The 72,089-nt window shown below is 34.5% G+C and overlaps 1 protein-coding gene across 1 annotated transcript; it reads left to right on the plus strand.

Annotated features, from left to right (window-relative positions):
* The first annotated feature begins 18,153 nt into the window (after positions 1 to 18,153).
* LOC142341664 (protein O-GlcNAcase-like) lies at positions 18,154 to 45,838 on the plus strand. Its single transcript, XM_075392789.1, has 4 exons — positions 18,154 to 19,108; positions 28,435 to 28,827; positions 35,017 to 35,190; positions 44,034 to 45,838. The coding sequence occupies exons 1-4, from the start codon at positions 18,169 to 18,171 to the stop codon at positions 45,458 to 45,460; spliced, it is 2,934 nt and encodes a 977-aa protein (XP_075248904.1). The 5' UTR covers positions 18,154 to 18,168; the 3' UTR covers positions 45,461 to 45,838.
* Positions 45,839 to 72,089: the final 26,251 nt, after the last annotated feature.

Below are 72,089 nucleotides of genomic sequence, written 5' to 3' on the forward strand. Positions count from 1 at the left end.
TGTCTAACGACATCCACGAAAAAAAATTAGCTTAATCTTAGAATAAACCAATATTATTTCCCGGGTTGACAATCGTACAATATCCATGATAACCATATCTCACACACGCAGGAAATATGATTAATTTGAAAGTTTTCCAATATTTATTACTAAGATAAGATCAGACTTGATTTCTTAGGTTCCATTAAGAATTGTGCTGGGCATTGCGTAATGGTTTTTAAGATACCGCGAATCGGGAGTCCACTATATGTATCAAACATATCCCCCTGCGCGCATAAAGTGCGCGTAAAATCTTCCTCACGAGCATATGCTTGATAGTTTGATCATTTTTACTTAATATCAATCTTAGTAACAACACATCATATAAGCATATTGTTCGGGGGTATCAGAATCATACGGGGATATGGTAAACAATTAGTTCCGATGTCATATCTGATCCTTTTGTGACTTAAAGAGGGTCAGTACGGGTTTCTCAAAATTTCAAAACTTATTATTAGTTCAAAAAAATATTATTGTCAAAATACCATATTAGACAGGCCAAATGAAAAATTTTAATTTTATTTAACTTGTAAAAGGCTTCTATTGTTCATTTTCGTGGCTTTATTGATTGCTAGCTCATACTGTTTGAAACGCAACGATTTTAAAATCACACATTAATTGAATTTTATGAAGTTATTTGTTGTTTCATAAACCAACAGGAGTCTTCTTCAATAAACTAGATTAAAGTTTTGGGATTAAAGTTTATAATTTAAACAAGTATTCGACTGTAAAATTCTCAGTTAATTTAAATTTTGCCGGATGTTGTCGGGAATGTATAACAGATGTTAAAATGTGGAATTTTTTAATGGCTGATTATTGTTCTAATTATAAATATGTATAATTTCGCCGCTTGACAAGTATTACTACAAAATACAAGGAAGCCGAACACACCCAAAACTGACTTTTTGGCATAAATACAAACTAAAAGAGAAAAAACTTCTTATTACAAACGATATTTTAGGTTAAATCCATTGAAATAATTGAAACATTTACATGATCAAGTTTTTGAAGAACCATAAAAATTGAAGTTTGCCACTTGTCTGTCACAAGTGTTCAGCTACTTTGTATCTCTTTTGACTGTTAGGTAGTTTGGGCGTGCAGAATTTCTTGTGGAACGGTTTTTCTGGCATGATTTTGTTGCATGTCACCTTGCAACTTCAAGAATTATGACCTTGATTCAAAAACCGCCTGATCAAAAACATGAAGTGTGATTCTTTAGTCCAAGTAAATCAAAACAAGATCATGCATGTCACCCACGCAAGACAGCTTGACATGTTTTGCTTCCACGAAAAGATCATTGCCGAAGTTCTCAAACGGAATTTTGATTTAGAACGAATCTCAAGAAACGAAAAATGTCCGTAGCATAAATTTTGAATTTTGTATGAAACTGAAATTATTGAAATCAATAAGTTTAAAACAACGGTTTCGAATATTTGAGACAAAAATTTTAACACGGTAAAAAAAATAAGTGCTAAAATCAACTTTTCAAATATTGGTGAAAGTTAATGCAAATATTTAATTTGAAAATGTCGCATAAAACTAAATTGAAAACTTCGAAAATCATATCTTGATTTTCATCAGCCCTGGGATGTTGGGTTGTTTTGCAGCGCCTTGAAATAAAATTGAAAAATTTTTACCGAAGAATTTCAAAATATTGCGAAAAACTGCATAAAGTAAAAAATACCTAATACAACTCACCTGTCAGTTTGGTTGCAAATCAGCTCAATTTTTTCTACAATTAAAGCAGCTCTACAGTATATTGAAAAAACATGAAGTATCATCAACTGCTTATTAAAAAATAGAGCAGTATGTCCGATAAAAAGCTTGTTATAATCTGCACGATTTGCATTGTTTCTGAATATTGCCAAAAAGAGTGGAGAAAACGGTTTTTATTTTCATAAACTCAACAAAAAATGTGACTTGAAAATATATTCCATCAATTTTTTTTTGAATTTGGGTTGCCATGCAGACTGGTAACACAGTACTTTTTCTCATGTCGTAATCTCAAAAGTTGCCACAAAAAGTCTACTTTTCTTTTTTGATCTCACTCTCAGTAGTCGCTAAACAACGGGCCCAATAACTTCTATTTCTCATAAAAGAACAATTGAATTGAAGGGCACCTTTTTCGTCACAGTAATAAAAAAAGTGAACATAAAAAATTTTAAGTGCGAGATGTTCCATTAAAAAAATCAAAAACAGCGCAAGGGTACAAGGTGTCAAAATTTTTCAGAAAAATGCAAAAATCGATAATTTTCCAAAAAAAAGCAAACGAGGTTCAGAATTCGATCAATCAGTCTCTTCCGCTTGTCAGTTGGTCACAATGTCTAGTAGCACCGCAGTTCACTTTTAGGTAATATATTTTTTACTGCAGTTTCAAATGCGGATGAGTTTCTTTTGGGTTTCGGAATTTTTATTATAATGCTTAACTAAGACAGAACCTATTATAATTTTTAATATATTGGTACACTGACTGAAGAAATTGATGTAAGCAAGAAGACCACTCAATAGTTGTAAAATTGAAGTACATGAAACAAAAAGTTTTGAAAAATTTTAGGGCAACTGTCTTAGAAAATGAAGTGTCAGCTACGCTTTTTTCGAATTAAAAAATGTAAACTAGGTCTAGCACAGTAAATTACCATCAGCTCAAAAAATATCATGTTTTTAATGATATCACTAACAACTCTCTACGATGAATAGTTTGATCCGTCAAAAACGACTGAGCAAAAACCCATTTGAGTATATAGTTCCTCCCCCCTCAAGAGGGGTCGGAACAATTATAAGGGAAAAAAAGTGTACAGGTCCTCCATACTGCAAAAAATATTGTAGGTTAAAACTTTGAAATATTTGCAACATTTATTTAATGAAATTTTTCGAAGGACAATAAAAAGTGAACTTTGTATCTTGTCTGTCTATGACTTTGATGTGAAAACCACCAAATTAAAAACATAAAATTTGACGCCTTTGTTCAATTACAGAAAAACAACATGCTTCTGCAAATCATCCAGGCTCAACCTGACCTGTTTTGCTTCCAGAGCTCACAAACAGATGATTGCCTGAGATCTCGAACGTCGGAGTTCTCCGTAGTCTTGCTCCCGGATAGATTTGTCCAAAGACGCAAATTTTTGATCGAGAAAGAATCTCAAGAAACGAAAGTTGTCACTAAAACAATCTTTGAATTTTTTATGCAACTGAAATACTATGGTAAACAGTCGAATAAAGCATAAAACGAACAATAGAAAAATTGAAAGCAAAGGAAAACGTTTTTGAGATCAAAAAATTCCAAACCAGTCTTAAGATCAATTAATTTTAAAAATGGATTTTGAATATTTTAGACAAAAATTCAACTCAGTAATAAAAATAAGTGCTGAAATAAACAAATCTTTTATTTGAAAAAGTTGTATAAAACATAGGCAAACTAACTTCAAAAATTATTTTATAGGTCTCCAATTCAGAATTTTTTTAATATAATTTAGCAATATTGATGAAAATTTTTAGGCAAAACTTCCCGCAAATGTGAAAAAATGACGCACATCAGTCTCAATTTTCATAAAAGTTTAAGCTGCGATAACGCCTCTAAAAACCGAAAGTAAAAAAAAAATTCCTAGCCTGGACGAGCATTTTAATGTTACCACTCACAACTCTCTACGATTATTATATTGATCTGTCAAAAATGATTGAACAAAAAACCCATTTGAGTATATAGTTCCTCCCCCCTCAAGAAGGATCGGAACAATTAAAACAGAAAAAAGTGTGCAGACACTTCTTATTGCAAATGATATTGTAGGTTAAAACCTTTGAAAAGTATGGAAGATTTACTTAATCATTTACAAAGGTTTTTTGAAGGACCAAAAAAATTGAAATTTGCTTTTTTTCTGACACAAATATTTAGCTACTTTATAACTCTTCTGACTCTTACGTAGTATGAGCATGCAGAAGTAAATGTGGAACGTCTATTCTGACTTGGAATTGTAGCATGTCAGCTTGCAACTTCAAGAATTATGACCTTGATTCAAAAATCAACAACGGATTAAAAACAGGAAATTTGACTCCTTGGTCCCAGTAAATCAAAACAACTTGCCCTCCATGTCCCCAGGAACAACAGCCCGACATCCTTTGCATCCGTACCTCACAAACAAGTGGTAAACTTTGTACGCTGATTTGTACATGTATAGAAATTGAAATGCACAAGGGAGCCAATCATTAGTTGTAAAATTGAAGTTTAGGCAACAAAAAATTTCCGGAAGCCAATTTCAAAGCAATTGTTTTGTTCTGTTTACAAATTGAAGTGTACCACTTGCAATCTCTACGCATTTTTAGAAATGTAAATTGAAAACTGGGTTAAAAGATTAGCATCAGCTCTTTAATTTTAGTGAAAATTTAAAATTTTATTATGCAAACTCCAATAACTTGGACGTTTAGTTCACAAGATCATGAGATATCCTCACATTTCACAAAGTGCTTGCTTCAGTATTTCGAGTTGATTTGTTTTTTTACTCTGTATGAAAAATGACAAACGCAAATCAGCTACAGGTTACAAATTAAAATGTGAAAAAAACGCCTGAGTTTACTGTACGCTCTGAAAAAATTCTTTCAATTTGTTTAGGTGGACTTATAAGACCAGGTGGACATTTAACTCTGCCGATTAAATATTTTAGGAGAATTTGGAACGGCTAAAAACAGACCTCGAGAACATTGTGCTAGAGAAAGTACACTCGATTAGCATGAACCCACTCATTAAATGTCTATCGAATTTGCTGTCACTTCTGGAGTTGTTGGAACTATAACTTAGATGTAACAAATACGAAGGTCAGGTGAGTGATTTTCCATTTCTAGTACGTGGTGATTTTGATTTTACTACTGGATCAACAAAAAGCAACTCCATTATAGCAGTAACAAACGCCTGTATCGGGAAAACTGAAAACAGACAACAACCGACTAAAAAACTCTGGCAGAGATATCCCTCCTCCACTACCTTCACGACAAGCAAAATTTTTGTTTTGGATAGTACTTGTAGGGTTAAGGAAAATTTTTGTCTGAAATCTTTCAAAACTGGCCAAAGAATTAGCAGAATTCTGAAACACACTAAAGAATTACAATTACACTACATCGATGTTGGCAGCCCCCAAGCAGGCAAGAACCACAAAAATTATCAAAAACCTTCAATGCAGAATTGTTTGCAGTATTCCACTGTCAACAGAGGACAAGATGACTTCCAGGGAGCCTGAAAATTTTTTCTACTTTTTTTCCCTCAATCTAACAACTGTAATCAATTGAAACCAATTACTTTTTTGTTTCCTGTTGAGCATATCAACAACGGAAGCAATTAACCAGGAAATGATAGAATAGTGTTATTTCTCCATTTTAAAGTTCATTATTCAATTAATTGGGTCTTTAAACCAACTAGCAAGCTAAAATAATGTCAAAAAACTTTTTGTTATTTCCTCAAATAGGAAACCTGAAGATCAAAGCAAGCAATAGGAAATTTGAAGATCAAAGTTACACATTTGGTCCGCTAACTAACTCAAAAAACTGTGGAAATTTTTAAGTCAGCAAACAATAACCAAAACTCCCTTCCAGATAGTGGAAAGGTTTTCAACATTGTTCAATTCTCGTACTGTAACCAACAATTGGCAAAATTTTCGCAAATTTGTTTATTATATAATCAACTAACTATCTATATGAATCGTTTTACAGTCAATTTCCCGTGATGTCATATTGTGAGAGCTACAACAAAAACAAATAACGTAACGTTGAATTGGAAAAACTCGATGATGGCATCTTTGTTCATCTGGTACTACTACATGGAAATAGCGTTCACACGAAGGCTTGTAAGGGGTACTGAGCTGCGAAGTGCATAATTTTTATTCATGATGGCAGCTATAATTCGGTTAGAAAAATCTGCCGTTTGAAGAAAAAGGACAATTGAAGCAATCTATATCAGCGGGTATAAATAATAAACAGGCGATCAATACGGGGGGCAGAAATTGTCAGTAAATGACTAGTACGAAAGCAAAATTTAACTTTTAAAATTTGAAAAAAAGTGGTACATGTTAATTCTCTAACAGACTAAAGAAATTCAATTACACTACATCGATGTATGCAGTCCCCGAGCAGGCAGCAACCACAAAGTTCAGCAAAAAACTTAAAGGCCGATTTGTTTGCAGTTTTCCACAGTCAACAGAGGAAAACATGACAATATGATTTCCAGGGAGCCCAAAAACTTTTTCTAGTTTTCTCCTTTAATCTAACAACTCTCTCTTCAGTTGAAACCGATTACTCTTTTGTTTCCTGTTGAGTATTTCGACAACGGAAGTAATTAATCAGGCAATGATAGAATAGAGTTATTTCTTTATTTTAAAATTCATAATTGGATGTATTGGTAAAACTCGTAGTTTTGAACGATACTTATTCGACTCAATCTGCGGATTAAAAAAATAAAGACAACTGAAGAAATCTATATCAGCCAGTTTGAATTAAAAGCATGCGATCAATACGGGGGCGGAAACTGTCATTAAAAGATTAGTACGAAAGCGAAAATTAAATTTCAAAACTTGAATAACATTTTGGAGCATGTTAAATCCGAATCAAATCAACCCCACAACTTCAGAGAAAAGAACAAAAAAGATTGAGGTTTTAAAAAATTCTGTTCAATTGAGAAAACAAAACACCTGTAATTATCGGAAAGACCGAAAAAAAGATTAATTGTTAGGCGTAGTAATTGTAGATATATTATAAATTTAGTTGAAAGGATGATTAATTTTAAAACTTCGTTTTGTAGAATTAGACATAATAGTCAAAGACAAAACTTAATACTTTGTTATTTGTTTATTTAAATCTGCCTCAATTTTAAGTCGGCCTGACGATGAACGTTAAGTTCGAAACGTTCGTTTTCATTTATCAAACTCGTTTTCAATTCCTTTCAAGTCCTTTTTCTCTGCAATATAATAGTTTTTGACAACTTTTAATTATTCTTCACCAAGTTTTTAAATCAAGACTTTCTGAAATTTATGTCATCTTGTGAGAGCTAGAAAAAAAACAAATAACTAACCTTGTATTGGAAATGCTCGATGATGGCATCTTTGTTCATCTGGTATTACTCCATGGAAGTAGCGTTCACGCGAAGGCTTGTAAATGGTTTTGAGCTGCGAAGAGCAATAATTTTATTCATGATGGCAGTTGAGGTCACTTTGGGAGCTCTATATAATGAAACTGGAGGAAGTTTTAAGAGCTATGTATTGTTTGATCTGTGCATTACCATTTCCACTGTCTACAAGAATTTATTTCTAATTTTTGGATTTTTAGAGAAAAGCGTGACTGGTATTTGCTGTTGCTGAAATATTGATCTCCCTATGAAGTTTTCTAATTTTTGCTGCATTTTTGTCGCTGCATCTGTGGAATTTAGTCTAGCCCTTCATTGCATTTGTTGCGGGAAATGAAATTTGAAAAAAATGGCGTTTCTGTCACATTAGTGCTGGGTTCTTCTATGCTACTGATGGATAGTTTGATGCGGATTGCTTTTACTGTAGCTCTTGTAAAGGATTTTGAAGTTATTAAGATCGTATCCCCTTCTTTTGTCAGTATTCGGAGTGTCACTGTTTGTCGAGGAAGGTTGACATATTGAGTTGTTGAAATTCCTCCCGTAGTCTGACTGTACTTGGTTGTTCCTGGGTGAAAATCTTTTCATGCTTGCTGAGTTAAAATCACTTCACTGTGAGTTCCTGATGTCATCTTCCTGGAATGTTCTGCGAGGAAGCCCATTGCATCTGTCAAGAAAACATCCAATCTTTGAGTTGCAGAATCCCCTCTCATGTCACTTCAAGCAATTGTGAAACAAGTTTTGAAGTCTGACCTGTTGCTAGCGATCGGCTGCAGCCTTGCTCAAGTACTCGTTGCAGCATCCAGAGCACATTTGACAATATGAGGATCTGTGTTGGGGTGTCATTGTTGTTGCAATAGCCGTCTCATTCTGAACACATTTTTTTTAGTTCACTGTGGAAAAGGAAATTTTGCAAATCTCTGCAAAAAAGCTCATCCACAATGCAGAAACCGCCATGTTGTGTTGTTTTTCTTTGTGTTCTTAACATATTGATTCAAACGAGTCGCCACTGCAGTAGGCAGTAGTAAATTACTCCCTGGATAATCTATCTAAATCGGACGTTTTTTAGGTCACATTCAAACAACAGAAAAAAATCTGGACTAAACGTCTGAGGAAGGACGCAAAACTGACAAAGTTGCCGGCTTAATCCAATCTGTGTTTAGACACTTGTCAGAAACGTATGCAATCTCAACCTGCACTGGCTTTCCAAACTTTCTGGTTATTTCCTAAAGTGCCTCCTCATGGAAGCCTCCGTTGTATGAGCAGCCACAAATAAAATCCTTGGTTTGTTAGTTACAAAGTTTTCCTAGTGCGTCATTTTTTGAGCATTTGAGAGAGTTGGATTCTCGGGAATTGCGACGTGAAAAAATGCACAACTTATCACACTTCAAAGAATAGCCTGCGAAATGGTCGAGACCCGGGCCGAGGTTTCACCCTTATTCCACCCCTAATTAGCGGGGATTAAAGTGGAATGCAAATTCAACTCCTATTTATCGGGGAAAAGAGTGTAAGAGTGTAATCTGAAAAAATTACACTGTATTTACACTCTTTTCTCCACTCTTTTTACACTATTTGCAAAGAGTGTAATTTAGGGTGGACTGATAAAAAATTACACTCTTATGAAATTACCATTATAACCAAAATGAAACGATAAAATTTTGTAGAAGTTTGCGCAATGGTTAATGCAAAGAGCGAAGGAGACATGTTGGACATAGGGAAGCTCGGGGGATCGATCCTGACTACCTCCTTCCACCTTTATTTTTTAAAATTACAATCTTGTAATTACACTCTTCCACCGTTAATTAAGCGGAGAAATAGGGGTGTATTTTTTTTATTTTTACACTTTTTACACTCTTTTCCCCGTTATTTTTGGGGAAAATCCTCGGCCCGGGGAGTAATCTGTGGAACAATGAATGCATTCATGGTGACTTGAAGATCCATAAAGCTAGCATTGTCGGGTTGTTGCCGGAACTGTCACTCTGCAAAATTAGAAAGTGATTAAATCTGATTCAAGCTTCATCCCATCGTTTGGAGCGTTATTTTTGTCTGTCTCTTGGAATGAGTGATTCAATTGATAACAAAACAAATGATGGAAATGTTGCTGGTAACATAGACAGTGATGGTCTCAAAAGTGTTCGAAATGTCAAACACTGCATGGGGTTGAAGTTCAGGTGTCACACCAGATTTTAGTTACTTGGGTTCTTGTTGGTTTACTGTTCGACTGCTCTGAAGTCTTTTGCTTTCGGACTTGACAAGCAAATGGTAGATTTTGTATACTGATTTGTTATTATTTTGAAATTGAAATGCACAATAAAACCACTAGATAGTTGTAAAATTGAAGTTCAAGCAGCAAAAAAGTTTAGAAAACAAAAATCAAAACAACTGTTTTGTTCTGTTTAGAAATTGAATTGTACACACTTGAAAGCGCTACGTTTTTTTAGAAGTGAAAATTGTAAACTAGATCTAAAATTTAGCATCAGCTGTTTAATTTTATTGAAATTCTAAAATGTTACAATTCCAACTCCAATGTCTTGGACCTTTAGTTTACAAAGACATAGGATTTCCTTACATTTGAAAAAGTGCTTACTTCTGTATTTCGAATTGTTTTGTTTTTTATTCTGCTTGAAAAATGACAAATGCTTATCACCTACAGGTTAAAATTTAGAATGTGAAAAAAACAGCGGAGTTTACTGTACGCTCTTAAAAAATTCTTCAAAAATGTTAAGGTTGACTTATAAAACCAGATGGATATCCAACTCTTCCTTTGCTGATTAAAATTTCAAGAGCTAAATGAGACCCTGCAAGAGCTAAAAAGCGGCCTCGAGAACATCGTGCTAGAGAAAGTAAACTCAATTAGCATGAAACCACTCCCCAGGTTGAGGTCCAGGCCAACATGGCTTCTGATCAGACTGTCCAAGACAAAAGCGACCTCTGATCAGACCGACCCAGATTGAAGTGTCCTCTGATTAGACTATCGTGCGCTCGAAGCTCCGTGCGCGCTTAAGTTGCGCTAAAAAAACTCGTGGGCTCGAAAGTCATACCCTGGTCAGACAAGTTTGCGCTCGAATCCGCTTCTGATCAGACTGAGGTGCGCTCAAAATAGACTCTGATCAGACTGAGTTACGCTCGAAATTGCCCATGATCAGACTAAAGTGCGCTCGAAATCACCTATGATCAGACTAAAGTGCGCTCGAAATCACCTTTGGTCAGACAAAAGTGTGCTCGAAGTTGCCTCTGTTTAGACTAATGAGCGTTCATAAAAGTCTGATCAGAGAATGATTCTGAACATGAACAAATCTCTCAATATTGTTATAATATATTCATTTCACGAAAATCGATGTTATCAATCTTATATTCAACTAACGAATAGCCAATTCTAAAAGTATCGCAAATGAAAATAAAACCAAAAAATATCTCAACAAAAATTTAATGAGTATGTCATTTATTTATGTTTTTAATTGAATAAATGAACTTAGACAGCTTTGCGTAAAAACGTCTTGATCTACTTTGATTCAAAGTCTTTTCTTGAGGGGACCGGCAGTTGCTATCAGCTGCACCTCTTGACTCTGATTAAACCCTTCAAATTTTTAGATGGAGTTCTGATCACGATGCTGCTTTCTAGTTGACTCTTACAATAGACAACAAATGTCAGTAAAAAAAACAAAAAAAATTACTCGACTTGTTCAGACTAGTGTGCGCTCAAATTGGCCTCTGATCTGACTAGTGTGCGCCAAAAACGGTGACCTCTGATCGTCCCAGACCAACAGTGGCCTCTGATCAAGCAAGTTCCAGACCATGGTCCAGACAAAAGCGCGCTCGAAGCTTTTTCCAGACCGTGTATTTCGAGCGCCCCGAGAATATGTGTGCTCTCGAAGATGGTCTGATCAGAGCTCAATTTGATCTGGCCCTCACCTCGACTTGTGTCATTAGTGTCCATCGAATTTGCTGTCACTTCTGGAGTTGTTGGAACCATAACTCAGACGTAACAAAGTTGAACGTCAGGATACTGATTATTCATTTCTAGTACGTGGTGATGTTGGTTTTACTTCATGATAAACAAAAAAGCAATTCCCATAGCAAAAACAAACATCTGTATCGGAAAAATCAAAAACAGACAACAACCGACTAAATGTTATTTGCAGAGACATCCTTTCTCCACTGCTTTCCAGACAATCAGAATTTTTGTTTTTGCTAGCAATAGTAAAGGTGAGAAAATTTTTTATCTAAACTTTTTCAAAGCTGGCCGAAGAATTAGCGGAATTCTCTAACAGACTAAAGAAATTCAATTACACTACATCGATGTATGCAGTCCCCGAGCAGGCAGCAACCACAAAGTTCAGCAAAAAAACTTAAAGGCCGATTTGTTTGCAGTTTTCCACAGTCAACAGAGGAAAACATGACAATATGATTTCCAGGGAGCCCAAAAACTTTTTCTAGTTTCCTCCTTTAATCTAACAACTCTCTAATCAGTTGAAACCGATTACTCTTTTGTTTCCTGTTGAGCATTTCGACAACGGAAGTAATTAATCAGGCAATGATAGAATAGAGTTATTTCTTTATTTTAAAATTCATAATTGGATGTATTGGTAAAACTCGTAGTTTTGAACGATACTTATTCGACTCAATCTGCGGGTTAAAAAAATAAAGACAACTCAAGAAATCTATATCAGCCAGTTTAAATTAAAAGCAGGCGATCAATACGGGGGCGGAAACTGTCATTAAAAGATTAGTACGAAAGCGAAAATTAAATTTCAAAACTTGAAGAACATTTTGGAGTATGTTAAATCCGAATCAATTCAACCCCACAACTTCAGAGAAAAGAACAAAAAAGATTGAGGTTTAAAAAATTTTCTGTTCAATTGAGAAAACCAAATACCTGTAATTATCGGAAAGACCGAAAAAAAGATTAATTGTTAGGCGTAGTAATTGTAAATATATTATAAATTTAGTTGAAAGGATGAATAATTTCAAATATTCGTTTTGTAGATTTAGACATAATAGTCAAATACAAAGATGAATATTTTGTAAATCGTTTATTTAAATGTGCTTTAATTTTAGTCCGCCTGACGATGAACGTTAAGTTCGAAAATGTTCGTTTTCTTTTGTCAAACTCATTTTCAATAAACAAGCCTTTTTCTCAGCAATATAAAACTTTTTGATAAGTTTTGCTTATTTTTCACCTAGTTTTTCAAACAAATTTTTCTGAAATCAAAGAGCTCTTAACGTTTGATTTTTTAGGAAGATCACTTCCAAGGTATTTTGGAACATGATAGGATTAAAGGGTTTCTATAACGTCTGTTTGAATGTTTTCTTGAAGGCAGAAAAAAAACATTTACAAACTATTGAGTCACCCTCTTACCAACGCAATTGGGTGAGTCAAAACGGTTCAAATTCGTCAAAAATTTTGGTATAATTTTCTCAAGTTGTCGCCCAACTGCAACCAGGAATAGAAAGCCTTTGATGTCATTCTTATTAAAACTTGAGAAATCTGGACAACAAAGAGTGTCCAAATGAGTTTTTTGTCCCCTAACTGTAAACAACTTTCAAAATTTTGCAAGTCAAACAATAAAATTTTTTGATGTTCAGTTTACTCTCACAACGCGGAGATTGAGAACTTGATTGCCCACCATAAAATTATATTTCTATGGAAATTTGAAAGGCACTCGGCATATAAAGATTCGTATAAGGGATTCAATTCCTTCTGTGCCGATCAAACTATCCTACATTTCGGCTCTAAATTTTCTGAACATCAAAAAAAACTCCTTGATAGGGCAACATCTCGTTGGATGTATTGGTTGAACGCGTAGTTTTGAACGGTACTAATTGGACACGATCTGCGGGCTAAAAAAGAAAAGACAACTGAAGCAATCTATATCAGCGAGTTTGAATTAAAAACGGGCGATCAAAACGGGGGCGGAAATTGCAATTAAAAGATTAGGACGAAAGCAAAAATTAGTTTTCAGAATTTGAAAAATATTTTGGAGCATGTTAATGCCGAATCTTTTCAACCCCATAACCTCAGAGAAAAGAACAACAAAGATTGAGGGTTAAAAAAATTCTGTTTAATTGAGAAAAAAAACACCCGTAAATATCGGAAAGACCCAAAAAAAGGATAAATTGTTGGGCGTAGTAAATGTAGATAAATTGTAAATTTAAATGAAAGGATGAATAATTTCAAATATTCGTTTTGTAGAATTAGACATATTAGTCAAGTACAAAGGTGAATTTTTTGTAAATCGTTTTCGTTTTTTTTAATTGTGCCTCAATTTTAAGTTGGCCTCACGATTAACGCAAAGGTCAATAACGTTTGTTTTTGTTTATCGAACTCATTTTCAGTTGACAGGTGCTTTTTCTCTGCAATATATTAAATTTTGATAATTTTTAAATATTCTTTACCGAGTCTTTATAATCAAATTTTCTGAAATTGAAGAGCTCCTAAGAATTGAGTTTTTAGCATGATCATTTCCGAGGTATTTTGGAACGTGATATGATTAGGGGATTGTAGATTTTTTGAAGATTTTCTTGGATACAGAAAGACCATTTTAATGTTTTGGCAGCACCCTTTCAGCAACGCAAATTGATGAGTCAAAACGATTCCAATCAATCAAAGTTTTTTGCTGTGATTTTTATCAAGTTGCCGCCCCATTGCGACAAAGCCTAGAAATTTGTCAATGTCGTCTTATTAAAAATTAAGAAATTTGGACAACAAAAGTGTGTCCAACTGAGTTTTTTGTCCAATAACTGTAAACATCTTCAAAGTTTTGCAAGTAAAATAATCACGTTTTTCAATGTTCAAATTACTTTCACAACGCGATGATTTAGAACTTGATTGCCTATCATGGAATGATCTTTCTATAGAAATTTGAAATGCATGCAGCATATAAGGATACATTTAAGGGATACAATGCCATCTATTCCCTTCCAAATAAGCCGAAATTTTGCCTCTAAATTTTCCGAACATCAAAAAAAAGTTTCTTTGGTAGGACAACATCTCGTTTGATGTTCTCGTAAAACGCATAGTTTTGAACGGCACCTAATTGACTCAACCTGCGGGTTAAAAAATAAAGGGGTCTTTCCCTTTATTGCCCCCTATGAAATTATAGCCCCCTTTATGGTATAATTACCATTATTGGGGGGGGGGGGGCTATAGGTTATCTGACCCTTAAGCTGGGGGGCTATAATGGGAAATACCCAAATAAAGACAACTGAAGCAATCTATATCAGCAAGTTTACGTTAAAAACAGGCGAACAGTACGGGGGGCGGAAAATGTCATTAAAAGAGAGCAAAATTTAACCTTCAAAATTTCAAAAAAAAAATTGGTACTTGTTAATTCCGAATCTTTTCAATCCCATAACCTCAGAGAAAACAACAAAAAAGTTGGAGGGTTAAAAAGTCCTGTTCAATTGAGAAAACAAAACCCCGGGAAAATCAGAAAAACCAAAAAAAAGATTAATGGTTGGGCGTCATAAATGTAGATAAAACGTAAATTTAGTTGAAACGGTGAAAAAATTAAGAAATTTGTTTTGCAGAATTAGACATCTTAATCAAACAAAAAAGTAAATACTTTGTAAATCGTTTTATTTATTTTTGCCTCAATTTTAAGTCGACCTGACGATGAACGTAAATTTTGAAAACGTTTGTTTTCATTTATCAAACTTATTTTCATTTAACAAGTCTTTTTTCTCAACAAGATGATTAACATTTGATAAATGTTTATTATTCGGGTTTTTCCCATTATAGCCCCCCCCCAGAAAATTATAGCCCCCCAAAAATCAAGTTATAGCATACAATTATTATCATCTTTTATATTTACAATTGTTGGTTACAAGTTTTCGTTTTGTTCCAGTATCGAATGCTGGAATTTTCCAATCGCCGTCATTATTTCATGGAACTGGTCCAGGTTTTTTCGAGAAACATTCTTTCTGAACAGGAACTCCGCAAGATTGGAATCAATCATATCCCTATTAGTCCCATGCATTTTTTTGTTTTTTGATTTTGCATCCCTCCACATTGACTCAACGCTATTCGTGTGTGCGCCTGTCGTCGGACCCACAAAGTTTTCAGAATGGTTTACGGTTTGATGACTGTATGATGGAGGCTTGTCGAGAACTTTTTATGCAGACCATAAATCCGAAATTATAGTTGACCCAGGCTCAACATAGTTTTCAATGCACTTCATGAGTGTGTCAGAGTTCCGATTTTCAACTTTTACAACGAAAGCTTTCTTTGTCTCACGACATATTCCCAAACTTGTGGGTACGCTCGGGCCCTGTTTGATTTACGTTTGGAGAAGAGACTCATCTATCTCAACGATGCAATCTTTTCCACCAATTTTTTCCGAATTGTCTATCATCAGCCATGTGCAAACCTCCCTCATGTAGATGTTGAAATCCACAGCGGTATTTTTGGACATTCCAAGCTGGTTTTTGCAATAGTTGATTGTTGCAACATCAGTGCTCCATGCGTATATGAACAATAAGATTTTGTCAAGTCCCATTCGAGATCCAGCCAACCATGTTCCAGTTCTGTTACTGTAATCCACTCGTCATCCCCTGATTTTGCATCGCCATCTGTCCCGTCGCGCTAGTTGGTCGTCAGGGCTGCTTAACAGCATCTCATGCCCGTTAGGGCAATGCTTCACTTGAGGGGTTATTTCATACTCTTGAAAGAGCGCTATTGTTTTTCATTTATGTTTGCAGGTTTCTACAATTTTCATTAAGTTCATAGAAGCAATTTCGTATTATCTCTGTAGCAGCTGAAATGCGGTTATGAGAATTCAACTAAAATCAATTATAATGGGCAAGCCCATGTCATCATCCGGCGGCTCGCCTACAATGATTTCTGATTTTGTGTTAAGAAGTGGTTATTAATTTCAGTGGCTCGCCTACATCGATTTCCGATTTTGTGTTAAAGAGGTGGTTATGAATTTTCATCTGGGGGGGGGGGGGGGGCTATAGGTTACATGCCCACTAAGCTGGGGGGGGGGGTATAATGGGAAAGACCCAATTATTCTTCACCGAGTCTTTTTAATCAAATTTTCTGAAATTGAAGAGGTCCTAAAGATGAGTTTTTAGCATGATCATTTCCGAGGTATTTTGGAGCGTGATATGATTAAGGGTGTTCTACAACGCTTGCTGGAAGGTTTTCTTGGACGCAGAAAAACGTTCAAAAGTTTTGGACTCACCTGTCAGCAACAGAAACTGCTGAGTCAAAACGGTTCAAGTTCGTCAAAGTTTTTTTAGCGTGATTTTTTTCAAGCCTTCGCCCAATTTCAATAACACCTATTGGAAATTGAAAAAAAATTGATCTCATGTTTTGCTGAATGGGGGCAATGGGCGGTCTTCAAAATCCTTTAAAGGCAGCTGGTGACGACCAAACGTACACCGAAACAATTACACTTATTAGCATGAAGGCCAGTTTCGGACGCCTGCGATGGATTGTTATTTGTCTCAGAGCCTGCCGTAGATCTAAACCTGTAACCGAGGTTGATAATACTTGTACTGTTGTGCTCCGGCGGGCTTAATGTTTAATTCGTGTATTATTAATTCAACGCTCTGACGCGGCTCTTAGAATCTAGCGTTAAATCTAGTGCTGTAGGTTTTAACTACAACGCGTATTTCATGTAAATTTGTTTCATAGCGGGGGCTCACTATTCCGTCCATTGGATGTAAATTTGTTTCATAGCGGGGGCTCACTATTCCGCCCATTGGATTATTCCGTAATAGCCCCCCTTTCGAATTCTGAATCAAATTTTCTGGAGTTTTGTGAAGCGAGTGTTTTTGGGCTACTGCTCTATATCCAAGACCTGGTGGAATCTATCTGCTTTGGCTGAAAGTTCCTACAGTCAAAAAAGACTGGTCTTTTGACTATAGCCCCCCACGAAATTATAGGTCTGTAAAATGGTCGCAGTAGTTGATAAACGAAACATTTGATAACTGATTTTTGGGTATATTGTTTCAAAAATCACTTTTTTTGCTTGTTCACCCAGTACGCTATGCACCCCTCCCCCGTTACAGAGCAGATACCATTACATAGTAAATCATTTTCTAAAAATGTGGCACGTTGGGAAGGCAAATAAAATAGATCCCAAATTTTTTACATAGTAACGCGCTATATAAGAACACACAATTTGAAAGTAGGGGTCCTAGAAACGTGTGCGGGGGGGGGGGGGGAGGGGGCTAGACTGACAGAATAGATCGCATCTCTGCCACTACTTGACCTACGGGATCTGCCAATTTTCCACCATTTAAAAAACCATTGTTGGTTTTTTAACATTTTTGCTCTCAATTATGAAATGGGATATTATTATTATTATTATTATTATTATGAATTCGTGGATATGCCACTGGGGAATCACACCCCGCGTTTACAATCTAGGATTGGCACGACAGCCCAAGTTTATATATCGTTTCAGCCCAAGTGCTTTCAAAAACCCTCAATTAAGAAAAAGCCCCTCGCCTTATAGGGTAGTCGTTCAGCTCGTGCGTAAAATCTATATGTCCACTGTGATGTGCGAGGCGAAACAAGGGATTCCTGTGTCACTCTATCATGAGTCACATGTTCTACTAACCTTTATTTCAATTGTCAACAAGTTTCGGCTAGACAGGAAATCCAAAGTGGAAATCGTAAAGAGTGATAGAAGAAGGTTATCAGTAAATACAAGTGCGAAGAAATGAAAATTAAGAAGAACAAGCAAGAAGGCGACTTTTGGCTGCGAGCCACGACTTTGGCTAACCTCTTTGGACAGAATTTCGGTGTGGATGTGGCCAAGCTTTGTAATTATAAGACGAAACTTTTGAAAGCGTATCAGCTATTTCGACCGCAGTTTGAACAAGATGGATATGTGTTCTTGGCAATTGACATGCAACTGTGCTGATTGTAGAAACATAAAAAAACTCGAACTGAATGACTGTTAAATTTGATTTGGGAACTTAAAAACTTCCCTTGGGTATTCCCTATATCTTGTGTTATTATGATTATCATCAGTATACTGATTTATAGACCATCATTTAAGTTAACTGATGACGCTTTCATGAATAACTGTTACAGACACTGCATGTCCAGTCAATCGTTTCTTCTTGGAGTGATCGAAGGATTTTATGGTAGACCATGGACTTTCGAACAGAGAAAACGATTGTTTGTTCGCGAAAGAGGTTTCGGATTTAAATACTTCATGTACGCACCCAAGGATGAAACCAAACATCGCCGACTTTGGCGCGAACTTCATGACGAAATTGAACTGTTTTATCTGAAAGAGCTGATAAATTCGGCGTCTGAACAGAATATTGATTTTGTATATGCAATCTCTCCGGGGTTAGACATGGTCTATAGCTCTGAGCAAGAATTAACATTACTAGAAAAGAAACTCAAGCAAATTTTTGACATCGGTTGTCGGCATTTTGCGCTGCTTTTTGACGACATTGACACTCATTTCCATTGCTCTTTAGACCTGAAGCAGTTCTCATCCTTAGCGAAAGCTCAAGTTCACGTTTCGAATAAAATTCACGAAAAATTTACTGATTGCAGTTTCATGTTCTGTCCTACTGAATATTGTACTAGCAGAGCATATCCAACTGTTGAAGACAGTGAGTATTTGCAGACTGTTGGAACTGACCTCAATGAAAGTTTTTACGTCCTTTGGACAGGAGAACGTGTGATATCAGACGAGCTCACAGCTGAACATATCAACCCAGTCCGAAAAGCCCTGAAACGAAAACCGTTAATCTGGGAAAATTTACATGCCAATGACTACGATCCAAGGCGTGTGTTTTTAGGGCCTTATTTGGGACGTGAGCCTAAACTTAGACATGAAATTGCAGGAATTCTCACCAACCCAAATAACCAGTTCGAGTTGAATTACATTCCCCTGTTGTCATTAAGCCTATGGTTCACGAATGCCCAGAGCCGAGATGATGAGAATGAATACAGACAGTCCATATGCAGGGTGTGCTGTGAGAAATGGGTCACTGAAGGTAAGGTTTAGATTGAATTAAACACATGCACATGTTAGGCTGTTATATGCATTTTGAGCTATTGCCTTTTTGCCATTTAGATGATTTCACCAGTTTTTGTATCCCTCCTCAAATTTTTAGACTATTTGGTGACTTTTGACTTAGAGATGATATTTTTATAGCTGCGCAGCTGTAAGCTGAGCGAAGCTATATTGCGGTGCTCTTGGTTTTTTTACGACTCGAAGAGGAGTATTGGTTTTCTTTCGGTCTTTTTTTACGAGAAATAGATTTGTTCACGGGGAATTTTGACCTAAAAGCGAAAGTGAGAAAAGCTGTCTTGGTGAACAGATTTTCGCTAAGCGAGAGAAGTTTTTTGATCATGCGCTGCGTTTAGTGAATGACTTTTTGACTTTGAAAAGTAGTTTTTGACTGAATGGCACATATATAAAGATAACCGTTTTTAGCCGTTTTTTTTTCGTCTAAGTGGCCCAATTTTTTGCTTTTAATTTGGTTTCTTGTAGAAATAGTTTTTAGTCGATACTATATTGAAATGTCAACCTCGAAAATTGATGCCACAGTGTATTGCACTGCCTGAAAATGCAGCCAAATCTTTTTGTCAAAAATGAAATCTTTTTGTCAAAAATCAGTTAATATGGCAACTTCTCGTTGATAATTCATATACTCAAGGCCTCTTTCTACCTCGATTTAATTTTGTTTTTTAAAATTGTACATATGCTAATCCGATTTTGGTAGTTTTTTCCGATTTTCGTCAGTTTTTTTTTGTATTTTGGTTGTAATTGCTAGAAATTGTCTTTTTGTGCAACATGAGGGACTTTAATTTCGTTTCAATAAAAAATCAATAATTTTTTTGGCGTTAAGTTTTTGAAAAACACTTAAAACTTTTTCATAAATGCAGTCGTAAAAGTTTGCAAAATGTTTCAATATTTCGTATTTATGAATTCTGCTTTTTCCTATTTTTTTTCTCCTCAGGAGGATAGATCTGTGTATCGGATGACTAGTTATCTTTTCTATATCTTGAATGCTGAACAAGGAATTGTATTCGTTTTTCTTGAATTTTTTAAATTGATTTTTAACTTTCAAAAATCAAGAATGTCTTTGTTACGGCGTTCCTTACATTGTGCCCATATTCTTCGCATTCCAGTTAGTATCTTTCTATCTTTGTCCTGGCACCTACATTTATTTTCGCTATATTGATTTTAGTTGTTGAAAATAAATGATTTCAGCTTTTTCTTAGATTTTTGTCACTTCTTTGGTTTGCATTTGATACCATTCAACATAAAGAAGTACTGAGAGTTTGCTATCAAGTCTTTGCCAAAATTTTCGCTCATGACTATTTACTGCAACTTTCTTGCGGCCTTGGTTTTAATTTAAACGATTTGTTCCCTTTGAATATTCTTCTGCTGCTTATGTCTTTTCTATGATCAATTTAATTTTTTAGTGTGAAATTGTTGTCTAGCATATATACAACAAGGAACAAGTGTGTGTTGTTTTTTGTCTTAATTGCAGTGATTAGAAGTGTAATTATGGGTGTTTTCTGCCTATCAGTTTTTTACCATCTTAATTATTTCGGATTTTTTAACGTTACCAAACGTTTTCAATAATATTAAATTTTGCTGCATTTTGTTTCTCTTGGTGACAGTGGTTTAAGTTTCATCAATTTTTAAAGCAGACCTGGAGAAGTAATGAGTTAATGGTTTAATACAAAAATTAGTGGCTTCCGCTGCAATCACGGTTTTGTTAGTGAAGTTTGGACGCCTCGAGTCGCTTTCGGAATTCCGGCTATGTTTTTTGTTTCGTCGCCTGTTTTTCGTTTTACATTTGTTCACACAGCAAAGCTGAAAAAGTCAAATTTTCTGAATGACTTCTTCCTCTCACTAACGGAATTTGCGCCCGTGACGTCATTTTTCACCGCTTTAGCAAAAGTTTTTAGGTTATTTGCGTGATTAGATTTTGATCATTCGTGACTTATCTCACTCAATAAAATGACTTTCGCACTTAAAAACTTAAGTTTAATTTGAATTTGTTTGAGGTCAAAGTACTCATTTGTGCAGTAAAGGTCCCTAATAAAAGGCTTCTGTGGAATGAATTTTAACAAGTTTTATTAATTTATCGCTGAATGTTTTTTACCTAGATTTTTGAGCGGCGTCTATTTTTTTTTAAATTTAGATCTGTATCTGTTTCTATCTCTTGTATATGACACGCAGGTCTATTTTTTCGCAGCTATTCCGGCAATCTGCCGGCTATGTTTAGTACACTTAGTGTCATCTTCAGATGATTACTGTTAATTCTGAATTGTTTATGTTTAAGAAAATTGTTTAATTCAAATCAAAAGTTCCGTGTTTTTTGCCTATTTCTTATGTGTGAGCTTTTTTTACTCTCTACGGAAAATTTTTTGTAGAGAACATTCATATGGGTGCTTGGGTGTTTACTAAGAAAAAGGGCGTTTTCTTATCTGCTAAAAAATGTTGGAGATAGGACAGTCTTCACCGACAGAAACAATTTTGTAATTTTTGAGTTTTATTTGTAGTTTAGTGCGTGTGTGTGTCGTGGTTGTTGGGTCCACGATCAAACAGACAATTTCTGAAGGCTTTTTCAGCACAGATGTTGTGACGTTGAGAAGTATCAGTTTGTAAAAATTTTTGTAAAAAAAATGTAAGATTGATTTTTGGTTTTTTCCTCGGCCTTCACTATGTAACTTTTGTTTTTCTTTATTAATAGCCGAAAAGCAATAGCTGGGGAAACTTTTGGCCTTTGCGTGGTTTTTACGACTCGAAGTTGAGTATTGGTTTTCTATCGGTCTTTTTACAATTCAAAGTTTTTTTTGAGACCCGTCTTTTATTTAAGATCATTCACGATCCATCCATTTTCATGATTTTTGAAGTCAAATTCGAGTGATGATTTTGGTCATGCCAAAACAGCAAGTGGTTTCGCTCTCATTTTAAAGCAGAGTGAGCAAATGGTGATTGAACGAAAATTTGCTTTCTCGCTAGTGGTTTTTTGTTCACATGCGGCATTTAGTTAGATATTGTTTTCTATCTGATTTTTTTCTGAATGGTTTTCCTAATCAAATCATTGTCTTTCTATGTCTAGTTTTTTTAATTAAGTTGATGAAAATTCTTTGAATTGTATGTCAGGACGTGTCCTGTTATGTTTTTTTTGTTTTTTACAGCAAGTAGTTATGTTCATGCGGCATTTTGACTTAAAAGCAAAGGTCAGAAAGGCTGTCATGTTGAACAGATTTTTGCTAAGCGAGAGGAGGTTTTCCGATCATGCGCTGTGTTCAGCGAATAATTTTTTGCTTTGAAAAAAAGTTTTTGGTAGAATGGGGCATATAGATCACAGTTTTAAGACGTTTTTTGTCCATTTGGCTCAATCTTTTAGTTGTAGTTTGATTTTTGTAAGATTTTGTCACGCCACTATTTTTTGTCTCATAGTTACGTAATGCTTCCCTTTAAATATTCATAATTTGCTTTAAATTAGTTCATATTTAGCAACTCTCAAGGTCATATTTAGTCTGTATTTAAATCTAGGACTGTAACCTCTAATTTGTTTTTAATTGAAAGCAACCGCTGATTGACAGATTACTAATAAACATATTACGTACCCAAAAGCCTCAATATTTACCTTTTATAGTCGGTGAAAATGAGTTTCTACGATTGGTATATATAGTAAAGAGAACTTATATATTTGATGAAGTAATTATGCTAATAAAGTAGGTGCTAATATAGATACTCGACCAACATCAAGAAACGTACACAGCCGGAAATTTCCCAACTTGGAGACGAGTAAATGTTTACAAAGGACCAACAACGCTCGAAACACAATACTGCGGAATTGAGAATCACCAGACTACCGGAGAACCAGCCTGATAGCCATTTGAAAGCTTTGTCTTGATATCTTGTGAAACTTATTCTTCACGAAGTATTCTTTTATAAATTAGATTAAATAATCGAAAGATTGAACTGCAATATCGTTGTCCAATTCCGAAGTTATAATAGGCGTTGAGGGAACGTAATTATAGCAGTGAAAAGCTTTTAAAACACACAAGGCAAATAGTGGATATATCACGCATTCGAACTGCTCAAATAGAGGCTATTAATAGCTAATTGCCTTAAAGTTATATCCGCCGAATGTTGCACTATGAAACAACCATAATAAGTAATTGGGAAATGACGATAATTCTAGTTAGTTATTCCGCAAAACCCAGATAATAACCTTAAAAGTTAGTGCATAACAGTTTTTGATCGATGATGCATTAATATTTAATTTTCTGAAATTGATGTCAGAAAGTTTTGCAGAGCCTAATAATTCCAAGAGTAAAATTGGCACATTTTTTGGTTTTTAGTTGGTTTTTGAAATTTTTATTTTCTTCGGTTTTGACTTTTTCTTAAAAATCTTTATGGCAGCTTTCCTTTGGTAATGCGTGCTTTGAACAATTCTTTTGAACGTGAGGACTTTTTGTTTTATCAAATTGTACACGTGCTAGTCCGTTTTTTACTTTTTTGTCAAGTTTGTTTGTTTTTGGTTTTAATTTGTAGGAAATATCTTTGTGTGCACAGCAAGTAGTTTAATTTCGTGTTTTTAAAATCTCCTTTTTTGACGTTTAATCTTTGAAATTCTACGAATATTTCTTAACAGGCGAAACGGCTGAATGAATCGTAGAGTAGAGAGTAGAGAGAGAGAGAGAGATATTTTGTTTATCATTTTTTGAGATAGTAAAAATTTTTTCGCTCAGCTAGCGAAATTTTTTGATCACGTGCGGCCTTTTCAAAGCAGCTTCTTTTTGGGAGCAAAAAATGCTTCCTCCAAGCTAATGAATTTAGCTTCCTCCAAGCTAATGAATTTTTTTGATCACTTGCGGCTTTCAAAGCAGCTTGTTTTTAGCAGACTCGAATGTTTTCATTCAATTGTGTGTCGCATAATTAACTAAACAATTAGTGGTATGTATGTTTGGAAGCAGTTTTGAAGATCTGAAGCAAATATTAAATTTAATTGATGCCATTTTCAGCTATTTTTCCCTAGTTTCAAGCTTTTCTTGTAGTTTTGTTTTCTTCAAATTTTATTGCATTTGAGAAGTTATGTGGCTGATATTAGTTGCTTTAGAAGTGGTAGTGATCTGTCATTTTGATTGATTTTTTCAAATATTTTTGTCGATTAGAATTGGCTAAACTCGAGCAACTTTTTGCTGAATTTTGTATGCTATTTACGGTTTTTGCTTATTTCTCGTGATCTTACTGTTATCGCTGTAGTTTTTCTTGATCAATTCTTAATTAAGAGTTATTTTAAAGGTGTTAAGACTAGACATGGCAATTTTCACTGAATTAAATTACACAAATTTCTATTTTTTTCAGGTTTTTTTTTTGTTTTTGGCAGTTTTCAATAGTCCTTCGAAATTTCTCTGCTGTGTTTTTGATAAGTGACTGATCTACCATTAGAATTTATAGTAAAAGTTTGCGTCGAGTAATGGTTGTGAAGAATCTTGAAAGCTAAACATCTTGAAAGATAATTAGAAGATTGTTTAAATAAATTAAACTATTTTCTATTTTTCAGGTCTGTTTTGTTCTTTTTTTAAATGTTGTTTATTGCTTCTCCTCTACCTCAAACAATGGATTGTTGACTAATCTACAAGAGAAGATAATTAACATTTTTGCAGTTTCATGGTTCGGAAATTGCCTTTAGTTTTCAGAGTTTTTTTTAGAGAATATTAAATTTTGGGTTTGTCCGTCATCTCCTTTCACTTTCCTCGATTTCTTTTTGAACCCATTTTATGAGGCTGTATGTCAGGTGGTGATAATTTTTTTGCTAACCTTTCTTTAGAGAGTTTTCTACCAATCTTTTTTATTTTAGATTGGCATCTAAAATTAAATTTTTTTCAGATGGTGTATCAGTTTTTGTCAGTTAGTTTTCTCATAATAATTTTTGTGTTGTTTTTTTTGTAAATGCTTAGCATAATTATGTAGAATGTGCCTAAGGTAACTGAGGATGGTCAGTTTTCTATTTCGAGTGGTTTTAAGAATTCTTGCGGCTATGTTTCTTATTTCTCCGTCAAGATTTTTGTTACGACCATATGACGTCATAACCAGCTTCTTGTTCATTTCCTCATGCATTTTCAACCGAATTGCGTGCGTGACGTCATTTTTTGCTCTTAATTGAGAGAATTTTTTGTTCATTAGCGTTATTCAATTTTTGGTCACACGTGACTTTCCTCTTAAATTGACTTTTCTTTAATTCAAAGAGATAAGGTCAAGTGAGTGCGTGTCACTCAAATTAGAGGGGTTTTGAGGGCAGCTAGTAGTTCTTTTTTGGTCTATTTCTTTTAAGTTTTTTTGAAACTGCAGATCTACGAAGTTATCATTTTGGAGTTGTTTTTTAAGGTTTTGAATTTTTTTGCTTTAAAAATTTTTAAGTGCCATTGAATCTTTTATGAGTCTGGCGCGTTTGTTAAGGGGTAAGATTTCTCTGCACCGAACTGGTTTTGAAAGCAGTAGCTTCAAGAGCTCCAGCAACTGTTAGTTAGTTTTGATATTTTTAAATTTGCTGTTTTTGTCTCCGTTTCTCTTATCTGTCCAATCAGGCTTATCCTAGCCTTCCAAATATTGTTTTGTAGATTTTGACAAAACAGAATTGGATTTGAAGAGCTAAGTATTAGAATTGTTGAATCGGTTCAGGATTTTTTTTTCAGATTTATCTGGATTGTATTTCGGGAATTGTCCTGTTGTTTTTTGATTGGTCCAAAATTTTAATCGGTTTCAAACCCCAAAGAGGGCTTGTTTTACTGGTGGTGTTCCGGATTTCATATTTTGCCTTTTTGCTAATTTAACTCGATAATGATCCAAAAGGCATCATTTATTTTTGATATACTTTTTTATTAGTGTCTTTCACTAACATCTAAAATGATTACGTTCGTTTAATGGACTCACAGCGATGTCAAGGCTAGTTGTGGTCTAATCGTTTGCTTTTACAATAAATATTCGGAGTTATTGGGGCGTTGTCTTTTGATATATTCTTCTCAATTTCTATTTTTGGTGTCAAAAACAGACCAGTCTGTTTTCATATCTAGGTTCAATTAATAAAAGTTCTCATTAGGTTCAAATAAAGTCCAATATTTAATTTCTGACAACTGCAAGGCTAGTCTTGGTCCCATCATGGATTTTTCGGATTGTATTGGGTCAATATTTTAAAATGTTTTTGATCGTTGTTTCTTTCTTTTTGGCATTCTTTTGAAATCATAAGAACCAGAAGCTCCTCTCTGAAAAGGAAATTATATTCATTGTGCCTCACTAATAGGATCAGTCATTAGTTGAGTTAAAGTTGGAAATGATTCTGGTTTAATTAATTTTTCACATCAACCATCAATGATTGATCCTATTTACGTGCAAGTGCGGACCAAATATTTTTTAAGAGAATTCAGTTGATAGCTAATTGTTTTATTGACTCCTAATTTAATTGTTTTCGAATCGAATTTTTGAATTCTGCTTTTTTTTGTTAGTTTTGTCCACTTGTTCCTTATTCTCATTATGGTCCAATCTCATGTCTATTTAGTGAAATACAAGTTCCCTTCTTTGGATTAGATTTCTGATTCTATTTTGACTTCGCTCTTAAGTTTTTTTTTTAAAGAAATCGAGTTTTGATTGTAATTAATGTTGTTGTTGTTGTTTAATGTTGTTTTTCTTGTCGCGTAAACTGATTAATGGCTTGAATTAAGTGGTTTAAGTTGAAGTTTTGTTTGTATATTAGTTGTTTTCCAACGATGCGTGAGTGTCTGAAAGTTTACTGTCTGTTCCTCATGTGGTCCTTAATTAAGTCAGAAATTTGTATGAGCGGTGAACGTAATGTTAAAACGCACATTACCGAACCTCCGTGTTTTTTTATAGAATGAAGCCTTTAATACTGCATAAAGTCTACTCTTTTCTTTTTTATAATGCACAATGAAAGAATAGCATAATATAAAAGTTTTGAATACACTAAGTAAAAGTTTACCAGAGAAAACGAAATTCTTATTACATAATGCAATAGTAATAAGTTATCTACATTATTCCGCTCTAATTCTGATAGGGTTGCAAAAGTCATTACTCACAACTTTAGAAAAACAATTGAATTGAGGAATAAAAACCATTTTTAATAGGAGAAAATACGATCGGTCTACAGATCTCAAACTTCGCAACAAAATATTACCGTTTCTTTTCTCTTGAAATATCATTGCTCAAAATATTTTTTTCCGCTTACTCAGCAACGATCTTCCAGCATATAAAATTGAACCTCTATCTACCATGAGAATAAAACAACATGACAGGTCAAAAAAAATAACGTTCGGTATAAGAAAGAACAATAATTTTTTAACTGATTCTTTCCATTCCAATTTATAAATCATTCCAATTTATAAAAGTATGTCTTCTAATTTTAGACGGAAAACAACATCGAAAGCTTCCTTAAAAAAAGAACTGAACGAATATTTTTGGAAAGAATTTTTGAAGGACCCAAAAGTAACTGATATAAAAGATGACATTGGGAGCATTAGATTTTAATTTTATTCTTTAATCTTCATGATTTACATATAAAAATGTGAGAACATTTTATGCTCGCATTTTAGGCCAATTTTTACTAATGTAAGGTCAAGTTTTTAGTTAGGTAATTTATATTAGGATGATTTTATAATTTTACATAATGTTATATTCTTAACTTTACATTGCCTCTTTTGCCATTTGCTTTTTGTTCTTATGTGTACCAGAGGAAATTAACAATGTTTTTTTTACAAAGGCCGAATTGGGGGCATTTTATGCAAAATTTAATCGTTTTTCAAAAACAAATTATGGAAATGAAATCTAATCTTTGAGAGCTTTGACATGATACCTTTATTGTTTTTTAGAATGCATATAAAAGTTGAATTTTATAGTAAGTAGACCTAACTGACAAAAAATAGGACTTGCCATAGATATAGTCCTATTTCTTCGAGGTGTTGGAAAAGCGACAATCGCTTAAAATATTGGCAATTTTGAAATTTTGTTGCGTGTAATGTTGAACTTTTGAGTATTTTAACGGATTAACAAAAACCATCTAAATTTTTAAATTTTTTTCAATCTTTAATTTAAGCAGCAGAATTGGTGTCAGTAACACTGAAAATTCTAATTAAATTTGTATATAGAGCTCTAATAACATCCGTGAACCCTCTAATTTATCTCCCTTTTATATCTACCTCTCGTTGCAACGCACAATACACCCCTAGGAACTTCCGGCAGAGCACAATGAGTGTACAAAGTAATGCAACTTTTTTCTGACTAATGCAATCTTACCTTAACTAATGCAATGAAAATGGTGTTATTGCTTAGTATGCCGACAGTTGCCTTGCGAGGAAAGCCTTGTTGTGCAAATGGCTGCAGTTGCTGGACTCTCAGCTGTTGCAAACTCGGATACCTCAATCCCAGCAGCGGAAGCAACAACCTCGCAATCAGAAAGTGAAGCTTCGAAAAACAAGCCAACAACAAATAGCATTAATGTTACGACAATACCTCTCTCTGCAGCAGTGCCTGGCGTGGGCGAGATAGATCCCACGTACTCTATATCAGTTGAACAGATTGAGTTGATAGTCAGTTTCAACTATCTGCCACATAAGGCAGGTCCGCAAGCTCAGGCATTATTGGACGAAGCCAGGTATTTGGCTGATACGAGTGCATGTAGTCCTGGAGCGAGTGAAGGGAGTACTGGAGCAAAAGGTGTGGAAGGTTTGTTCTCTCAAGTTTCCTTTATTTCTTTATTAATAGAGATTGTAAATCGAAATTGTTAATATAATCACAGATTGTTGTTATAAGACAATAGTCTTAAACAAGCTTAGTCTTATTCAAGCTATTGCTATTTGAACAAAGCAAGCAAAGCTTTACGAAGAAAAAAATCTCGAGCTCTAATAAATATGGGCTTGAAGACACTGGATGTAGTTTTAAGATGTAGGTGAATTTGTATGACCCCAGTTTAATTAAGAGAATACATATAAGGAATTGCTCTCAAATTTTTCCTTCTGTACTTGTCCTGTACGTTTGACATGATTTTTTTTAATTGCTCTCAAACGAAGTTTGTAGCAATTATATTAGTCCCGTCGGTCTTTTTTATGCGATTTTTCGCTTGACCGATTTATCGTCTGACGGATTTGACTTTTCGTCCTCAAAACGGGATAAACAGGTAGCGCCCAGCGGGCATTAAGTGCTCTTAGAGCCTTTCAGCTCAAACTGTTTTGGAGACTGTTATGGTGTGAAGGGCGGTTCTTAGAGGTTGAAGACCCCTCCTCTGTTGACCCCCACCCCACTATTGCCCCCACCCCCCGCGCTGTTACCCACACCCCCATCAACCCTCGGTGCCCCCCTCCCCCCGTTTCTAGCTACTGACGAACAACCGCTCCCTAAGTACACGCAAATTTATAATAAATTGCAATTTTCTTCAAGCTTTTTGAAAATTGTGAACATTTTTGGATTTTTATCAGCCCTAGGTGTCAAGGAACGTCCCCTAAGTTTTAATAAAAGGTTTTTGCATATTTTGTAGTCGAAATTGAATGGTTTCAACATTTTGGTTTCATAATGGTTTCAACAACATGGTTTCATCATCACGATTTTTAGTATTTTTCTTGACAAAACGTGCAATTATTTTGCTATTTATATTTCCTTATTCAGGTTTTTCCAGACCTAGGGGCCAGAAAACATCCTAAGGGGTTTGATAATAAGGTATTGACAAATCTTTATTGTCCATGGAAAAGTTTTTCATTGTTTTAATGTCACAAATTTCAGTAATTTTTTTTAAAACTTGTTTTTTTTGAAAATTTTTGTCGTTTTTTGGGTATTCTCAGCCTCAAGAGCCAAGAAACCTCTAGGGTTTGAAAATAGGTTACTGTATAATTTTTAGATGTATTGGAATGTGTTGCCAGATTTTAACATCACGAATTTTAGCGTTTTTTGACACTTTTTGCCTTTTTTTCAAGTTTATGACATTTATAGTCATTCAGGTTTTTTGAGCCTCAAGGGTCAGGAAACCTCCGTTAGGGTTTGGTAATAAGTTACTGGAAAATTTTTGTTGGTCTTGAATTAATTTTCAACTGTTTAGTATCGGATTTTCGAGCTTCAAGAGCCACGGAACTTCCTCTAGGTTTTGATAATATGTTACTGCATAGTATATAGATCTAATAGAATGTTTTTCAAGATTTTAATATCACGAATTTCAGCAATTTTTTAAAATATTTGCCAGTTTTTGATGTTTTTGAATTTTTTCTGGCCTCAAGGGAACTGGGACCTCCTCCAGGTTTTGATAATAGACTGCTGCATAGTTTCTAGAGTTAATTGGATGGTGATCAATTTTTTTTGTCTCCACTTTTAGTAATTTTTGGATATAATTTTTTTTACTTTTGGAAAATTTTTATATTCCAAGTGTATGGATCTTCGAGCCAGTGAAACTATTTCAGGCTTGCAACCGGGGTACTGGATATACTCTTGACAATGAAATGGTTCTTAAAATATTATTATCTTGAATTTTAGAAGGATTTAGTTAAAATTTACAATTGTTTCCAAGTTTTTTCAAGATTTTGTGTCCTTTTCTCAGTTACTGGCCAACAAGACTTTTTAAGTCTCGGAGATAGGTTACTTGACAGAACTTTCGAGACAATATTAATCCAGTAAACAATAAGCCAGTCAGTCTACATGTTCGATCGAAAGGTTGTCAAAAAAAGATGCTGATCTGACAGACTACATAAAAGGACTGGGACTAAAATGTACCTCTAATAACGGTGTACCGTAAGCATTTGTCAAACGACCAAATGCTTCTATTGGTGTGCACAATGTTCTTGATCAGATGATGTGGATAAATTATTCGCCAGTGATATATGTGTTTCGAGAAATCCTGGTCATTCAGTCAATTTTTCGAGAGCGGTCAAATATTGTCAGCTTAAGTTGTCTTTACTCAATCATCATTACTCTCAGTGAACACTCCAACGTCCGAACGACCGAAACAACTAAGTCCAAGCGAGGAAATTTGTTCGAAATTGAAATCTTTCCGTAACAATATTAAAAACTTTTACAATGATATACAATAATGCTTTTATTGTTGAAGACTCTGTTGAAACTTAAAAGCTAAATCGCTCTACCTAGTTTTCAACTCTCTGGGGTCAAATTTTTTTCTTATTATCCCATCATCGACGCCAACATAAGAGGCTATCAATATTCTGAACGTTAATGTAAGGTCTTTCAGAAATAATTATAGTAATCTTAAGTGTGGTATAGAGCAACTAAAACAAACCAAATAATAATAATAATATTGCAGTTACCAATACTTGGATAAACAAAAATGATGATATAGACTTGTATAGTCTGCCGGGCTATAGGTTCTACTCAAACTGCCGGGCAACACGCGGAAGCGGTGATAGCCTCTACTTTGACGAGCAACTACTACAAGGAGAAACTATTGAGCATCTCAAATCAGTGTTGACTTGAAAACACACAACTTCTCATTAACCGTAGTTTACAGGAAACGGTATAAAAACTCTCACTGTCTCGGAGATAGAAACACTATTAAGTAACCTAAAATGAACGGCTAAAATGATATATATTAACTGGTGACTTCAGCTGAGATTTCTTGACTGAATCAAGTATGAGTTCACAGCCTACAGCTTCTTCAATCTTTTGATTATTAATAGCCTTGTCAGCAATTCCAGATGGCTATTATTGCGCTCCTATTTTTTTATTGTCTAACAGATTTTTGTTTTGTCTTACCCTGACTTCTTGGAATTGACTTCTTCAATGACTTCGGTGACTTTTACTGTTTTGCAGTTAAAATTTGTGTTCGTGACGTCATTTCTGCTTTTGGGTCAATTGCGTGACTTACCTCACTCAAACAAATAACTTCTGAACTCTATTATGGAACTTTAAATTTTATGAACATTTACTAATTAAAGGTCAATACTGTACATCTAAGTAGTGCTAAACTTATATGCCCTGAGTAAACTAAAATTCCTGAGTAATAGTCTTGAGTTTTAATGTCGAATATTAATTTTGAAAAAGCTCCATTAGGGCTTTTTTCTTGTAGAGCCAATGTGTCTCATCAAATTGACAGTCCGAATCTAACCCAAAAAGTCTAGTGGTCTATTAAAAAGCTGGTTGTCGATCTGTCGATCTTATTTCTTTAGTTGTTTGAATTCATGGTAGGCCACAAGCGTCTATCGCGGCTATTTTCCGGCAATATGCCGGCTATGTTTATTTGATATCTCTCTTAGCTGCAACGAGGGAAACTGATCTAACTTCCACTTGCATTGATCATATCTGGAGTAATGTCGCTATGGTAGGCTCAGGTACATTTTGCTAAACAGCTGTCAAATAATTTGTTTCAAGTTTATCTCTCTTAGCTGCAATATTAGATATGACTCACACAGGTTCGTAACTTCCAAGGAGCTCATCTAATGTCCGGAAGTCTTTAGGTTTTAGAAAGTACATTTTGAACCTTTCACTGTGTTGTCAGCAGTTGGCGTTCTAAGAGATTACGCTTAAATTTTTGAACAGTACGAAGGGAAAGTATTTACTCCATAATTATATAACAAAATTATTTTTGAAAATCGTTAAAGGAAACTGTCTTTTAATTTGTGTACGTGGCTAAATGATTTGATAACAGAAGTACAGAAATTTTAATGAGATCTGATTGCATTATTTTGTGCAGAAAGCAAGAAAAATAATACTTCCAGATAACGTTCACGGTAGAGCTGAACTGGCAGAGAGCCGAATGCTATAAAATATTATTAAGAGCCAAATAATTATAGAGCTTTGATAGGTCGCTCCTGATTTCATTTTAGTGCATAAATAAATAGCGTGACTATAGTCTATCGTCGGGGGTGGGGGAAAGGGTGCGGCCTTGATTGAAACCCGAACACACACCATAGATAATTAGCGACGACAACCGAATAATTCGTCATTTCTTCTATTCGATGTGCTTTAAGTTAAACCATTGAGATTGTATAGTTAATAAAATGTAAGCATTTGGGTTTGATTCTTTTTCTCATTCGGCTCTGCGTCCTTTTGGCTCGGATTCCTAGATCCTATTTTGTAGGTCTATCTAGCAGCGCCATGTCATGAAATGCTGAAGGACGATTTGATGTGAAATTGAGCTTGCATTTTCTTAGTTCGGAAGACATAGCTCTGCTTTCTGATCATCGAATTTTTCATCCAGTTGGTTTGCCGTGGGCGTACAGTGTGTTGGCTCAGCAAGCTAAGTAACCCCTTTGAGAGAGATAGGCACAATGCTCATTGAAAGTAATCCACTGTTATGGCATTCAGTCAGGAATGGCATTGAAAATTGAGGACTCAATTGTGAGGGTCAACAGAGGCTCAGTCTAATCAGATTGTGAATTCTCTTCATAAGGAACCTCACCCAGTGAGAGAGCTCATCTTCTTAGTGAATGTTTATTTGCTCTCGTAGACAAGCAATTATTGTAAACGTGTGTCTTTTTTATGCAAAATTTTTGCTTTACAGTTTTGACTTTTCGAGTGACTTTTATGCCCTTGACTTTTTGCGTTTCGTGTGATCTAAAATTCTCTCAATCGCAATTACAAGCAGCTGGACTCAATTGGCGGCAATTTAATACCAAAAGTCAAATGAAAAGTGCGCCGAAACTGGTGCCATTTTTCACTTTTAATTTTAATAGTGGTATATGTTAACCTCTAATATGGTTATTTGAAGCCAACTATTGAACTTCTTAGTCCCATTTAGGCTCCCCCCCCCCCGACTGAAGCAGGCTGTAATTGATTAGAGCTCCCACTAGTCGTTCGAGAGCAATTCTTCCGACGTTTAGTCGGTTATGTTATAATTATTTTTCTCACCCAATTAGCGGGGAGCACAGCCAATTCCAACAAAAGCCATCAGATCTTGAAATAAAAGCAGAAAATTTTTTTGAAATATGAGAAAAAGGGGGACATATCGGATTGAAAACAAATTGAAAAAGTTAAGACTGGGAGTCTTTGTTCTGGTGGGCGATATAATTGATTAGTGACCATGATTCGATTCGTTCTAAACCAACATCTTTCATAAATTCAATTTTGTGTATTTTGTTCTCTTGTATTTGTCAACATCTAATCGAATGCTCGATCTACAGTTCAGTAACAGTAAATCACTGAAGAAACACTAAATCACTGAAGTGACCCTTATACTTTTCAATTGCTCTGAAACAAAGTTTATAGTTATTATCTTAGTCCTGCTGGTCTTTTTCTGGCGATTTTTCTTCCTACCAACCTTCAGTCTGATCGTTTTTCATCTGACCAATTGTTTTTTTTGGGCTCGGAAGCACTATAAACAGGTAATGCTCGGCGGCTATTAAGTTCTCATAGGGCCTTACGGCTCACTGGTCTCTATGTATGCGATTCATCGGAACTGTAAGACACATAAATTAATGATGTGAAGCGCGGTTCTTGAGAGTTTAACCCCCGCCCCCGACTTAACATCCCCCCTCCAACTTAACAACCCCCCCCCCCCGCGGTGCTAGGACAATAGATCGAAAGACAACAGATCGAAAGTGAAAATTGGGACAATAGATCGAAAATTAAATTATTCAAGTTGAGTATTGGCCAATCAGAATTGAGCGCTCATTTATTATACAGCATATAACATGTTCTGTTGTGATATTTTGTTCGGTTGTGATATATTCATATCAAGTTCCACGGGCCGCTAAGGCATGGCCATGGCTCGCGAGGCATGGCCAAAATGTGGTAATTATATTGCAGCTCGCAAATAATGCTTAATTTCAACCAATAAGAACAGAGATTAATTTTCGATCTATTGTCCCAAATTTTCTGTTTTCGATCTGTTGTCCCTTCGATCTATTGTCCGGTCATTTGCCCGACTTTTGCTGGTTATGTTTCATTCTTTCAATTCGTTTATGGTATCGTGATTGATTTCAGCTTGGTGGCGTGAGCGTGCATGTGCGTTGGTGGACGAGGCTGAGAAGGTGGTGGGTGCAATAGACCGGCTGTTGGACTGTCCCAACAGGCAGGTTGCCATGGAGATATACCCCATGCTGAGTGAGACAAGAGTCATTATGGGCATGCTCACAACCCACTTCAACTACCTCTTGGGTAATTTACATCCAAAATGACCTGATATGTTGCTACTAGATTTTTTAAAATTGTAGAACATGCGCTCAATTGGAATTTTTGAGTGAATAAGATGCATTTATTGTGGTGCCATTTACAATTGCTCTCGAACAAATTTTGAAGCAATTATTGCAGTCAACCGTCACCTTTTAATTGGTCTTAAACTAAGTTTGTAGCAATGATAATAGTCCTGCTGGTCTTTTTGTGCAATTTTACGTACTACTGTCTTCTTAACTTTGCCTCTGCAAAAACGTGATAAAGAGATAAATACTTTAGGGCATTAGGTTCTCGAAGAGCCTTACCGCTCACTAGTCTCTAAGTATGTGATTCACCTAAACTGTTTCAGAGACATAAATTCATGATGTGAAGAGCGGTCCTTATGTTGACCCCCTCCCACTTAACCCCCACTCCACCCTTCCACCTCATTCCACCCGTGACCCCGCAAGCTAATACGCACCAGCGGTCACCGCCCACCCCTTCAATTGAGCTAAAGCTTGTCTCCGTAAAACTTTGCCAGTTACTGATGAAGGCAATTGGTCACCAGTTGTTTGAGCAATCGGTCACCAGAGAGCAGTTTACCCGACGTTAGTCGGTTATGTTTATAGCTGCAAAGCTGTAAGCGGGCCGCAGCTATATAGCAAAACTCCTGGATTTTGCTTTCGTTTCGTTGTCTGATGCTTTTAAAAAAATTTACGTCGAAAAGCTCAACACAGCAATGTTCATCATTTAATTCTGCGCTTGTGTGCATGACGTCAGTTGATACCGTATAAACTGATAAATGCATTAAGTCTCTCTGTAGATATTTTAAGGCACTCGTACGCTCTAATGTGGGGCTAATCGAAGCTTCCGAGGACGCAATTACCCACAAAAATGATAGTTGATCAACAGATTTTCGAGTTAATTGCCACTGGTTGACAGTTTTTTCGAGATATTTAATCCAGTTTTTTATTGGTTTTTATTACTAGTCGTTTTTTGTTAATAGCCGCCCTCATCTTCTCAGCCGGCTATTATTGCGCTCGTATTTTTTTTTTTACTTCGTCAAACTTTTTTTCGCTGTACCATTTTGCCGCTTTTTTGACATTTTGCGTGAAATCTTTTTGACTTCTCTAGGCTAGTTTCTCTCTTCTCTCATTCTGCTAAAAGTGAATTTGAACATCAGTTGCTAAGCAAAGCAATTCAAATTGAACAGAGTCGGTATAAAAAATTGAAGTCAGAAATAGAAACGGGATAAACCCATAAAGCCCAATTTTAGATGCCCGCTATTTGAACGTCGTTCCTATAAGTCTTAGTTACCACCTCTAATGCTTATTGGTGTTGATAGTAGCCCCTGTAGCCGCTCTCTAAGAAACAGAAGTATGTTCAACTACGAAATGCCATCAAAATAAATCGGACTTAAAAAATATTTTTGTACAAAAATCTTTTTTTTTCAATATATTCTATTCGTTCAATCCCAATCATGCTTATTGGAATCAACGGCGGCTATTTTCCGGCAATCTGCCGGGTATGTTTTTGTTTTTGTTTGGTCATCAAAATTTCTTAAGTGTCGTTCAGTGCGTGGCCTCTGTTTTTTTCAAGCTCGGCTCACATATTCGACTTTTTGTTGGCAATGAAAAGTCACATTGAAATAGTAATGTTGGACACACTGGAGTAATAAAAGAGCAAAAGGTGAGTTTTTTGAGGGCGTGAAATTGTTTCGAAATTCTTTCATAGTGAAGTGAGAAAACGGTGTCTTGAAAAAATTGAGAAATATTTTCTTAAGTTGGGCAATTTGACGTTTTTTGGTTTTCTTTTCCATTGTTTCTCGAATGCTTTTAACAGCTGATACATCTGTTCTAGTTTTGCATAATGGCAGATGTTGAAACCCGTAAACGGGAAGCTACTGGTTTATATGACATCAATTTTTGTGAAGTTTATTTTTATTTTGTTGTCCTCTCACGTATTCTAATTATCAACAACTTTTATTGGCTCTCTAATGAGGCATAGTTGAAGAATCTATTATTTCGTTGCACTTCATATCTAATGGTTTTAACGAACTTTTTGATGACGACCCTATTTGTTTCAAAAAATATGTCAATTAATGCTTTGCCCGTGTTTGTTTTTTTTTGTCTTCCTAGTTAGTCTCAATAATGACAGTTCTGTTCAACTTTTTAGTTAAGCAAACTAGAATCTATTTCATAGTTCCAGACTCTAGCTAAGGGTTTTATTTACATTTTGTTTTTATCATTTATTTTCATAAATTATTTTTGCGTTATTTCGGTTTGTAATTTTTGGCTTATTAGGCGCAAAGTGTAAGTAATCACAGGTCTCCTCTACTACCCAAATAGGATAAGTTGTACATGTTTAATGCTTCCAATTTGTAGCTAATAGTTTTATTGTTCCGACCCCTCTTGAGGGGGAAGGAACCATATACTCAAATGGGTTTTTTTTTGTTAAGTCAATTTTGGCCGATCGATATATTCATCGTAGAGAGTTGAGAGTGGTATCATTAGAAAGTTTGTCCAGCGTAGAATATGGAAGTAAAAAGATTTTTTTAATTTTCGTTTTTTACAGGGAGTTATCGAGGTTTAAATTTTGAGAAAATGAAGTGAACTCAGGTCAGATTTTATTCACATTTTCCGGAATTTTTGACTGAAACTTTGCCAATTTTGCTTAAATTTGTAAATTTTTTTCAGAAAGTGTGGTTGATTTGTGTTTGTTAAGACAAAAATCTTTATTATAGGTTTTTTTAATTAATTTTTTTGTCATAAATTCTGGCTAAATTTTTCAAAATTTAGCCAGACCTTTTCATCAAAAACAGCACGAAATAAGATTCTTTAGTACAGTTTGATAAAATGTACAGGAAGTACAGGCCCAAACACCATTAAAACAGTCTTTTTAGACTCAAAATGGGGCTTTTTCTATTTCAAATTCCGTTGAAAGTGCTCTGTAATTAAAACTTTGCCGTTTTTTGCTAATTTTATTAGTTGATTATCAAAAACGCAGCATCTATTTTTGAGTTTTTAATTAACAAAATATCAATATCTAGATCATTCAAATAATTAAGTGTTCCTAATGGACAGACAGCATTAGCAGGGCTAGTTTTGGATCAATCTTGGACTGGTATAATCCAAAAATAGTTCGGTTTGTAATCAGTCGGTCTTTTTTATAAAAAAAATCGATCTTTTTTACATCAATTAAATAAAAGAACATTTCAAACCAAAGCTCACTAATGATAGGTCCAATTGGATTCCTAAATAGCTCCACATTGTTGTATCTAGATGATTACTTGAAAGCTTATGGTCGTTTTGACTTTTAAAAGTATTTGATTTTTAAATGAATAATTACTTATTGAACTTTGCCTATATTTTTCTCTTAATTTGGTCGACCTGTAGCTTATTGTAGCAATGACAGAATGCTTCTTCTTTCTATTGAAATTGATTTTAGTCTTTGTTGTGGTTTTACGCCTTAAGTTATGATTTTCTGGCTTTGATATTACAAGATTTAGCATTTTTAAAATTTTTTTTTAGTATTTGCCAATTTTTCACGTTTTCTAGTTTTGTCACATTATCACGTTATTGACAGTTCGTATATCACATTATTGGCTTTCAAAATAAGGCACAATTGATAATATTAAATTCCTTGAAGATATAGATTATGATTTTAAGGGCTTCGACACTACTTTCTCGAAGAATTTATTTGAGTTTTTTAAATTGTGTCTTTAACTGTCCTTTTTACTTTCTTTTTAGTCGTATGAAAACTCCAGTACAATGACCCGGTTTCATTGGCTTTCCATTGTAGAATAAATAATCCATTATTCTGATATTGGTAGATAGCTGATGGCTTTCATGACTCTGCAAATAATTGTTTTATAAATTAAAAAAAACACTTTGTAACTTCGCAATTTTGCTCCTTTTATTGTCTGTTTGTTATCTAGTCTCGTTAATAACGAGCAAAATATGACATTATTGTTGTCAAAGAAAAGTTTCAATAGGGATTGGTGTCACACAATCTAATGTTTTTAAAGGACTCGTTGACTTTACTGGCTTCGACACGGAAAAAAAAGTAAATTTCTGATTTTTGTCATGTTTGACGTTTTTTTGTAGACCTAAGAATGATTCTAGATAATTTCAATTTTCATGGGCTTGCTTTGGAAGAATTTATTTCATTCTGTAATTAATGGTGTTCATGTCTTTGGAAATTTTTCGAAAAAAAATTAAAGTGTTACTTCATTTTGCATTTTTTTCCATTTTTATCTACTTGTTACCTAGCTTCATTAATGAAAGGTTACATTATCGGTGCTCGCACAAGTTGCAATCGAACATATTTTGATGACCATAGTATGGCTTTACAGTTTCAAAAGCGTTTTCTGTCAATTTTTAATTGATTTTTTGTTTGTTGTCTATTTGTTGTTCTTTTTGTAACCGCATAAAAAATTGAATACCGGCAGTTCGTAATTCTTTCTATAGTTGCATTGGTAATCTTACACCTATGGGATATTTTAGTTGATTTCTAATGGGTTTCATTACTTTGAAATTAATTGTTTTAAAAAATTAAGCGAATTTTACAACTTTACTGTTTTTGTTCTTTATTGTCTAATTGTTACCAAGCCGTTTTGTTGAGTAGCGCCATAACTTTCTGGCGAATTAAAAGTTATTTTGTTTAATATCAGTTTTATCTGACGCTATTTTGACTTTATTATAAATTGCTCTTGAACGTAGTTCATAGCAATTATTGTAAACGTGTGTCTTTTTTTATGCAAAATTTTCGCTTGACAATTGTGACTTTTCGAGTGACTTTTTACGCCGTTGACTTTTTGCATTTCGCGTGATCTAAAATTCCCTCTCAATCACAATTTCAAGCAGCTGAACTCAATTGGCGGCAATTTAATAATAAAAATCAAATGAAAAGTGCGCCGAAACTGGTGTCATTTTTTACTTTAAATCTTAATAGTGGTATATGTTAACCTCTAATGTGGTTATTTGAAGCCCACTATAGAACTTCTTAGTCCCATTGAGCCCCTCCCCCGACTGAAGCAGGCTGCAATTGATTAGAGCTCCCACTAGTCGTTCAAGAGCAATTCTTCCGACGGTTAGTCGGTTATGTTTAATTTTTGTTTTTTAAAACGGACATGAAGTTTTTGATGTAATTAATTTTTGTTGTTGTTGTTGTTTGATTTTGCTGTTCGTCTTGACTCGCTTTCTTAATATTTGCACATCTCATCAATCTAATGTACCATTATTCACTCCACCACTGAGTTGTTTGCTTTGGAGGCTATATTTTTGTTCATACACCAATTTTAAAAATACTTGAATTTTTGGGTTTTTCTATGTTCTCAATTTGGTAGGACATGAAGACATGTAGACATGAACATGAATTGTGGATGAGCGGGGTCGGAGCCTTATGTGCAATTGCACATTACCGAGTCGACTTGTTTTATTTACGGTGGCAACACTAAATTTTGTTAATTTTTTGTCCCTCCATTTGTTGTGTTTGTTGTTGCATCGTCCCTTAGTTGTATTAAAGTTGGAAACTAAGATTTGGAAATAAGATTTCCAAATTTTAATTCCACCTAATTTCAAAGACATTAGTGAAATTCGAATATGACTTTCATTTTTGGTTTTACCCACATTCAAGCAAACTTCAGGAGAGCAATTTTCGTTGCCTTTTCATGCTATTCTTTCAGTTCTTTGATTGTTTTCAGATTTTCTTCACGCGGTAAATGATACTTATGTTTAGGTCATTTATGATTACTCTGAACCCTTTCAAGATCACTTAGAGACACTTATATAATGAAGACTGTCGATAAAATTGCCGCGAGAAAAAAATGAGTTAATCCATCTGATTAATTGCTCTCGACCGAAGTTTGAAGCAATTATCAATTATTGTAAACGTGTGGTCTTTTGTATGCAAAATTTTTGCTTGACCGTTTTGACTTCTCGAGTGATGTTTTCGCCCTTGACTTTTTGCGTTTTAGCGATCTTTTAGAGCGATCTAAATTTCTCTCTCATTGGAAATTTTAAGCAGCTGAACTCAATTGGCGGCATTTCATTACTAGAAGTCAAATGAAAAGCGCCAAAATTGGTGTCAGTTTTCACTTAAATTTACGTGTTTATGGTGGTACATAATAACTTTTAATATCATTTGAAGCCCTCCTTCGTGAATATAGTTACCCTCTCCATCACCTTCCGACCTAAGCAGACTGCAATAGGTTCGCGCCGACTAGTCGTTCGAGAGCAATTCTTCCGACGTTTGTCGGTTGTTTTATAGGTAAAGTTGAAGAATTGAAGTTTCAAATAGTTGTTATTTGCATCAACAACTTTGCATCAGTTTCTATCTGGATTCTGTCTCAAGAAATTTCCTTGGATGTGGTCTGCTCTTTTGCTTTCTCAATTTCTGATCTGTTGTCATTGCTGAGCTATTGCGCGGATGGTATTTAGATCGCTGCTTTTGGTTGGCAATTTTCCAACAAATGAAAAGGTGTTAGCAGTTCTTTTCAGCACGGTTTAATTGCTCTCAAGCTAAATTTGTGACATATAATTTTGGTCTCGGTGGTTTTTTGGCACTTTTTTTATCTGTTCAAACAAAACCGTGTAATCTTGGATTAAAGTGATGTGCATTTTGATGTTGGTTTTTAATGTGTTTACTTAATATAGTTCACATTTAGTATAAATGCTCTTTTGGCCTTTTTAATTTTAATAACTGCGATAGCGGTAGCTGAGCGGAGCTAGTTTTGGCCTTCTCGGTTTTTACAATTCAAAGAATTAAATTGTAGTGGGGCGCTGTCTTTAACGTTTGTATTTGATTTAGTTTACTAGAATAAGGCTTTCTGTGCTCCACCAGAAATTTTTATTGCGTTTCTTATCATTTGTGAAAATTCGTTTTACCGTTCACTTACGTTTTTTGTTAACATAAGTTATGACTTTCGAGTTTGAATTCCGATTTACGTCACCCACTGTTTTATCCGAATTCATTCAGCAAGTTTACGCAAATTCGTTCCTGGTCAAAAAGCGAAATCAGAAAAAACGGGATGAACCAATAAAGCCCAGGCAAAGATTTAATTCTCCCAACTGATTTTAGTATCAAGGTTTTCGTACGTCACTTTAAAAGCTGACGGTAGGGTGGAGGTTGTTCTCGATCTCAAATGCTAAATACTATGTTTACTTTTTCTAATTTCTGGTATCGAAGTTATGAAGATGCATTTTTATTGTTTTTCACAATGTGCCCGTAACCTCCACAATCTTGAATTTGGAACCCTTCTCTGTCTATTATCTTTGAGTTTCTGCCAGCCATAGTCTTGAGTTTTTTGCTCCGCTTTATCAGTTGTTAAAATATACCTGCTTTTAGCCTTTTGCTTCGCTTTCTGTTTTTTTTGTTTGCAGTTGATTCTTTTAACATAATGCTTTTTTCCCTAGGAATGTGGTAGAATTGCTATAATATTTTTGACTGATATTTCTGACTGGAATATCTGATTGTCAATTTCTGCAAAATTTCTTTGGGCTAGTTTTTTAGTAATTACAAATCTTGCTTTTTCGAGTTTTTATCAATTTCCTGGTCTTACTTTGATTAATTTTTAAATTTTAATTGTTTCATTTTTTTAGCAAGGAGATCTCCAACAAGAAGAGAGAAATAATTCTCGCAAAAGAGAGAAATATTTATTTGTTTTTACAGCTGCGCCAAGACGAATATTATGTTTTTTGAGCCCTAAATTTCAGTTCTCATTTTAAAATTTAATGCAGATTATAGGAATGTAAGGTGTCCAAGGTGTTCCCATGTGCCCCAATGTGTTATAGTTTTTTGGTGTTTCTGCTGTATCACTGAATGTCTTTAACGTCTGGTCTCATTAGCGTTCTGAAGAGGCGTAAGTTAGACTATTTAATAGTTTGATTTTATATCTAATGGTTTTTACTGCCTTGACACCCCTTGTCTAGTTGATTAGAGCTCTGTTTGAGTTCCGTCTGTAAATGAGTAGCGCCCGGGTGGCATTGAGTTCTCTTAGTGCTTTTTGTCTTAATAGACTTTCATGCGGTTCACCAAAACTGATTTGGGGACATTTAACTGTATTAGAGATTATTCATGGTTTGAAGAGTGGTTCTTAAAGTTTGACAGCACTCCAAATCCTCAACTTCGCACATCGCTCCAATCATAACTAAGCTGTTATTTTAAGGATCTCTTCACACAATTTCATTTTTGGAGTCAAATTGAAGTGATGATTTTAGTCACGCCGAAACAGGAAGTGGAGAGAAAAACGAAGTGGCTCTGCGGTGTGGAATGTTTTCACTTTAATGCAAATGTAGAATGCAAAGTTTGAATGCAAATTTTTTGCTTCCCTTAAAGTGGTCTTTTAAAGCTATCGTAAAGTTCCGTTTAGCAGGGCATTAGAAAATAACCTTAAGCAGGCTGCAATGTTACTTTCTTGCTAGGCGTTTAAGAGCAATTGTCTGTTGTCTTTAAATAAGTGAAAATAGAAGCAGGACTTGGATTAAGCCCTCAGAGAGCTTCCTCCCTCCCTGGGCAGAATTTTCGACCGCATAGCCACTTAATGTTGTTATAAGTGTAATTGATCGGAGGAAGAAAGGAACCGACCGAAAGTTAGTTATTGACTATGAACGTATTATTAAGGCTTTTAAGAACTAATTATTGCTGATGCTCTTCCAACGAATCAAATTGTACAACTTTTTCTTATTGTATGGGCTCCACCTGTTTAGTTGGCATGTGTTTGAAATTCTTTTTTTTTTGGGGGGGGGGGGGGACCACTCGAATGCCGTACGTACCTATGTAACAGAAATATTGATTATGTCATAGCAAAGTTGACTTTTATGATATGCAGTGTGTAACTGGTATTTTAGGCGAAGACAGTGCCTTGTCAGAAGAGAAACGGCTTGGATTCTGTTCTCGCTTTGGCATCAACGGGCACTTCAACAACCTTCTAACTAACATTATGCAAACTAACTCCTCCACCTACACAACCCCAACGGACGAATCAGGTCTAATTAGTATGCAAATAGATGGCAGTAGTGGCGATAATGGTAAAAAGCCTGGACTTTATTCGGGCGGAAGCAATTCTGCTAATCAACTTCAGTTTGGTGTAATGGTGCTACCAATTGCGCAGCATTTCGTGCCAAAAGCTGCTTTGTTTTTGAAGCAGTACTTCTCTGTGAGCTCCGCAACTAAGAGTCTGGAAGGACCGACTGAGGAAGAAATGGGAAGTAATGGTATAGGTCACCTTCAGGGAGGACTGAAAACTATTCAAATTGATGATAAATGTGACCTTGAAATGTGGGAGACATTAGTGCGAGTGGCAGTAGAACAAAGCACTGTTTTATGTTACGTAATGGTCAGTGAGCAAGATCAAATTCTTGCTGTGTCGCTTGGCTTTCATTCGGTTTGTGCTATGAAGCTGACATCGGAAAAATTGATGGCTGAGCGTGCGAGTTTCAATGCAAACTATGGCGATAAAGCTATGGACGTAGAGTCAAACTCAACGGATGATAGCTCAAAGCCTTCAAGTGAAAGTAGCGGTGAACGAGTCGAGAAATCAACTGAAAAAGTTGAAGGAAAAGAATGCCGAACAACGGGCAATGAAAACGAAGAGTTGATGTGTGAGCCTGATGTGAAAAGTAAAGGTTGCAATGAAATTGAGAGTTGCAGTAGCTGTAAACAATTTGTTTCGAATCTTATTTCAATGGCTGAAAGTATTGAAATGAATAATCATGCTTCTGACATAACTACTGAACGCAGCGAGGGATGTTGCTGTGTATTGGTAATGGGTCCGTATGGCGAAGCAGCAACATGTACAATAAACTCACAAACCCCACCTCAACAGCAATTAGTGTCTTCGAAAATGCTGCATAATTTTCTGCTCAGTGTTGACACCGCAACTAGAGCCACATTGACCTCAGAAAATGCCAAACGAAGCTTGTTGATTCCGTCGTTGGTGAATAAGTCCATGGCCCCTGGACAAGTTTCAGAAAGTGGTCTTATGACCTCCCATTTGATGGATAGTCTGTGTTCATTGGGATACACGAAGAGCATGGTCAAAATTGGAGAAGACGGCAGTTGCGATTGTGCATTCGACTTGTTTCATTCCAGCACATCAGGTATTCGCGGTCAATCTACCTCAGTTAGCAGTGATGTTAAATTGTCAGGAGAGGATCCAATGACCCATTCTAAAATGGAAGAGGGGGAGACAGAGAAAGGTGTCAATGATGATAAGGGAGATCAAAGTGAAGACGATGATGATAGTCAGTCGGAAACTGTAGACATACAATCATAGAGATTTCTCACTAAAGTAAAAATGAGAAAACTATAAATTGATTTTATTATCGTGAGGATTTAAAGGCATCTGTCTTTAGGAAAAGGTAATATTTAATTAAGTCAAATTGTAATAAGAATTTTCGATTCCTGATCTCTGGTCTCGGAAGATCGTTCTTATTCATGGCACCCTCCTTCCGGAGACTTATTTGTGACAAGTTTAGTTTGCATAAGTTTGAATTTCACATATTTAGTTGTCCCCTAATTCAATTCGCTGAAGTTGTGCAAAGAATTCGTGTAGTTGTAGCAGTTAAATCCTCACTATAGCGGCAATTATTTGATTAATTTTGGTTTAATGAATAATCAATTTAAATTATGAATTCAAAGTTTTATGTTCCTGTTTTTTTTTTCTTCGTCGAACTTTTTTTCGCTTTACCATTTTGCCGCTTTTTCAGCATTTTGCGTGAAATCTTTTTGACTTCTCTAGGCTAGTTTCTCTCTCCTCTCATTCTGCTCAAAGTGAATTTGAACATCAGTTGCTCAGCAAAGCAATTCAAAATGAACAGAGTGAGAATAAAAAAATTGAAGTCAGAAATAGAAACGGGATGAACCCATAAAGCCCAATTTTAGATGCCCGCTATTTGAACGTCGTTCCTATAAGTCTTAGTTACCATCTCTCATGCTTATTGGTATTGATAGTAGACCCTGTAGCCTCTCTCTAAGAAACAGAAGTATGTTCAACGACGAAATGCCATCAAAATAAATCGGACGTAAAAATGTTTTTGTAAAAATTTTTTTTTCGATATCTTCTATTCTTTCAATACCAATCATGCTTATTGGAATCAACGACGGCTTTTTTCCGGCAATCTGCCGGGTATGTTTTTGTTTTGAATTTTAAGCTAGTTTTTGTAGTGGTTTCAAGGTTTCTGGAAATTCATATGAATTTTATGTTAATTCAGAGCTTTTTCAAGTATTTTGCTGATTTTCGGGCTAATTTTTGCGTTTGTTTTTACGATTGTTTAGTTTTACTGACTCAAATGGGTATTGAAAAGACCTCTACCTGATCGAATTTTAGATAACAATTGGTTACAGTTTTGTGAATATGAATCATTTTGTTGAGAAATATGACAAAAATGGCGAAAATTGGAAATATTTTTCTTAATTTTTCGAAGTTCATTTTTTTCTGTTCTTTTTTGACAAGCTTCTTAGCCTATTGTGACTTGCCTGTCTTTTTGCGGGCATCTGGATACCCTATTGGTTGAAAGGAATTTTTCTTTGGATTAATATGCTTTTGTAATATTAAGAAATTTTATAATTTCTTCCAGTTTTTTAGTGTAAGTTGTTTGTAGGAGCCTTTTTTCATAATTTGGCTGCAAGTATTTTTAAAAATTTCACATAAGAGGTTTTAGTAAGTACTATATGTTTTGATGAAGTAATTTGGCAGAGATAGTTTTTTTGGAATCTCAATTTATGACAAAAATTGATCAGATTTTTAAATCATATATTAAGATTTGGTTTTCTTGTTTTTACCTTTGTTTTATGGTTTTGTTTCAAGACAATCATAAATTAGAGGAAACACGTTTTGTCCGATGAGTAGTTGAATGGCGTTGAAATGGATATCCACTTCGAGTCGTTTCCGGAATTCTTCCGGGTATGTGGTATGTTTTTTTATGCAAAATTTGCGCTTGACTGTTTTGACTTCGAGTGATTTTACGCCCTTGGCTTTTTTGCGTGATCTAAAATTCTCTCTCAATCACAATTTCACGCAGCTGAACTCAATTGGCAGCAATTTAATACTAAAAGTCAATTGAAAAGGGCGCCGAAACTGGTACCATTTTTCACTTCAAATTTTAATAGTGGTAAATGTTAACCTCTAATGTTGTTATTTGAAGCCCACTATTGAACTTCTTAGTCCCCTTTAGACTCCCCCCTCCGCCCGAATGGAGCTGCATTTCATTAGAGCTCCCCTTAGTTGTTGGAGGGCAATTCTTCCGACGTTTAGTCGGTTATGTTTTACAAATTATAGCCGTGAGTTCAGGTGAATACTGATGGTTTGTTGAATACTCGATCAATTAAATTTAGAATTCTTGCAATCTGCCTGGTCTCCATTATCAAATAATCTTCGTTTATATTGATCTAAAATTTTAAATGTTTGCTGATTATTTCTTATTGCCAATCTTAATATTTTCTCCGATCTCTGACGTTTCTTCCTCTCTCCCTCAGCCTTTTAACTCTCGTTTTTTAATTTCCTCGCGTTCATGAACTGGGCTCAAGTACCCTACTGTTGGATGACATTGATTACGAAAAGACTCCCCTCTCATTGGATGAGTTCGAAAAAATTCGGGCTTGTTTTTAATTCATTAAGAGATTGATTCAGCTCAACACAAGCATTTGGAAAAGTTTTCTTCACATTGCGTCCCACACAATCGGGTGGCTGATTATCAGACAAGTTGAACTAATTGCTGCGTTCGACTGCGGTGCTCGCGACAACAGCATATTAGCTGATCCTCATATGATGACAACGGAAAGTGACAACTGCTCTGTTGAAAGCAATGGATTGTCACAGTGACTGATTTCTGCTATCAGCTAACAACGACATGCGCAGTAAGGCCTTCTTCAGAGTCCTCGACAGACCGCCCAAAACTTCGATTGCCAGAAGGACGAACAAAATTCCTTGTTGAGCACAGCTTTTTTCATACTGAGCATATTTTCGATCTTCAGCAGCTTCAATTGCATAGCCAGACTTCTCTGCCGCATGAGAAATAATGTTCAGAGAGGAAGTCACGGTTATGTCTAGAGCAGCAGATTGGCCAGATTTCCAAGAAAGCAGATAGACGTCTCCTGGGCGTGAGTTGTTTTCCTCAATGAGATTGCGTTTTTCAATTACTGGAGACAAATCAGCTGCTGAACAGGCGGAAGCTTTGCGATCGCGAATTCTATCGTGCCTTGAAATAGCATCTCCCCTTCCATGGCAGGCAACTGCATGGTCAACAAATGTGTCCAATGTACCTGACTTGCAATAAGGACAATTTCTTTCTGGATCATAAACCGCGATCCCGAGCCTGTACTTGACACTGACTTGAAATTCCTTAGCCGAAAGGTGTAAACCTATAGCGGGAATTGGACGCGGCAAGCCATGCGCCGGAATGAGGCAGGCATAGTGATTGGAGTCTTGCTTTTTCCTTGGTTGACGTTTGATTTCTTATTAGGGCAGTAATTTTTTCTTTATCAAGTGCTTCTTGGATCTTTTGTGTGTGCGAAAGCAGATTGAACGGTTCCAGACTCTGGTGTAACTCGTTAAAAGTGTCACTTTCTGAGGGACTTCTACTTGTTTTTTTTTGTTGACCAGCTCGTCTGGGGCTAAAATTGAGCCCACGAACGCACTTTAGTTTTGTTCTTGTGACTATCTGACGCCTAGTCCCGACAAACCGATAGGTAAGGAAGACTGTTTCCATGCGTCATCATCAAAAATTTGATCCAACACTTCTCTTTGGCCGTCATCGAAAGTTTTCAATACTTCGATTATTTCGTTTGACGGAGTGTTAGTTCGTAAAGAGTATACTAGTTTCGGAGTTCCCAAACAGTAACGTAGGATACCCAATGCACATTGAGGATCGTTGAGGTGATTTAAATTGTCCAGCATAGATAAAATTTGTTGAACTCTCCTCTTCAAACAAGAAGCGACAAAGTCTTTTGTACCAACTGCAGCACCCAGAACTTCAAGACTGTTTCCCAAATTCCTTTTAACTACCTGATCAACGGAGGGTAAATCTTTAATTGACCACAGCTCACATTTGTCTTTTCTCAAGATTAGGCCTCTCTCAGGGCCTTCATTGGCTAGGATTTCAAGCGTTTGTTTGATCTGATCTTCAGACACAGCAATAAACCCATCATCTAAGTACCATGTGTGCTGGACCGGAACAAACCCGGAACTGAAGTCTTGATCTTCGGTACAATTAAATTATTCGACATTACCGAACTTCAATAAAACAGCCTACCAGGAGTCTTGATAATCTGTGATGTTGTCTTAACACCGTTTTTTTAACAATTCGCTTTGCCTGATTAAAATAAATACGAGGTGAATGATAAGTAATTGACTGAGTTTTTTTCCGAGCATGTAAATTTTAAATTAATTGATTAATTGTTTAATACCGGCCCTTATCTCAGCCGGCTATTGTAGCGGATTTGCATTTTTGCAATTCAAAGAAATTGAATTGTATTGAGGTGATGTTTTTAATACAAGAAATTTAGAGTGTACTGGTCCGCTTTCTTTTTAAGATCTGTTCACACTTTTGACTTTCTCATGCCAGAAATCAAATTAGTGGTGATGTTAATCACGCTAGAGTATTGAAGCTAGCGGAAACGCGATTGTTAGGATTGAAGCGTGTTTTTTGTTCTAATTACCTCTGGAGTGAGAGATTGCTTTTTGAATAATTTCTCGGGTTTTTGAATGCGAATTTTCACATGCAAGTACATTTTTGTTTAATTGCTCTCAAACGAAGTTTGTGCCAATTATATTAGTACCTAGATCTTTTTACGCGATTTTCGGCTGACATTTCCTCTGATACCGTTCAACTTTTCATCCTCGAAACGGTATAAGTAAGAAGCGCCCGGAGTGCAGTAAGTGCTCATAGTGCCTATGGGTTACTGGAATCTATGTATGCGATTCATCGAATCTGTTTTGTAGACAAAAAGTCATGATGTGAAGTCATTTCTTAGAATCTGACCAAAATTTTTGGATCTTTTCCGTTTGTGCCACCTTAGCATATTGGGTGTATAATATTTGCACCCCCCCCCCCCACCATCACCACCACCAGACAAACATGACATATTTCTACAATGACTTACTATGAAATGGCATGTGCTCTGTAACTGGGTGGGGGAGCGTTAAGTACCTGAGCCACAAACGGAAAACATCAAAAGATCCCCCAACCACGCTCACCACGTCACCCTTCAATTGAGCCAAAGCCAGCCTCTCTGAACCGTAGCTATATTGGTGCTCTGTCTTTTTACGACTCGAAGAGGAGTAGTGAAGTCCTTTTTTTTAATCAATTTTATTGGAGTGATTTTTGAAGCGGGAAATGAAACGCGTCAAAAAATTTGGAGTGATTTTGGCGCTGAACAAAAGTGAAGAGTGGAGAGAAGAGAGAGTGGTTTTTGTTCATACCGCTGTTTTTGAGAGAGCGAGAAATTGATGTGTGAAAGAATTTTCTAAGCGAGCGAAATTTTTTTGTTCATGTGCGGCATTTTAAAGCAGTTTTTTTTATTTATTTTGGTTAAGAGGTTTGGTTATGATTTTGTTTTAATTTTAGGCTGGTTTCGTTAGTGGTTTGAAGGTTTCTGGAAATTCATATAAATTTTATGATAATTCGGAGGTTTTTAATGTATTTTGCTGATTTTCGGGCTAATTTTTGCGTTTTTTTGAAGTTTATTTTGTTTTACTGGCTCAAATGGGTATTGAAGAAACCCCTTCTACTTTAACAATTTTATGATAACAATTGGTTACAGTTTTTTTTAGGTAAGAAGCATTTTTTGTTGAGAATTTTGACAAAAAAATGGCGAAAATTGGAACTATTTTTCTTAATTTTTTCCAGTTTTTCGGTTTTTTTTCTGTTTTTAGCTAAGTTTCTATGCCTATTACGACTTGCCTATTGTTTTGCGAGCATCTGGATACCCTATTGGCTGAAAGGAATTTTTCTTTGGATTTATGTTTTTGAAATAATAAAAAATTTAGTAACTTTTTCCAGTTTTTCAGTGAACGTTGTTTTTAAGAGCTTTTTTTTCATAATTTTAGCACAAAGTATTTTTTTCAAAATTCACATAAGTGGTTTTTGTAAGTACTAGGTGTTTTGATGAAATTATTTTGGCAGAGATTGTTTTTTCGGGATCTCAATTTATAACAAAATTTGATCAGATTTTTTATAATATTTTAACAGATTTGATTTTATTGTTTTTACTTTTTTGTTTCATGACTTTGTTTCAAGATAATCATAAATTAGTGAAGGAACGTTTTGTTTGACGAGTAGTTGGATGGCGTTTAAATCGATTTTCACTTCGAGTCATTTCCGGAATTCTTCCGGCTATGTTTTTTATTTTTTAAGATGTTTTCACACCTTATGTTTCAGCGGGCATCAAGTTTCATTAGAGGCCCGCGTTTAGTAGTCCCTCAAGTACTCAGAGTGGTGAAGCTACTGGGAAGGCCGTAATTCAAGGATAAAAAGTCAGTTTTGGGAGTTTTTGAGCCTAACATAATGAAACTTTTGGCACTTTTTTTTGGATTTTTCGTCGTTTTTTGGATTTTTTGTTAGACCAGGCTGAAAATGAAGTTTATTAAAGTTGATAAAGGTCCTTTGCAAGACGTAATTGCTTTTTACGGCCACTTTAAGTGCTATATCTATTGCTACTCTAAACATAAACACGGTAATTTATACTAATTTTTTCAAATTGTTTGAAATTTTTTGTCACTTTTTGATGTCAAAAAAGCTCCTCTGGGGTTTAAAAATAGGTTATTGTCTAATGCTAATGAAGTGGTTTTAAACATTTTAACTTCATGAATTTAACCAATTTTTTAAAATCAAACTTGGTTTTTTTCAAATTTTCTGAAATTTATTGTCATTATTCAAGTTTTCCAGCCCCAGGGGTCAAGAAGCCTCGTCTAGGGTTTGCTAACAGTTTACTGAAAATATTTTTTGGCCATGGAATGGTATTCAACATTTTAATAACTTTTACCAATTTTTTGATAAAGTTGCAATTTTTTCTTTAAATTTTTGAAATTTTTATTCAGTGGCCAGGGAACCTCCTATAGGGTTTGCTAGTTTGTTACTACATAGTTTCTAGGGGCAATAAAATAGTTTCCAATTTTTTAATTTTGCAATTGTAGGGAATTTTTCAAATACAGCTTGCAATTTAAAAATTTTGATTGGTTTCAAATTTTTCGATTTTTGTCATTCTCTTAGTTTAACTATCTTTAATGGCCAACGAAACTTTTTAAATTTTGTAGACGGTTTACAAAACAGAACTCTAGAATCATAAAAATGTTTTGAACTTTTTATAGCCCTATTTTTGGAAATTTTCTTTAAATTTTCTCTTCTCAGTTTCTTGATGCCTTTGTCATATTTGTCCAGTTTATCTACTTTTAGTGGCAGATTCATCTCTTTCAAGGTTTTTGCGTAGGTTAATGAGTATTTTGAAATGAGTCATATATGGCCTTCAAGTGAAAAGCTTCTAGGGTTTTAGCAATGATCGTTTTTTTGTTTAGTTTGTTTGATTCTTTTAGTTTCTCAACTTTTGAGATTTTGTCTTGTTGGCTGGGACTGTTCAATTGATCTGCCGGTCAGGTTCATTAGGTCTGTATTTCAATCGATTACTTGGATTGTATTTCAGGACTTGTCCTGCTATGTTTTTTAATTCGTTGTCTCTGTCGATCATTCTTACGACCTGACTTCTTGGAAATGACTTTTTCAAATACTGACTTCCGCTTTGCAGTTAAAATTTGTGTACGTGACGTCATTTCTGCTTTTGAGCCAATTGTGTGACTTGACTCACTCAAAATATGACTTCTGAACTCACTTATGGAACTTAAAATTTATGAAAAGTTGCTAGTTAATTCAATGGTGTGCATCTAAGTATTGCCAAACTTATATACCCTAATTGTTCAGTATTAGTCTTGAGTTTTTAATTTCGAATATCAATATTGAAAAAGCTCTTAGAGTTTTTTCATTATAGACCCGATGTTTCATAAACTTGACAGTTCCGTTCTAACCCATAAAGTCTACTTGTTTTTTGAAGGACTGGTGGTTGAACTGTCTATCTTATTTCTTTAGTTGTTTCAATTCATAGAAGGCCACAGGCGTCCATCGCGGCTATTTTCTGGCAATCTGCCGGTTATAATTTTGTTGTCTTATCACTTAGGGCCATTAATGACATATCAACTATTGCCTAGGTTGCTAATATCTTTCGAATTAATCAATTCAATTCATATCTAATGCTCTCTGTGACTTAAGTGCTGTTCGTTAAAAAAATTTGTTAACTAATTTTTGAGTTTTGCTATTACTTGTTGTTTTTATTGCTGTGTTATCACTTAAAATCATTAAAGACTCATCGTTTGGCCATGGGGATTTTGTTAATCGAAATAATTGTCTGAGTCCTTAGGTATTGGTTTCTGCGGCTTTTTACTATTTGTTCTCGAAAAGTATTAGCCAGTTTTTGAGTTTTGCAAAAATTATTTAAAATATTGTCTAATTAATTAGTCTCAGTAATGATAGGATGCATTGGTTGTTTTTTCTATTTGGCTTTTTGTTTTATCTCAAAAATAACTTATTATTGGCTTTCTATTGCGGCGTAATTTTGGCCCTTTTATTGGTTCCATTTTTTAAGCTAATTTTACGGTTTTGAACAGCCGCCCTGATCTTCTCAGCCTGCTATTATAGTGCTCCTATTTCTGTTTCTTTACAATCGAAGAAGGGGATTGTATTGTTGCTCTGTCTTCCTACAATCACAAAAGATTTGGGTTGTATTGGTGAGCTGTCTTTTTTTTAAGATCTGTTCACGTTTCTTCGGCTTTTTCACGTCAGTGAGAAGTCAAATTGGAGTGGTGATTTTAGTTACGTTGAAGTACTAAAGAGAGCGAAAATTAGAGTAGGTTTAGGATATGAGTTTTTTCAAACTACCTAGTGGAGTCAGAAATTGGTGTTAGAACAAGTTTTCGGTTTTTGAGAGTGAGTTTCTTTTCTCGTGCGTCAATTTGACTTCTGTATTCAGAGTTTTTTTCCTTCAGTTCTTTTAGTATAATACATATGTTTTATATTGGTGCCTAGTAATGTAATTGCTTGATTTCATCAAGGGAAAACTGTAACTTACGAACTGAACACTTTTTTGTCAAAAAAAACATTAAAAATTATTTGATTTTTCACTTTCAAAAATATTTTCTGTTGTCTTATCACTTAGTACCACCATCAATGACAGGTCTCATTGGTTGGTAGGGAGGCGCAATAGAACCCAAATAATGATCCGATTTAATAGCTCATTAGTTTTCATAACTTGTACACCATTTTTTCTCAAAAACTATTAGTTAATTTTCGAGTTTTGTTGTACTTCTGACTTTTTTGTTGTCTTCTCGTTTATTCTCATTAATAAAAGGCCTCATAGATTGCTAACAGTGGATTTTTTGTTGATAATTTTTTTCTGTTCCAATTGGATGCCTTATATGACTTTGACATCAATCGTTTTCAAGAAATTTTATAGAGTTTTGAGTTCTGCGAGTTTTGGTAGTAAACTTTATTATCTATCTTTTTCTCATTATCGACCGTTTTCATTGCCTTCCAGAAACCTTTTTTTTGTTTTGAATCTGTTAAATTCATAGCTATTGCTTTCTTTGACTTATACGCTGTTGGGTTTAAAAAAAACTATTAGTGAATTTTTGATTTTTGCATTTATTGAAGTTATTGCTGCCTTATCACTTAACATCATTAATGAAAGGTTTCATCGGTTAATAATGAAAGACAAGGGAATTTAATTAGTTGCATGAGTCTCAAGAAGCCGCTTTTTGATTTTGTTCGTCTTAAAAAACAGATTTTTGATTTTTTTTGGTCTTGCTTGTTCTTATGGTAAAAGTGCTTAATCTCGATGGTGTCAAACTAATTGTTCTCATGGGACATCTAACACGGCTCAGCGGGCATCAAGTTACATTGGAGGTACTTAGCCGATTTTAGCAGTGCCTCAAGTGCTTAGAATAATGAAGCTACTGAACAGGCAAAATGTAATCAATTTTTAGAATTTTTTTTACAAATTTTTTAAAGATTTATGTCACTCATTGAGTTTTTAGGCATCGGTGTCAGGTAACATCTTCTAGGTCTTGATAATAGGTTACTGCATTGTTTCTGGTGGTGATCGAACGGTGTTCAAGATTTAAATATTACGAATTTCAGCAATTTTTTTAAACAAAACTTGCACTTTTTTAAAATATATATTTTTTTGAAATTTAGTCATTTTTTAAACGTTTTTAACCCCAGAAACCTCCCACAGGCTTTCATAATAGGTTACTGAAAATTTTCCATTGGCCATGGAATGGTTTTCAACATTTTGGTATCACAAAATCTTGAAATTTTTTTGATAAAAAATTCTTGAAATTTAAAACATTTTTTTCAAGTCTTTTGACATTTTTTGTCCTTTTTCGGGTTTCTCTGTCCTCAAGGGCCAAGGAACCTCCGCATATGTTTGATAGTGGGTTACTGGATAGCTTCTAGTGGCAAGGTTATAGTTTTTAAATTTTTATCAGAATTTTTAGCTGTTTTTCTATATTAAACTTGCAATTTATAAAAAAATTTCCTCCATCGATTTTTTCGGCAACATAAGCCCAGGAATCTCCTCCAGGGTTTGATAAAAAAAAGTTAGTGCATAGTTGATAGATGTAATGGTTTGGTTATCTGTATTTTAATAACACGAGTTTCTTCATAAAATTTAAATTTTTTTCAATATTTCTGAAAATTATTGTCATGTTCCAAATTTATCAATCTTTATGAGCCACTGAAACTGTTTAAGGTTTAAAATAAGGATATTGTACAGTTTCTGGAGACAATGATATGGATCTAAAAATTTTAGTAATGCAAAATTTACAAAAATTGGTTATGAGCATTTTGTTGCAAAACTTAGAAAGTTTCCTTAAATTTTGAACTTTATCTACCTTTAGTGGCAAATAAATCTGAATCAAGCCTTGTGCGTGAGTTAATGAATGAAATATATTGAAATGTATCATAATTGGCCTTCAGGGAAAAAATTTACCCCTAGCATTTTCTATTTTGTTTAGTTTGATTATTTTAGTTTCTCAACTTGTCTTCTTGGCAGGGATTGTTCAATTGATCTGCTGGTCAGGTACATGAGTTTTCAGTTTTTCATTCATTTTTTTGGAATGTTTTTCAGGATTTGTACTGCTAGGTTTTTTTACTTTGTGGAAAAATTTTTTTGCTGTACCTTATTTTGCAGCTGTTTCGACATTTTACGCGAAATTTTTTTGACTTCTCTAGGCTACTTTCCGTCTTCTCTCATCAATCATCTTAAACAGCAGTTGCTTAACAAAGCAATTCAAAATAAACGGAGTCAGTATGAAAAAACGAAATCAGAAATAGAAACGGGATAAACCCATAAAACCCAATTTTAGATGCAAGTTAATTGAACTTCGTTCTTATAAGTCTTACTTACCATCTCTAGTGCTTATTGGTATAGATACTAGCCCCTCTATCCCGTCACTGAGAAAAAGGAGCATGTCTAATTAGAAATGACATCGCACTTGAAAGTATTTTAGTAAAAAAAATGGAACTGTTCTGTTTTGCCCCCAGTGTTTTTTACGCCCCCTAGTTACAAATTATATGTTGTTACATAGCATATTACTATGTGAAAAATAGCACGTGCATCTGGGGTGCGTAAAAGATTTAAGCCCACTAAGATGGGTAGCCAAAATAGATTAGATCCCAAAAATCAATTTTTACTTTTGTTCTCTCAATCCCAAGTAGGGTTATGGGAATCAATGCCGGCTATTTTCCGGCAATCTGTCTGGTATATTTTCAATTGTTTTAGATTTTCTGGAATATACTAGTCATAAGAAAAATAACTAATTGAACAGATAGTAAATTTTCAAATTGTTTTCGATCTTGTCACTGATTAAGCTATGCACTAAGAACTTGATCGGCATCAGTATCTGCGTATTCTGACGCTTTGTTACAGTAGCTGCTGGACAGCACTCCACGGTCAAGCATCTTTTTTCAGTGGTCTAAAACGTTGCATATAGTTTGTAAAATGGAAGCTGGAGTTTGGTATTAAGAAGTTATGCTGATTGTAGTAATATGATAAAAGCGCGTCTGAAACTAGATGCTTTAAATGATTTTCTTGAAAAGCGGTTCATTTTAACAGACGAGAACTAAGAAACCTTGTGAGCACAAAATTGTATTAGTTTTTATTGCCGCCATGAGATTTTTACCCTTTCTTGCTTAATATGCGAATCGTACTTCAAATCGCAATTTTGCTGTGCGGAGGATTCCAAAAATTTTTGCTCACGTTTTTGGATTAAAATTGTTTCTTCAAAACTACATTTTGGTATTGATCGGAATATTAATTTCTTTCTGAAAGTAATTTTAAAAATCAATAGAACAGTACAGCGTAACGGATAGATTCAGCAGACTAGGTACTTTTTTTAAAAAAAGTGGTTATGTGAGATAGGAAATTGCACCACTGTGATCATATTGGTTTTATCCGGTCGTTATTGTTCTAAATTTTCTAGAAACAGTGTAAACATTCTAACACAAAACCAGGAGAAATTACATACCCCGGATTCAAAGTGATCAATGTTTTGTGGAAAAGTCCAGCTCCTTAACACTAACTGTTTGAGTTAAACACACAAAAATTGAGCACTTTATTAAGAAGTGGCATAAAGGCAGTACGTCCCCACCACCTCAACAGACTACAAAATAAAATGAAGCATGCTGTGTCAGCCAGCTCTTAACGAGCCTAATGTGATGCCAATGTTTTTTTAAAAAAACCACTTGAATTTCATAGACAAATATAATTACCATGCAAATGGGAGTGTAGGGTAAATGTACAATTTAATTATCGCTTGGTTTTAAAAACAGGAATGCATAAAAGTGTTTTCAATTGTTCCAACCCGCCAATTTATGTAGGTACGTATGTAGAAACTTTATGATACTCTGGCTTTTTTATAGTCCATGTTACCCACTCGATTTACTACCCACTCGATAAGTAGCGAAGATACTTATAAAATATTTTTCACTTCCCGAGAAAAGTTAAAGGTTTCGACTCATCAAATTATTACATTACTGACAATTTCAGGGTTTGTATGCGCGTAATATGCAAAATGAAATTTCGATATATGACCTTTGTTGCGCAGAATTCAAGAAAAACGAACCAGAATGACACCCCAAATCATAACAAGTTTCTGAGTTAAAAAGTGAAGAAAAAAAACAAATTTTTTGTTAAAATATCGTTATTATCAGTTAGAGTTCCTATTAAACCAAGGAGGCTTTGATGAGAAGCGGTTGATCAAACTTTTGATTGCTTAGGATCGCTTCTGATTGCTTATTTTACCAGAACATATAAATTAGTACAAATGTACTTTTGAACTAAACTCTCTAATTAAAAAATTATGTGAGCAAACTTTGCTGCCTAAAAAAATTGAAATTTTAAAAGTTTTCTTAATTGCGTGAAGTGGAAGCAATGGATGATCAACAGAAATTTTTTGTGGAAAATGAGACTTTTTTTTCAAGTTTAATTTCCTCCTACTTTATAACCATAATTAAATTCTAGCCATTAGTCGTGAGAGCTAACTTGGTGTAAGTCCTTTAATAATACCAGCCCAAGACCGCCATTTTTGCTCTCTGTTTTTAATGTAAACAGTCAAAAGTTTGTTTTGTTTTGTTTTTGGTGAATAATGCCATTTTTCGCAACCTTTTGCGTAAAAAATGTATCAGTTATGCGTCTTTTTCTCATAACAAAGTTACTATTTCATCAATTTTCGTATTTTGCAACATTTTGCGTGAGACCTATTTGACTTCTTTAGGCTAGTTCTACTCGTCGCTCAGACTACTCAAACGACATTAGGAGCGGTTGCTAAGCGAATCAACTTGAAAGAAATGCAGTGAATATCCATTAAAATTCAAAATTGTAACAAGATAAACCCATAGAACACGATTTTAAATTACCGTTACCTAAACTTTGGTTTAGTTTGTCTTGCTTACAATGTCTATCGCAAATTGCTCTTTATAATAGCATTTTGTTCTTGTGCATTCGTCATTGATCCAAAGGAATTTCTTTCAATTGGTAATTTTTTTCAATCCGAAGGAAAATAAAATGGTAATTTTTTAATAAGACAAGGCGGCTCGGTAATGTGCGATCGCACAAAAAATTCCGACCCCGCTCATCCACAATTTTGGCATAATTGTCTATCAAATAAGGAACAGATGGAAAAACACAAAAAAATTCAAGTATTTTTCAAAAAAAAAACTGGTGTATGAACGAGAAGATAGCCTCCAAAGCAAATAACACAGTGCTGGAAAAACTGATACATTAGATTGATGAAATATGTCGATATTAAGAAAGCGAGCTAAAACGAACGGCAAAATCAAACAACAACAACAAACATTAATTACATCAAAAAATTTAAGTCCGTTTTAAAAAACAAAACAAAAAAACAAAGTCAAAATAGCGTCAGATAAAACTGAAAATAAACAAAATAACTTGTAATTCACCAGAAAAATTGGTTATTCACCAGTTCATAATAAAGCTAGGTAACAATTAGACAAAAAAGAACAGAGACTTTAAAGTTTGAAAATTCGCTGAGTTTTTTTTTAAAAACGATTAATTTCAAAGTAATGAAAACAATTAAGAATCAACTAAAATAACCCATAGGTTTAAAATTACCAATGCTTCTTTAGAAGGGAATTAAGAACTCTTGGTATTCAATTTTTTATGCAGTTACAAACAGAACAACAAATAGACAACAAACTAAAAATCATTTAAAACTTGCCAGAAAATGCTTTGGAAGCCGTAAAGCCACACTTTGGCCCCAAAAATATGTTTGATTGCACCTTCATCGAACACCGATAATGTATTATGTGGCCGCTCATAAATAAAAATAAGCAGCAATAAGACAAAAAAGAAAAAATGCAAAATTATGTAATACTTGTTTTTTTTCGAAAAAAAATTATTTACAAAGACAAAAGCCATTAATTACAAAATGAAAAATTTGAATAGGTTCGTCTAATCTTCCAAAGGAAGCTCTTGAGACCTGCAATTATCCAGAGTATGTCTTACGTCCACAAAAAGAACGTCAAATATGACAAAAATCAAAAATTATTTACTTTTTTTGTGAAAAACCCCGTGTGCAAGCCAGTAAAGTCATAACGAATTCTCTTAAAACATTAGATTTTGTGACACCAATCCGTTTTGACACCTGCACTTGAAATGTATTATGTGACCTCTCATTAATGAAACTAGGTAACAATTAGATCAAAAAGAAAAAAAGCAAGATTGTGTAATACTTGTTTTTATCGAAAAAAATTTATGACACGAAAGCCATTGATTACAAAATGAAAAAATTGAATAGGTTCGTTTATTCGTCCACAGGAAGCCCTCGGCAAAGAAAAAAGAACGGCTAAAACGAACGGCAAAATCAAACAACAACAACAAACATTAATTACATCAAAAACTTTAAGTCCGTTTTAAAAAACAAAACAAAAAAACAAAGTCAAAATAGCGTCAGATAAAACTGAAAATAAACAAAAAAACTTGTAATTCACCAGAAAAAATGGTTATTCACCAGTTCATAGTAAAGCTAGGTAACAATTAGACAAAAAAGAACAGAGACTTTAAAGTTTGAAAATTCGCTGAGTTTTTTTTAAAAAACGATTAATTTCAAAATAATGAAAACAATTAAGAATCAACTAAAATATCCCATAAGTTTAAAATTACCAATGCTTCTTTAGAAGGGAATTAAGAACTCTTGGTATTCAATTTTTTATGCAGTTACAAACAGAACAACAAATAGACAACAAACTAAAAATCATTTAAAACTTGCCAGAAAATGCTTTGGAAGCCGTAAAGCCACACTTTGGCCCCAAAAATATGTTTGATTGCACCTTCATCGAACACCGATAATGTATTATGTGGCCGCTCATAAATAAAAATAAGCAGCAATAAGACAAAAAAGAAAAAATGCAAAATTATGTAATACTTGTTTTTTTTCGAAAAAAAATTATTTACAAAGACAAAAGCCATTAATTACAAAATGAAAAATTTGAATAGGTTCGTCTAATCTTCCAAAGGAAGCTCTTGAGACCTGCAATTATCCAGAGTATGTCTTACGTCTACAAAAAGAACGTCAAATATGACAAAAATCAAAAATTATTTACTTTTTTTGTGAAAAACCCCGTGTGCAAGCCAGTAAAGTCATAACGAATTCTCTTAAAACATTAGATTTTGTGACACCAATCCGTTTTGACACCTTCACTTGAAATGTATTATGTGACCTCTCATTAATGAAACTAGGTAACAATTAGATCAAAAAGAAAAAAGCAAGATTGTGTAATACTTGTTTTTATCGAAAAAAATTTATGACATGAAATCCATTATTACAAAATGAAAAAATTGAATAGGTTCGTTTATTCGTCCACAAGAAGCCCTCGAGACCTGCAATTATCCAGAACAAGTCTTGCTTCTACAAAAAGAGCGTCAAATATGACAAAAATCAAAAATTAATTTACTTTTTTTTTGTGAAAAACCCGTGTCGAAGCTAGTAAAGTCATAACCAATTCTTTAAAAAACATTAGATTTTGTGACTTCGACACCTCCCCTTGACAATAATAATGTCAAATTTATCCTTTAATTAAAGAGACCAGGTAACAAAAATACAATAATAGGAACAAAATTGCGGAGTTGAAATTTTTTTTTCATTTTGGAAAACAATTGTAAAAACATTTGTAAAAAGCCATTGTCAGTCTTCTAATATCAGAACATCGGCTCATCTCCTCTTCCAGGAAAAGCCAATAAAGATGGGTCATTGTACAGGAAATTAAATACGACTAAAAAGACAAAGTAAAAACGACAGTTAAAGACAAAATTAAAAAATTCACTTAAATTCTTCGAGAAAGTACGGTCGAATCGGTAAAGAACCACAATCTATGTCTTTAAGGATTTAAATATTATCAATTTTGCGATATTTTGAAAGCGGCTAATGTGACATATGAACTGAGAATAACATGATAATTTGACAAAACTAGAAAACATGAAAAAAGGGCAAATATTTAAAATTTTTTATAAAATTGTGAAATCTAGTAGTATCAAAGCCAGAACACCACAACTTAAGGCGTAAAACCGCAATAAAGACTAAATTTGTATTCAGCAGAAAGCCGCAGCACTCTTTGATTGCTGACACTAAGCTACAAGTTGACCAAGTTAAGAGAAAAATGGAGAACAAATATTTTAAAAGTCAAAACGACCATAAGCTTTCAAGCAATCAACTAGATAAATTAATTTTGGGCTAATTAGTAGGCCAGTAGGACCTATCACTAGTGAGTTTTGATTTGAAATGTTCTGTTATTTAATTAATATAAAAAAGATCGAATTTTTTTTAAAAAAACCGACTGACGACAATCCGAATCATTTTTGGATCATAACGGTCCAAGATTGGCACAGAACCAGTCCTGCTAATGCTGATTGTCAATTAGGAATATTTAATTTTTGGATTGTCATTGATATAGATATTTTGTTAGTGAATAAATCAAAAATAAATGCTGCATTTTTTATAATCAACGAATAAAATTAGCAAAAAACGGCAAAATCTTATTTACAGAGCACTCTCAACGGAAGTTGAAGTGGAATTAGCCCCCTTTTCAGTCTACAAAGATTGTGTTAGTGGTGCTTGGGTGTGAACTTCCTGCAAATTTAATCAGAGTTGACTAAAGAAACTTAGTTCGGGCTGTTTTTGATGAAAAAGTCTGAATTTTGTGAAATATTTAGCCGGAATTTGTGACAAAAAATTCAATGAAAATAGCGGACAATATATTTTGTCTTTAAACGTAAAATCAACAACTTTTTCTTGAAACATTTTAATGAATTTTATCCAAATTGTCAAAATTTTTGTCAAAAATTCTGAGAAAAGGTGAATGAAATCAACGGAATTCACTCTATTTTCTCAAAAGTTTAAACCTCGATTTCTCCCTGTCAAAAAAGAAAATCAAAACAATCCTTTTAATTCCATATTCTACGCTGGAAATCTTTCTAATGATACCAGTCTCAACTCTCTACGATGAATATATCGATCGGCCGAAATTGACTGAACAAAAAAAACCCATTTGAGTATATAGTTCCTCCCCCCTCAAGAGGGGTCGGAACAAAAACCATTTTCTTCGTTCGGTCCCAACCGGTTTGATGAAAGTCAATCGCAAGTAATTGTTCGGAAATTTACTGGATATGTTTTTTAAGCGTAAAGCAACTGTTCCTCCTCGATTTGAACCGAAAATAATTGCAGCTGTTTTTCAGATAGAATCGAAACGACACAAACATCCTTGTGGTTTTGAATATATTTTGGTTTACGTTGAGTTTTGAAAAAAAAATGCTAACTGTCTCCAAAATTTTAGAAACCATTCGTTGCGTCTCTTTATCATTCGTTGCGTGTTTTTCACATTAAAAAGTTACCATTGTTGAGGATGCAACTTCAAGATGGCTAAATACGGAAGTTAGGATGATTTGCCGCAAAAAACTTGACTTTGTGTCCCACATTGCTAACTGTCAGTTACCAAAAAACATGGAAAAAAACATCTGAATTTGACTTTTTCAATGCTAGAAATATGTTTTTCACTACAACCATTTCATGTTTTATCGTTTTCTTGTTGCTTGAGAAACCATTTAATTAGTGACCAAACTTTATCGAATTCACCAACGCGTTTTCAAATTAAAAAATTCCGGTTTTTTTTGCAAGTATATAGAAACGTTTTGGGCTGGTTTTGCTTTAACCTCTTAAGCTATCCTCTCTCTGCAATGTTGTTTTGTTTCTTAACAACAACTCCACCCAATTTCTCTTTATTATTTGGCCATATCCAAAAATATCTAGAAACAAGTGTTTGCGTTATTGTTAAAGTAAACACTTTAATGCGCATTGAAAATACTTTAAATAGCTAAATTATTGAATATATTTTAAATAACTTTGTATCTTTTTGCTCAATGATCTATTTCAGTGAACTCAAGTTCAACTTGTTTTTTCTACATTGTAAAAAACCATCAATTTTTGTTCCTGTCGAGTAGCCACTAAAGCGTTTAAGTACTCAAAGGGCGTATTAAATTAGGGGAGAGTAAATACTTTGCTATCCAAGCATGAAAGCTTCCAATTTAATTTTTACTCTGTTTCCCAATTAAATAATTGCTAATTTGGCTAATTCCACGCGAAGAAATAGCTCATGAAAACGCAAAACACTCGCATATAGTCTCCACTGTTAGGTTAGGTTATGTTGTAAATTTTGAGCTTTGCGCAATTAGGTTTTGCGTGAAAATTGATAATTTACTTCAAGTGTAGCGAAACGGGAAAATAGCTCTCTTTCAGAAATGTGTGTGTGTGTGTTGTAATGTTTCACTTTGATGCGTTTTCCCTATTAACTTGGGAAGTTTTGGCGCCTGGGAAAATGTGACAAAATGGGAAGGGCTTTGATTAGGCTCTCTTTGTCACGTTTCATGTTTCACTTTAAACTTAAGCTAATTAAAATCTGGAGACAATTATACTGAAAAGAGTCTCTTGAAATAGAAGGGGGAGGGGAGGGGAGGGGAGGGTAATATTCAATTGTGTGCTCTTTATGCCCTCACGTTTGCGAAATGCACTAACTATTTGTTTAGTTTCCTGCGTTCTCTCAGCTGGAATTTTACCCTATACGCAGAAGTTCGGTAGTCAATTTTGATTTTTGACTTGAATCAATTTTTCTATAAACAAAAAAGCCATTGTGGGAGTCCTTACCTCAATGCCATAATGTATCGGTATCGGTACTGATTCATCAATCTTATGGGATTGATTCATCTAAAAATAGTAAAGATTTTTTGAACATCCCGTCAAATTTATACCATTAAATTTGAAATAAAAGCAGCAGTAACGGACCACCATTTTGATGAAACTGATTACAGAAAAATCATTCAAAAATCTACGAAATCTGATTGTTTTTATAGAGAGTGATCAGCACATTTCTAGTTACAAGGCACCCCAAATTTGTATGCCATTGACAATATTTTGCATCAATATAGTGGTATAGGTATTAAGAGCTTAAGTATTTCGTTGAAACAATCTGCACACCTGATTTTAATAAATTTTTAAAAAAGGAAAGATAAAAGTAGGAAGGTAAGGGCGAGGAGGGGGAAGTGAGGGGAGGACCGTTAGAGGGAGAAGAAGAGAAAATGGACAGGGAGAGAAAGAGAAGGGAGAGGGAAAGGAGATGACAAAATTTTCCATGATTGAATTGCTTTTAAATGCTGATTTAAAAAGTTTCAGTATCTCTGATTAAAATTAGGTTGACCATTTTGCGACGTACGATTGTCCGCTTTTTGACCACATTATAATTATTTGAGAGAACCGAATGACATACGTAGTGTAGTTTACTGGATGCGATTGACCGCAGAAAGTTGACTTCTTCATCTTGAGTCGTTATTGTTTAACATTGTTGTTTGCACGTTTTTAGTTCGCACTGACCAGAAATTTCAACATAACAAAAAGATGAAATTCAAATTATGATAGCACAAGATGCCATAAAACAGTGTAAAATGTTACAGCAAGCGGTAGCGAAAATTCTCGTTTGAAAAGAAAGATTTTTCAATGCTTCAAAGAGCTCGCTCGCTAGGCGTTAATTACGATGAACTATTGATAAATGTCAAAAACATCTTTACCGAAATTCCTTTGATTGCTCTGACTGAGAATTGGTTGAAACCAATATCCAAGTTATTATTATTTTCTCAACATACATATAAAAACATTATAACATGTAGCCGACAGGGAGGCAAGGGTGGAAGTGTCGTAATTATGTGTCGTGAGAACACTAAAATGCAGACGTTTAAGGTTACCGATCTAACTGAACTACAAATTCCAACTGTAAAAACTTACTTTTTCGGTCGAACCAAGTTTATAACAGTCTTATAAAGCTCCAAAACTCAGAGAAGTAAGATTTCAAGATGAATTGATGACTCACTTATTAAAAACTGGACACAATAAGGATGCAAACCTTGTAGTTTGTGGGCATCTGAATCAGATTTTAACAAAAACTCTACAAGAACAAAACACTTGTCGGAACATTCTCAAACCTGGGCTTCAAATTAATCTTTAAACCAAGTGAAACAACAACAAAAAACAACAGTATTGAAAACTAGCGTTGACGTAGTTTGCAGATTTTCATTGAGAATCAAATGTAATTGACACTACCCTGACAGATCATCGTAGTATCATTGTTCGAACAAACATAAATCAAAACTAATACAAACTCGAAAAGAGGAATTTATTTGGAAAGAAATTGGTCCACACTAAAACAGCACATAATGCAAGCACTTTTGAATTGTAGTCTGACATCTAAATTAGGAGAGAAAAACCAATCGTTGAAACAATCATCATCACAAGAGGCCTTCCGTAAAAGCGGGTTGCTGGTTTTTGCTTTAGACGAAATGTACCTCCTAAACATCCCGCAGAAAAACCAATCCAGAGATGCCGGATAAGATAAAAGAAGAGGTGAGGAACTTTTGGATGAAAAACAAAAAAATGTTTTCAAGTTTATCTCAAATCGAACACAAATAAAGACAGAAGTATTTTTTATAAAACAAAGAAACAATACAAAGACCCTAGTCCCCAAAACTAAATACACATTATTTGAAACACTCTTTAGCAAAAATAACGATTCCAAGAAAAGACTCTTTCATAAATTTCTAAACAAAAGTGAATTCGAACCAAAAGCAAGAACCTCTGATAAATCCAATCTACCAACTGCTACTCAGAAAACTCTTGTTTCACGGGAATTGGCCAACACTCGCTTCAGAATAAGCCTGCCAAGAAAACTTAAACCACGGGAAAGATATAAGTAGTACAATTTACCTGGAACCAATTACAGAAATTGAAGCTCACATCGAAATAAAAAAACATAAAAATTAAATAATTCTTGATCGCAAAGTTTTTTCAAATAATTTTCTTAAAAATGTTGTGCGAACCATTTCTTCATGTCTTTGTGATCAATTGAATAACGTTATAGATAATGAAGTCTATCCAGAATGCCTGAGAATTGGTAGAATTATTCCTTTGCATAAAAAAGCTCCTCAATCCGACCCGAGTATTACTGGCCAATATCATACAAACCAGTACTTGGAGAAATTTTCGAAAACCTCCTGCATTCAAGATTTATGTCTTCCCTAATTAAAAACGATGAATTGTCGAAAACCAACTCGGCTTCAAAAGTAAACGATCAGCAATAGTGCTTTAGTTGGGATAGTTGAACGGATTTGCAACCTGAGATGCAAAAACAAGTTAGTCACAGCCCTTTACTGGATCTATCGAAAGCATTTGACACTGTTGATCGTAAACTGTTAATCAGCAAGTGTGAGATCTATGGACTACGAGGTAAAGCATGGAATATCCTAACATTTTGTTTGAGTAACTGTAAACAATTTGTAGATTTTAATGGCAAAAGTTCAAGCAATTTAGGGGTTGCCTGTGGAGTACCTTAAAATTTTGTTCTGAGACCGCTTATATTTTTTCTAAATATCAACGACTTGGTAAATTTACAGAATCATGGTTATCTTGTGCTTTATACTGATGACACCAAAATTGTTGGTGAACTAAACAAAAAAAATATACATGATGATCTGACAGCAGTTGAATTCCGGATTTTTCAAAAAAAACATACAATTAATCAGAACAAAACTAAGTTTATCTTAGTAGGGATGAAAATGCCTTCTAAATTGGAGTAGAATGAGGTCAAAATAAGCAGCTTGGATATTGAAAAGTGACCGGCGTTTGGTTAGCTACAGACTGTATTTGATAACATTTACGAGCCATAAAAAACAATAGAACAAATGCAATAAGTTCATCGCTTCTATCAAAAAAAAATTATTTATCAACAATCAAGATGATAAACACATTGGAAAAGCTTGTTCATTTCGTTTATCAAGCTGGATGTCTTCTTTATTGTACGGCTTCAAGAAGTCTAGGGCTCAGCAAAGACTTCAAGACCATGTTATCGGAATAATTCTTGGGTTGAAACCAACTGATGAAGTGAGAACCCGTCGAAAAAAATCCATTCTCTCGATATTTGAGTTTCATGTAAATTAATTGTTTAAACTACTTTACAAAATAGTTGGCGAGGAGCATCACAGTTTATTGGTAAACTGATTTAATTTTATATCCAGCTCTGAAATTAAAAGATGCCTTTTTGATCAGAGAAACCCCAAATCACTAACTTCTATATATAAAATGACAACATCTGAACAAAAAAAGACCGAACACGGATACGTATACTATTCAACTCAATCATTATTTAGGACCGACAGACTTTGAGAGATATAATAAGTGCTGAGAACAGCAAATTCAACAATTTTGTGCACAGTTTGAAAGATCTGTATTTAGTAGACTCACGGTATCTCACCAATTTGTTTTGGTAAGCGCTTTTGAATAAAATGAAAAATTTTTCCTATAACCTGACATTTATCGTTTTTCTCTAGGTTTTTTTTCGTTTTTTAAAGTAAGGAAGGAGAAAAAAGAACTTTGTAATTGGGCGACCGTGAGTCAGGTACGGGGTCTGAAAACATGCTTCTGACCTAATTGACGTACGTGATCTATCAATTATAACATACTCAAACGAATTTATTATTTTTTTTATTATTAAACAATTTAACAAATATTTATAAATTTGAAACTGCTAATGACGCTAATATATAGTTGTGTCTTTTTAGACCCACACCTTAATAGGTCACCAGGAGTTTGATTACAATGCTCACAATCCTTTCACTGTTCACTTGAAATGTTTTCATAGTCAATGCCAAGTTAATTTATTTTTCATTGTTTTGCCTTAAATTACCTACATACAAAAAGTTTTCAAAGGAGAGACACTGAAACGAAGCTCAATACCGAAAACAACTTCAAGAATGGGGGCATATTGACTTGAAAAAAGAATTCAATCTGTGGAAAGAAAAAGATACATCTATATAAATGAGATGAGGCTAAATTGAACGTAAGGAGCTTAATTTATCTATTATTAGATGCAGAAGCGACCTGAAATTTCCATCAAGAAGTCCCCATCTTGAATAGAAGGATGTCCCACGGAACAATTGATGCACAATTTGAACATCACACTCCCGAATTCAGAGATGCTGGAAAAGATAAACGAAGAGGTGCGGATTTTTTGGTTGAAAAAACAAAGATGTTTTCAAGCTTATCTCAAATCGAACACAGATAAAGACAGTAGAATTTTTATACAACAAAGAAACATTATAAAGACCCTAGTCCACAAAACTAAATACAATTATTTTGAAACACTGTTTAGCAAAGTTAACGACTCCAAGAAAAGACTCTTTTACAAGTTTGTAAACAAAATTAAATTCGAACCAAAAGCAACCTCTGATAAATCCAATCTACTAACTGCTACTCAGAAAACTTAGGTGTTGCCTGTGGAGTACCAGAAAATTTTGTTCTGGGACCGCTTATATTTTCTCTAAATATCGACGACTTTGGAGAATCTTGGTTATCTTGTACTTTATACTGATGACACCACAATTGTTGGTGAACCAAACACAAAATATATACATGATGATCTGACAGCAGTTGAATTCTGGATTTTTCAAAAAAAGGCATACAATTAATCAGAACAAAACTTATAAGGGATGAAAAAGCCTTTTAAATTGAAGTAGAATGAGGTCAAACTAAGCAGCTTGGATATGGAAAAGGAAATGTTTGGTTAGCTACAGACTCAATTTAATAACATTTACTAGCCATAAAAAACAAATGCAATAAGTTCATCTCTTCTATCAAACAAAAAAGTATTTATCAACAAGCAAGATGATAAACATATTGGAAAAGCATGTTCATTTCATCTATCAAACTGGATGTCTTCTTTATTGCACTGCTTCAAGAAGTCTAGGGCTCTGCAAAGACATCAAAACCATCTTACCCGAATAATTTTTGGGCTGAAACCAAGTGATGAAGTGAGAACCCGTCGAAAAAAGTATTCCATTCTTTCGATATTTGAGTTTCATGTAAATTAATTGTTTAAACTACTTTACAAAATAGTTGGCGAGGAGCATCACAGTTTATTGGTAAACTGATTTAATTTTATATCCAGCTCTGAAATTAAAAGATGCCTTTTTGATCAGAGAAGACCCAAATCACTAACTTCCATTTATAAAATGACAACATCTAACAAAGAAAGGACCGGAACACGGATACGTATACAGTTCAACTCAATCATTATTTTGGACCGACAGACTTTGAGAGATATAATAAGTGCTGAGAACAGCAAATTGAACGAAGAAAGATCTGTATTTAGTGGACTCACCATATCTCACCATTTTGTTTTGGTAAACGCTTTGAATAAAATGAAAAATGTTTCCTATAGCCTGACATTTATCGTTTTTCTCAAGGTTTCGTTTCGTTTTTTTAACGTAAGGAAGGAGAAAAAAGAAGCTAGTAATTGGGCGACCGTAAGTAATGTACGGGGTCTGCATACATGCTTCTGACCTAATTGACGTACGTGATCTGTGAATTATAACATGCTCAAACGAATTTATTTTTATTATTATATAATAATAAACAATTTAACGAATATTTATAAATTTGAAACTGCTAATGAGGCTAATATCTAGTTCTGTTATTTTAGACCCACACTTTAATAGCTCCCCAGGAGTTTGTCTACAATGCTCACTATGCTTTCATTTTTCACTTGAAATGGTTTCATAGTCAATTTTAACTTAAATTATTTTTCAGTGTTGTGCCTTAAATTACCTACATACAAAAATATTTCAAAGGAGAGACAGAGAAAGGAAGCTCGATACCGAAAACAACTTCAAGAATTGAGGCATGTTGACTTGAAAAAAGAGTTCAATCTGATAGAAAGAAAAGTATACATCTATATAATTGAGATGAGGCTAAATTGAACGTAAGGAGCTTAATTTATCTATCATTAGAAGCAGAAGCGACCTGAAAATTCCATTTTTAACGTCACACTCGCGAGAAATCGCAAAACAACTTTCGTTAGTTACCATCTTCCTAAATCAATGCATCAACGCAACACGAAGCTCGAAACATATTTTAACTGACCGCAAAGAATTGGGTCACATTGCTAGTTTTAAAATTTTGCAGATAATCGAGTTATAAACCTCATTTAAACAAACATTATGCAAGTATCCATATGGAGTTTTTGTCGGTGTAAACGCAAAACCCAACAATTAATAGAGAGTGGAGACACGCAAAGCAAAAAGAAAAATATTCGAGCCAATGCAATCTCCAACTGGAAGTGTTTTATGCCTTCTCCAACAAAAACAAGCAAATTTCAGAAATTCTATTGAACTATCTTCAATATGATCTTTAACATTATATTTTTGAACGACTGTAATTCCAATGATCCACACAGGCTTTTGTTTTTGCCAATTTTTTCGATTGTTAATTTTTTGTACTCGTTTTTCTGTTTTGCCTGTCATTTTCATTGCAAACAAAACAATTTCTGCTTGTTTTTTCGGGACGCGCTTTTTTGTTCGTTTCATTTGTTTGAATAATTTTGAATTTCAAACTAACTTTATTACTAAATTTCCTGCGAACAAATAAAGTACCACTTTACTGTAAATTACATTTCTCTATGTTGCTTTATGTATTGTGAATATAAGTTATGTAGTTTATGTAAGTTTATGACTATGGTTTGCGCCTGTCTAAAATGACAAATACTGGCTACAAAATGACAATGAAGCAAAAACTCCTATTCCAAAGAGATTTAGATTCAGATTTTGAAATTTTAACTTCGTACATTTAAAATTGCAAGGATGTAGGAGTACGATACATAAAAAGTGACATTTTGTCGCAAATAAAACTAAACACTGCAATGAAATGAAAGGAACAGCAAAGTGAAATTTCAAGCACTGGTTGCAACATAACTGGC

This window comes from Convolutriloba macropyga, chromosome 6, assembly GCF_964194025.1.
Source record: "Convolutriloba macropyga chromosome 6, txConMacr16.3, whole genome shotgun sequence".
Lineage (NCBI taxonomy): Eukaryota > Metazoa > Xenacoelomorpha > Acoela > Convolutidae > Convolutriloba > Convolutriloba macropyga.

Coding starts and splice junctions, on each gene's coding strand:
- LOC142341664 (XM_075392789.1), top strand. CDS start 18,169: ATGAATAACTGTTACAGACACTGCATGTCCAGTCAATCGTTTCTTCTT. Junction 19,109..28,434: donor TGAGAAATGGGTCACTGAAG/GTAAGGTTTAGA, acceptor GTTATTGCTTAG/TATGCCGACAGTTGCCTTGC. Junction 28,828..35,016: donor TGGAGCAAAAGGTGTGGAAG/GTTTGTTCTCTC, acceptor GATTGATTTCAG/CTTGGTGGCGTGAGCGTGCA.